The sequence below is a fragment of the Indicator indicator genome, chromosome 11, assembly GCF_027791375.1.
Source record: "Indicator indicator isolate 239-I01 chromosome 11, UM_Iind_1.1, whole genome shotgun sequence".
Taxonomy (NCBI): Eukaryota; Metazoa; Chordata; class Aves; order Piciformes; family Indicatoridae; genus Indicator; species Indicator indicator.
Genome location: NC_072020.1, coordinates 1,586,222 through 1,656,865, shown reverse-complemented (window position 1 = coordinate 1,656,865; position 70,644 = coordinate 1,586,222). Strand labels below are relative to the sequence as shown.

The 70,644-nt window shown below is 44.0% G+C and overlaps 1 protein-coding gene across 1 annotated transcript; it reads left to right on the top strand.

The window, feature by feature from the left end:
• The first annotated feature begins 28,909 nt into the window (after positions 1–28,909).
• Positions 28,910–68,607, top strand: TRANK1 (tetratricopeptide repeat and ankyrin repeat containing 1). Its single transcript, XM_054384699.1, has 23 exons — positions 28,910–29,043; positions 30,848–30,971; positions 32,469–32,619; positions 35,465–35,583; positions 36,874–36,957; positions 39,159–39,297; positions 40,593–40,724; positions 41,779–41,940; positions 43,913–44,071; positions 44,440–44,691; positions 45,509–45,685; positions 46,368–49,223; positions 49,839–50,038; positions 50,544–50,681; positions 51,533–51,673; positions 52,293–52,449; positions 53,944–54,032; positions 56,327–56,430; positions 58,062–58,194; positions 59,092–59,237; positions 62,383–65,459; positions 66,799–66,900; positions 67,896–68,607. The coding sequence occupies exons 1-23, from the start codon at positions 28,910–28,912 to the stop codon at positions 68,006–68,008; spliced, it is 8,889 nt and encodes a 2,962-aa protein (XP_054240674.1). The 3' UTR covers positions 68,009–68,607.
• The last annotated feature ends 2,037 nt before the right edge of the window (positions 68,608–70,644 follow it).

Below are 70,644 nucleotides of genomic sequence, written 5' to 3'. Positions count from 1 at the left end.
ATGTTTCTAAGGTCAGGATATGTGTGTAAAGCAGGGAGGGATGTTTCTAAAGCCGGGATACGTGTGTAAAGCGGTAGGGATGTTTCTAAACCAGGATATGTGTTTAAAGCATGGAGGGATGTTTCTAAAGCCAGGATATGTGTGTAAAGCAGGAGGGATGTTTCTAAAGCCAGGATATGTGTGTAAAGCAGGTAGGGATGTTTCTAAAGCAGGGATATGTGTGTGAAACAGGTAGGGATGTTTTTTTAAAGCACAGATATGTGTGTACAGCAGGTAGGGAAGTTTTTAAAGAAGGGATATGTGTGTAAAGCCGGGACGGATGTTTCTAAAGCCAGGATGTGTGTAAAGCAGGTACGGATGTGCCTAACCAGGATATGTGTCTAAAGCAGGAAGGGATGTTTCGAAAGCAGGATATGTGTGTAAAACAGGGAGGGATGTTTCTAAAGCCAGGATATGTGTTCAAAGCAGGGAGGGATGTTTCTAAAGCAGAGATATGTGTGTAAAGCAGGGAGGGATGTTTCTAAAGTCGGGATACGTGGGTAAAGCAGGTAGGGATGTTTCTAAAGCCGGGATATGTGTGTAAAGCAGGGAGGGATGTTTCTAAAGCCGGGATACGTGTGTAAAGCATGGAGGGATGTTTCTAAGGCCAGGATACGTGTGTAAAGCAGGTGTGGATGGTTCTAAAGCCAGGATATGTGTGTACAGCAGGGAGGGATGTTTCTAAAGCAGGAATATGTGTGTAAAGCAGGGAGGGATGTTTGTAAAGCAGGGATACGTGTGTAAAGCAGGTAGGGATGTTTCTAAAGTCGGGACACGTGGATAAAGCAGGTAGGGATGTTTCTAAAGCCGGGATACGTGTGTAAAGCAGGGAGGGATGTTTCTAAAGCCGGGATACGTGTGTAAAGCAGGGAGGGATGTTTCTAAAGCCGGGATACGTGTGTAAAGCAGGGAGGGATGTTTCTAAGGGCGGGATACGTGGGTAAAGCAGGGAGGGATGTTTCTAAAGCCGGGATACGTGGGTAAAGCAGGGAGGGATGTTTCTAAGGCCGGGATACGTGTGTAAAGCAGGAAGGGATGTTTCTAAAGCCGGGATACGTGTGTAAAGCAGGAAGGGATGTTTCTAAAGCCGGGATATGTGTGTAAAGCAGGGAGGGATGTTTCTAAAGCCGGGATACGTGGGTAAAGCAGGGAGGGATGTTTCTAAAGCCGGGATATTTGTGTAAAGCAGGGAGGGATGTTTCTAAAGCCGGGATATTTGTGTAAAGCAGGGAGGGATGTTTCTAAGGCCGGGATACGTGTGTAAAGCAGGTGTGGATGGTTCTAAAGCCAGGATATGTGTGTAAAGCAGGGAGGGATGTTTCTAAAGCCAGGATATGTGTGTAAAGCAGGTAGGGATGTTTCTAAAGCCAGGATATGTGTGTAAAGCAGGGAGGGATGTTTCTAAAGCCGGGATACGTGTGTAAAGCGGTTAGGGATGTTTCTAAAGCCAGGATATGTGTTTAAAGCTTGGAGGGATGTTTCTAAAGCCAGGATATGTGTGTAAAGCAGGTAGGGATGTTTCTAAAGCAGGGATACGTGTGTAAAGCAGGTAGGGATGTTTCTAAGGCCAGGATATGTGTGTAAAGCAGAGAGGGATGTTTCTAAAACCAGGATATGTGTGTAAAGCATGTAGTGAAGTGTCTAAAGAAGGGATATGTGTGTAAAGCCGGGAGGGATGTTTCTAAAGCCGGGATGTGTGTGTAAAGCAGGTAGGGATGTGCCTAACCAGGATATGTGTCTAAAGCAGGAAGGGATGTTTCGAAAGCAGGATATGTGTGTAAAACAGGGAGGGATGTTTCTAAAGCCAGGGATATGTGTGTAAAGCAGGGAGGGATGTTTCTAAAGCAGGGATATGTGTGTAAAGCAGGGAGGGATGTTTCTAAAGCCAGGATATGTGTGTAAAGCAGGGAGGGATGTTTCTAAAGCAGGATATGTGTGTAAAGCAGGGAGGGATGTTTCTAAAGCAGGATATGTGTGTAAAGCAGGGAGGGATGGTTCTAAAGTCAGGATATGTGTGTAAAGCAGGGAGGGATGTTTGTAAAGCAGGGATATGTGTGTAAAGCAGGGAGGGATGTTTCTAAAGCCGGGATACGTGGGGAAAGCAGGGAGGGATGTTTCTAAAGCCGGGATATGTGTGTAAAGCAGGGAGGGATGTTTCTAAAGCCGGGATACGTGTGTAAAGCAGGGAGGGATGTTTCTAAACCTGGGATACGTGGGTAAGGCAGGGAGGGATGTTTCTAAAGCAGGGATATATGTGTAAAGCAGGGAGGGATGTTTCTAAAGCCAGGATATGTGTGTAAAGCAGGGAGGGATGTTTCTAAAGGAGGGATATGTGTGTAAAGCAGGGAGGGATGTTTCTAAAGCCGGGATATCTGTGTAAAGCAGGGAGGGATGTTTCTAAAGCAGGGATACGTGTGTAAAGCAGGGAGGGATGTTTCTAAAGCCAGGATATGTGTGTAAAGCAGGGAGGGATGTTTCTAAAGCAGGGATATATGTGTAAAGCAGGGAGGGATGTTTCTAAAGCAGGGACATGAGTGTAAAACAGGTGTGGATGGTTCTAAAGTCAGGATATGTGTGTAAAGCAGGGAGGGATGTTTCTAAAGCCGGGATACGTGGGTAAAGCAGGGAGGGATGTTTCTAAAGCACGGATATATGTGTAAAGCAGGGAGGGATGTTTCTAAATCCAGGATATGTGTGTAAAGCAGGGAGGGATGTTTCTAAAGCCAGGATATGTGTGTAAAGCAGGTAGGGATGTTTCTAAAGCCAGGGATATGTGTATAAAGCAGGTAGGGATGTTTCTAAGGCCAGGTTATGTGTGTAAAGCAGGGAGGGATATTTCTAAAGCCGGGATACGTGTGTAAAGCGGTTAGGGATGTTTCTAAAGCCAGGATACGTGTGTAAAGCAGGGAGGGATGTTTCTAAAGCCGGATACGTGTGTAAAGCAGGTAGGGATGTTTCTAAAGCCAGGATATGTGTGTAAAGCAGGAGGGATGTTTCTAAAGCCAGGATATGTGTGTAAAGCAGGGAGGGATGTTTCTAAAGCAGGGATACGTGTGTAAAGCAGGTAGGGATGTTTCTAAAGCCAGGATATGTGTGTAAAGCAGGGAGGGATGTTTCTAAAGCCAGGATACTGTGTGTAAAGCAGGTAGGGATGTTTCTAAAGCGGGATACGTGTGTAAAGCAGGGAGGGATGTTTCTAAAGCCGGGATACGTGTGTAAAGCAGGGAGGGATGTTTCTAAAGCCGGGATATGTGTGTAAAGCAGGGAGGGATGTTTCTAAAGCCGGGATACGTGTGTAAAGCAGGAGGGATGTTTCTAAAGCCAGGATATGTGTGTAAAGCAGGAGGGATGTTTCTAAAGCAGGGATATGTGTGTAAAGCAGGGAGGGATGTTTCTAAAGCCAGGATAGTGTGTAAAGCAGGGAGGGATATTTCTAAAGCCGGGATACGTGTGTAAAGCAGGTAGGGATGTTTCTAAAGCCAGGGATACGTGTGTAAAGCAGGGAGGGATGTTTCTAAAGCCGGGATACGTGTGTAAAGCAGGTAGGGATGTTTCTAAAGCCAGGATATGTGTGTAAAGCAGGAGGGATGTTTCTAAAGCCAGGATATGTGTGTAAAGCAGGTAGGGATGTTTCTAAAGCCAGGATATGTGTGTAAAGCAGGAGGGATGTTTCTAAAGCCAGGATATGTGTGTAAAGCAGGTAGGGATGTTTCTAAAGCCAGGATATGTGTGTAAAGCAGGAGGGATGTTTCTAAAGCAGGGATATGTGTGTAAAGCAGGGAGGGATGTTTCTAAAGCCGGGATATGTGTGTAAAGCAGGAGGGATGTTTCTAAAGCCAGGATATGTGTGTAAAGCAGGAGGGATGTTTCTAAAGCAGGGATATGTGTGTAAAGCAGGGAGGGATGTTTCTAAAGCAGGGATATGTGTGTAAAGCAGGGAGGGATGTTTCTAAAGCAGGGATATGTGTGTAAAGCAGGGAGGGATGTTTCTAAAGCCGGGATACGTGGGTAAAGCAGGGAGGGATGTTTCTTATGCCGGGATACGTGGGTAAAGCAGGGAGGGATGTTTCTAAAGCCAGGATATGTGTGTAAAGCAGGGAGGGATGTTTCTAAAGCAGGGATGTGTGTGTAAAGCAGGGAGGGATGTTTCTAAAGCCGGGATATGTGTGTAAAGCAGGGAGGGATGTTTCTAAAGCAGGGACATGTGTGTAAAGCAGGTAGGGATGTTTCTAAAGCAGGATATGTGTGTAAAGCAGGTAGGGATGTTTCTAAAGCAGGGATATGTGTGTAAAGCAGGAGGGATGTTTCTAAAGCCAGGATATGTGTGTAAAGCAGGTAGGGATGTTTCTAAAGCCAGGATATTTGTGTAAAGCAGGGAGGGATGTTTCTAAAGCCAGGATATGTGTGTAAAGCAGGGAGGGATGTTTCTAAAGCCAGGATATGTGTGTGAAACAGGAGGGATGTTTCTAAAGCCAGGATATGTGTGTAAAGCAGGGAGGGATGTTTCTAAAGCCGGGATACGTGTGTAAAGCAGGGAGGGATGTTTCTAAAGCCGGGATACATGTGTAAAGCAGGGAGGGATGTTTCTAAAGCCGGGATACGTGTTTAAAGCAGGGAGGGATGTTTCTAAAGCAGGGATACGTGTGTAAAGCAGGGAGGGATGTTTCTAAAGCCAGGATACATGTGTAAAGCAGGTAGGGATGTTTCTAAAGCAGGGATCTGTGTGTAAAGCAGGGAGGGATGTTTCTAAAGCCAGGATATGTGTGTAAAGCAGGTAGGGATGTTTCTAAAGCCTGGATACGTGTGTAAAGCAGGTAGGGATGTTTCTAAAGCCAGGATACGTGTGTAAAGCAGGTAGGGATGTTTTTAAAACCAGGATACGTGGGGAAAGCAGGGAGGGATGTTTCTAAAGCAGGGATACGTGTGTAAAGCAGGGAGGGATGTATCTAAAGCCAGGATACATGTGTAAAGCAGGAGGGATGTTTCTAAAGCCAGGATATGTGTGTAAAGCAGGGAGGGATGTTTCTAAAGCCAGGATATGTGTGTAAAGCAGGGAGGGATGTTTCTAAAGCAGGGATATGTGTGTAAAGCAGGTAGGGATGTTTCTAAAGCCAGGATATGTGTGTAAAGCAGGAGGGATGTTTCTAAAGCAGGGATATATGTGTAAAGCAGGTAGGGATGTTTCTAAAGCAGGGATATATGTGTAAAGCAGGGAGGGATGTTTCTAAAGCCAGGATATGTGTGTAAAGCAGGTAGGGATGTTTCTAAAGCAGGATATGTGTGTAAAGCAGGGAGGGATGTTTCTAAAGCCAGGGTATGTGTGTAAAGCAGGTAGGGATGTTTCTAAAGCCAGGATATGTGTGTAAAGCAGGTAGGGAATTGTATAAAGCAGGGATATGTGTGTAAAGCAGGGAGGGATGTTTCTAAAGCAGGGATATGTGTGTAAAGCAGGGAGGGATGTTTCTAAAGCCAGGATATGTGTGTAAAGCAGGAGGGATGTTTCTAAAGCAGGATATGTGTGTAAAGCAGGGAGGGATGTTTCTAAAGCCAGGATATGTGTGTAAAGCAGGGAGGGATGTTTCTAAAGCAGAGATATGTGTGTAAAGCAGGGAGGGATGTTTCTAAAGCCAGGATATGTGTGTAAAACAGGGAGGGATGTTTCTAAAGCCAGGATATGTGTGTAAAGCAGGGAGGGATGTTTCTAAAGCGGGATACATGTGTAAAGCAGGGAGGGATGTTTCTAAAGCCGGGATACGTGGGTAAAGCAGGGAGGGATGTTTCTAAAGCACGGATATATGTGTAAAGCAGGGAGGGATGTTTCTAAATCCAGGATATGTGTGTAAAGGCGGTAGGGATGTTTCTAAAGCCAGGATATGTGTGTAAAGCTGGTAGGGATGTTTCTAAAGCCGGGATACGTGTGTAAAGCAGGTAGGGATGTTTCTAAAGCCGGGATACGTGGGTAAAGCAGGGAGGGATGTTTCTAAAGCCGGGATACGTGTGTAAAGCAGGGAGGGATGTTTCTAAGGGCGGGATACGTGTGTAAAGGAGGTAGGGATGTTTCTAAGGCCAGGATATGTGTTTAAAGTTTGGAGGGATGTTTCTAAAGCCAGGATATGTGTGTAAAGCATGTAGTGAAGTGTCTAAAGAAGGGATATGTGTGTAAAGCCGGGAGGGATGTTTCTAAAGCCGGGATATGTGTGTAAAGCCAGGAGGGATGTTTCTAAAGCCAGGATATGTGTGTAAAGCTGGGAGGGATGTTTCTAAAGCCGGGATAAGTGTGTAAAGCAGGGAGGGATGTTTCTAAAGCAGGGATAGTGTGTAAAGCAGGTAGGGATGTTTCTAAAGCAGGATATGTGTGTAAAGCAGGGAGGGATGTTTCTAAAGCAGGGATATGTGTGTAAAGCAGGTAGGGATGTTTCTAAAGCCAGGATATGTGTGTAAAGCAGGTAGGGATGTTTCTAATGCCAGGATATGTGTGTAAAGCAGGGAGGGATGTTTCTAAAGCCAGGATACGTGTGTAAAGCAGGGAGGGATGTTTCTAAAGCCAGGATACGTGTGTAAAGCAGGTAGGGATGTTTCTAAAGCCAGGATATGTGTGTAAAGCAGGGAGGGATGTTTCTAAAGCCAGGATATGTGTGTAAAGCAGGTAGGGATGTTTCTAAAGCCAGGATATGTGTGTAAAGCAGGAGGGATGTTTCTAAAGCCAGGATATGTGTGTAAAGCAGGTAGGGATGTTCTAACCAGGATATGTGTTAAAGCAGGAGGGAGTTTCAAAGCAGGATATGTGTGTAAAGCAGGAGGGATGTTTCTAAAGCAGGATATGTGTTAAAGCAGGAGGGATGTTTCTAAAGCCAGGATATGTGTGTAAAGCAGGGAGGGATGTTTCTAAAGCAGGGATATGTGTGTAAAGCAGGGAGGGATGTTTCTAAAGCAGGATACGTGTGTAAAGCAGGGAGGGATGTTTCTAAAGCCGGGATACGTGTGTAAAGCAGGGAGGGATGTTTCTAAAGCCGGGATACATGTGTAAAGCAGGGAGGGATGTTTCTAAAGCCGGGATACGTGGGTAAAGCAGGGAGGGATGTTTCTAAAGCCAGGATATGTGTGTAAAGCAGGGAGGGATGTTTCTAAAGCAGGGATGTGTGTGTAAAGCAGGGAGGGATGTTTCTAAAGCTGGGATATGTGTGTAAAGCAGGGAGGGATGTTTCTAAAGCAGGGACATGTGTGTAACACAGGTGTGGATGGTTCTAAAGTCAGGATATGTGTGTAAAGCAGGGAGGGATGTTTGTAAAGCCAGGGATATGTGTGTAAAGCAGGGAGGGATGTTTCTAAAGCAGGGATAGTGTGTAAAGCAGGAAGGGATGTTTCTAAAGCCGGGATACGTGGGTAAAGCAGGGAGGGATGTTTCTAAAGCCAGGATATATGTGTAAAACAGGGAGGGATGTTTCTAAAGCCAGGATATGTGTGTAAAGCAGGGAGGTATGCTTCTAAAGCAGGGATATGTGTGTAAAGCAGGAAGGGATTTTTCTAAAATCGGGATACGTGGGCAAAGCAGGTAGGGATGTTTCTAAAGCCGGGGTACGTGTGTAAAGCAGGGAGGGATGTTTCTAAAGCCGTGATACGTGTGTTAAAGCTGGGAGAGATGTTTCTAAAGCACGGACATATGTGTAAAGCAGGGAGGGATGTTTCTAAAGCCAGGATATGTGTGTAAAGCAGGGAGGGATGTTTCTAAAGCCAGGATATGTGTATAAAGCAGTGAGGGATGTTTCTAAAGCCGGGGTACGTGTGTAAAGGAGGTAGGGATGTTTCTAAAGCCGGGATACGTGTGTAAAGCAGGGAGGGATGTTTCTAAAGCCGGGATACGTGTGTAAAGCAGGGAGGGATGTTTCTAAAGCCGGGATACATGTGTAAAGCAGGAAGGGATGTTTCTAAAGCCGGGATATATGTGTAAAGCAGGAGGGATGTTTCTAAAGCCGGGATATGTGTGTAAAGCAGGGAGGGATGTTTCTAAAGCAGGGATACGTGTGTAAAGCAGGGAGGGATGTTTCTAAAGCCAGGGTACATGTGTAAAGCAGGTAGGGATGTTTCTAAAACCTGGATACGTGTGTAAAGCAGGTAGGGATGTTTCTAAAGCCAGGATATGTGTGTAAAGCAGGTAGGGATATTTTTAAAACCAGGATACGTGGGTAAAGCAGGGAGGGATGTTTCTAAAGCAGGGATACGTGTGTAAAGCAGGGAGGGATGTTTCTAAAGCCAGGATACGTGTGTAAAGCAGGAGGGATGTTTCTAAAGCCAGGATATGTGTGTAAAGCAGGGAGGGATGTTTCTAAAGCCAGGGATATGTGTGTAAAGCAGGGAGGGATGTTTCTAAAGCAGGGAATGTGTGTAAAGCAGGTGGGATGGTTCTAAAGCAGGATATGTGTGTAAAGCAGGTAGGGATGTTTCTAAAGCAGGGATATATGTGTAAAGCAGGTAGGGATGTTTCTAAAGCAGGGATATATGTGTAAAGCAGGGAGGGATGTTTCTAAAGCCAGGATATGTGTGTAAAGGAGGTAGGGAATTGTATACAGGAGGGATATGTGTTTAAAGCAGGGAGGGATGTTTCTAAAGCCAGGGTATGTTTGTAAAGCAGGGAGGGATGTTTCTAAAGCCAGGATATGTGTGTAAAGCAGGGAGGGATGTTTCTAAAGCAAAGATATGTGTGTAAAGCAGGGAGGGATATTTCTAAAGCCAGGATATTTGTGTAAAGGAGGTAGGGATGTTCTAAAGCGGGATATGTGTGTAAAGCAGGGAGGGATGTTTCTAAAGCAGGGATATGTGTGTAAAGCAGGGAGGGATGTTTCTAAAGCCAGGATATGTGTGTAAAGCAGGGAGGGATGTTTCTAAAGCAGGATATGTGTGTAAAGCAGGGAGGGATGTTTCTAAAGCCAGGATATGTGTGTAAAGCAGGGAGGGATGTTTCTAAAGCCAGGATATGTGTGTAAAGCAGGGAGGGATGTTTCTAAAGCCGGGATATGTGTGTAAAGCAGGTAGGGATGTTTCTAAAGCCAGGATACGTGTGTAAAGCAGGAGGGATGTTTCTAAAGCCAGGATATGTGTGTAAAGCAGGGAGGGATGTTTCTAAAGCCGGGATAGTGTGTAAAGCAGGAGGATGTTTCTAAAGCCGGATAGTGTGTAAAGCAGGAGGGATGTTTCTAAAGCCGGATAGTGTGTAAAGCAGGGAGGGATGTTTCTAAAGCCAGGATATGTGTGTAAAGCAGGGAGGGATGTTTCTAAAGCCGGATAGTGTGTAAAGCAGGTAGGGATGTTTCTAAAGCCAGGATATGTGTGTAAAGCAGGTAGGGATATTTTTAAAACCAGGATACGTGGGTAAAGCAGGGAGGGATGTTTCTAAAGCAGGGATACGTGTGTAAAGCAGGGAGGGATGTTTCTAAAGCCAGGATACGAGTGTAAAGCAGGAGGGATGTTTCTAAATCCAGGATATGTGTGTAAAGAGGGAGGGATGTTTCTAAAGCCAGGGTATGTGTGTAAATCAGGGAGGGATGTGTCTAAAGGAGGGATATGTGTGTAAAGCAGGTGTGGATGGTTCTAAAGCCAGGATATGTGTGTAAAGCAGGTAGGGATGTTTCTAAAGCAGGGATATATGTGTAAAGCAGGTAGGGATGTTTCTAAAGCAGGGATATATGTGTAAAGCAGGGAGGGATGTTTCTAAAGCCAGGATATGTGTGTAAAGGAGGAGGGATGTTAAGAGGATATGTGTAAAGCAGGAGGATGTTCTAAAGCAGGATATGTGTGTAAAGCAGGGAGGGATGTTTCTAAAGCCAGGATATGTGTGTAAAGCAGGAGGGATGTTTCTAAAGCCAGGATATGTGTGTAAAGCAGGGAGGGATGTTTCTAAAGCAGGATAGTGTGTAAAGCAGGAGGGATGTTTCTAAAGCCAGGATATGTGTGTAAAGCAGGGAGGGATGTTTCTAAAGCCAGGATATGTGTGTAAAGCAGGGAGGGATGTTTCTAAAGCCAGGATATGTGTGTAAAGCAGGGAGGGATGTTTCTAAAGCAAAGATATGTGTGTAAAGCAGGGAGGGATGTTTCTAAAGCCAGGATATGTGTGTAAAGCAGGTAGGGATGTTTCTAAAGCAGGATATGTGTGTAAAGGAGGGAGGGATGTTTCTAAAGCCAGGATATGTGTGTAAAGCAGGGAGGGATGTTTCTAAAGCCAGGATATGTGTGTAAAGTAGGGAGGGATGTTTCTAAAGCCAGGATATATGTAAAGCAGGGAGGGATGTTTCTAAAGCCAGGATATGTGTGTAAAGCAGGGAGGGATGTTTCTAAAGCCAGGATATGTGTGTAAAACAGGAGGGATGTTTCTAAAGCCAGGATATGTGTGTAAAGCAGGGAGGGATGTTTCTAAAGCCAGGATATGTGTGTGAAACAGGATGGGATGTTTCTAAAGCCAGGATATGTGTGTAAAGGAGGGAGGGATGTTTCTAAAGCCAGGATATGTGTGTAAAGCAGGGAGGGATGTTTCTAAAGCCAGGATATGTGTGTAAAGCAGGGAGGGATGTTTCTAAAGCCAGGATATGTGTGTAAGCAGGGAGGGATGTTTCTAAAGCCAGGATATGTGTGTAAAGCAGGGAGGGATGTTTCTAAAGCCGGGATACGTGTGTAAAGCAGGTAGGGATGTTTCTAAAGCCAGGATATGTGTGTAAAGCAGGTAGGGATGTTTCTAAAGCCAGGATATGTGTGTAAAGCAGGTAGGGATGTTTCTAAAGCCGGGATATGTGTGTAAAGCAGGGAGGGATGTTTCTAAAGCCAGGATAGTGTGTAAAGCAGGGAGGGATGTTTCTAAAGCCAGGATATGTGTGTAAAGCAGGGAGGGATGTTTCTAAAGCCAGGATATGTGTGTAAAGCAGGGAGGGATGTTTCTAAAGCCAGGATATGTGTGTAAAGCAGGGAGGGATGTTTCTAAAGCCAGGATATGTGTGTAAAGCAGGGAGGGATGTTTCTAAAGCAGGATATGTGTGTAAAGCAGGGAGGGATGTTTCTAAAGCCAGGATATGTGTGTAAAGCAGGGAGGGATGTTTCTAAAGCCAGGATATGTGTGTAAAGCAGGAGGGATGTTTCTAAAGCCAGGATATGTGTGTAAAGCAGGGAGGGATGTTTCTAAAGCCAGGATAGTGTGTAAAGCAGGTAGGGATGTTTCTAAAGCCAGGATACGTGTGTAACGCAGGGAGGGATGTTTCTAAAGCCAGGATATGTGTGTAAAGGAGGGAGGGATGTTTCTAATGCCAGGATATGTGTGTAAAGCAGGAAGGGATGTTTCTAAAGCCGGGATATGTGTGTAAAGGAGGGAGGGATGTTTCTAAAGCCAGGATATGTGTGTAAAGCAGGGAGGGATGTTTCTAAAGCCAGGATATGTGTGTAAAGTAGGGAGGGATGTTTCTAAAGCCAGGATATGTGTGTAAAGCAGGGAGGGATGTTTCTAAAGCCAGGATATGTGTGTAAAGCAGGGAGGGATGTTTCTAAAGCCAGGATATGTGTGTAAAGCAGGGAGGGATGTTTCTAAAGCCAGGATATGTGTGTAAAGCAGGGAGGGATGTTTCTAAAGCCAGGATAGTGTAAAGAGGATGTTTAAAGCAGGATGTGTAAGAGGGATGTTTCTAAAGCCAGGATATGTGTGTAAAGCAGGGAGGGATGTTTCTAAAGCCAGGATATGTGTGTAAAGGAGGGAGGGATGTTTCTAAAGCCACGATATGTGTGTAAAGCAGGGAGGGATGTTTCTAAAGCCAGGATATGTGTGTAAAGCAGGGAGGGATGTTTCTAAAGCAGGGATATATGTGTAAAGCAGGGAGGGGTGTTTCTAAAGCCAGGATACATGCGTAAAGCAAGGAGGGATGTTTCTAAAGTTGCGATACGTCTGTAAAGCAGGGAGGGATGTTTCTAAAGCCGGGATATGTGTGTAAAGGAGGGAGGGATGTTTCTAAAGCCGGGATACATGTGTAAAGCAGGGAGGGATGTTTCTAATGCCTGGATACGTGTGTAAAGCAGGAGGGATGTTTCTAAAGCCTGGATACGTGTGTAAAGCAGGTAGGGATGTTCCTAAAGCAGGGATATGTGTGTAAAGCAGGGAGGGATGTTTCTAAAGCCAGGATACGTGTGTAAAGCAGGGAGGGATGTTTCTAAAGCAGGGATACGTGTGTAAAGCAGGGAGGGATGTTTCTAAAGCCAGGATACGTGTGTAAAGCAGGGAGGGATGTTTCTAAAGCCAGGATACGTGTGTAAAGCAGGTAGGGATGTTTCTAAAGCCAGGATACGTGTGTAAAGAGGGAGGGATGTTTCTAAAGCCAGGGTATGTGTGTAAATCAGGGAGGGATGTTTCTAAAGAATGGATATGTGTGTAAAACAGGTGTGGATGGTTCTAAAGCCAGGATATGTGTGTAAAGCAGGTAGGGATGTTTCTGAAGCAGAGATATATGTGTAAAGTAGGGAGGGATGTTTCTGAAGCAGAGATATATGTGTAAAGTAGGGAGGGATGTTTCTAAAGCAGGGATATATGTGTAAAGCAGGGAGGGATGTTTCTAAAACCAGGGTATGTGTGTAAAGCATGTAGTGAAGTGTCTAAAACAGGGATATGTGTGTAAAACATGTAGGGATGTTTCTAAAGAACAGATATGTGTGTACAGCTGGTATGGAAGTTTTTAAAGAAGGGATATGTGTGTAAAGCCGGGAGGGATGTTTCTAAAGCCAGGGTGTGTGTGTAAAGCAGGTATGGATATGCCTAACCATGATATGTGTCTAAAGCAGGAAGGGATGTTTCGAAGGCAGGATATGTGTGTAAAGCAGGAAGGGATGTTTCTAAAGCCAGGATATGTGTGTAAAACAGGGAGGGATGTTTCTAAAGCGGGGATACGTGTTTAAAGCAGGGAGGGATGTTTCTAAAGCTCGGATATAAGTGTAAAGCAGGAAGGGATGTTTCTAAAGCCGGATTACGTGTTTAAAGCAGTCAGGGATGTTTCTAAATCCAGGATATGTGTGTAAAGCAGGGAGGGATGTTTCTAAAGCAGGGATATGTGTTTAAAGCAGGGAGGGATGTTTCTAAAGCTGGGATACGTGTGTAAAGCAGGTAGGGATGTTTCTAAAGCCGGGATACGTTTGTAAAGCAGGTAGGGATGTTTCTAAAGCCGGGATACGTGTGTAAAGCAGGGAGGGATGTTTCTAAAGCCGTGATACGTGTGTAAAGCAGGGAGGGATGTTTCTAAAGCCGTGATACATGGGTAAAGGAGGTAGGGATGTTTCTAAAGCCACGATATATGTGTAAAGCAGGGAGGGATGTTTCTAAAGCAGGGATACGTGTGTAAAGCAGGGAGGGATGTTTCTAAAGCAGGGATACGTGTGTAAAGCAGGGAGGGATGTTTCTAAAGCAGGGATACGTGTGTAAAGCAGGGAGGGATGTTTCTAAAGCCGGGATACGTGTGTAAAGCAGGTAGGGATATTTCTAAAACCAGGATACGTGTGTAAAGAGGGAGGGATGTTTCTAAAGCCAGGGTATGTGTGTAAATCAGGGAGGGATGTGTCTAAAGGAGGGACATGTGTGTAAAACAGGTGTGGATGGTTCTAAAGGCAGGATATGTGTGTAAAGCAGGTAGGGATGTTTCTAAAGCAGGGATATATGTGTAAAGCAGGGAGGGATGTTTCTAAAGCAGGGATATATGTGTAAAGCAGGGAGGGTTGTTTCTAAAGCAGGGATATATTTGTAAAGCAGGTAGGGATGTTTGTAAAGCAGGGATATATGTGTAAAGCAGGGATATATGTGTAAAGCAGGGAGGGATGTTTCTAAAACCAGGGTATGTGTGTAAAGCATGTAGTGAATTGTCTAAAACAGGGATATGTTCGTAAAACAGGTAGGGATGTTTCTAAAGCACAGATATGTGTGTACAGCAGGTAGGGAAGTTTTTAAAGAAGGGATATGTGTGTAAAGCCGGGAGGGATGTTTCTAAAGCGAGGATATGTGTGTAAAGCAGGTAGGGATGTTTCTAAAGGAGGGATATATGTGTAAAGCAGGGAGGGATGTTTCTAAAGCAGGGATACGTGTGTAAAGCAGGGAGGGATGTTTTTAAAGCCAGGATACGTGTGTAAAGCAGGTAGGGATGTTTCTAAAGCCAGGATACGTGTGTAAAGCAGGTAGGGATGTTTCTAAAGCCAGGATACGTGTGTAAAGAGGGAGGGATGTTTCTAAAGCAGGGACATGTGTGTAAAACAGGTGTGGATGGTTCTAAAGCCAGGATATGTGTGTAAAGCAGGTAGGGATGTTTCTAAAGCAGGGATATATGTGTAAAGCAGGGAGGGATGTTTCTAAAGCAGGGATATATGTGTAAAGCAGGGAGGGTTGTTTCTAAAGCAGGGATATATGTGTGTAAAGCAGGTAGGGATGTTTCTGAAGCAGGGATATATGTGTAAAGTAGGGAGGGATGTTTCTAAAGCAGGGATATATGTGTAAAGCAGGGAGGGATGTTTCTAAAACCAGGGTATGTGTGTAAAGCATGTAGTGAATTGTCTAAAACAGGGATATGTGCGTAAAACAGGTAGGGATGTTTCTAAAGCACAGATATGTGTGTACAGCAGGTAGGGAAGTTTTTAAAGAAGGGATATGTGTGTAAAGCCGGGAGGGATGTTTCTAAAGCCAGGATATGTGTGTAAAGTAGGTAGGGATATGCCTAACCAGGATATGTGTCTAAAGCAGGTAGGGATGTTTCCAAAGCAGGATACGTGTGTAAAGCAGGGAGGGATGTTTCTAAATCAGGGATATGTGTGTAATGTAGGTAGGGATGTGCCTAACCAGGATATGTGTCTAAAGCAGGTAGGGATGTTTCCAAAGCAGGATACGTGTGTAAAGCAGGGAGGGATGTTTCTAAAGCCAGGATATGTGTGTAAAGCAGGGAGGGGTGTTTCTAAAGCCAGGATATGTGTGTAAAGCAGGGAGGGATGTTTCTAAAGACAGGATATGTGTGTAAAGCAGGGAGGGGTGTGTCTAAAGCCAGATATTTGTGTAAAGCAGGTAGGGATGTTTCCAAATTCAGGATATGTGTTTAGAGTAGGTAGAGGTGTTTCTAAAGCCAGGCTATGTTTGTAAAGCAGGTAGGGATATTTCTAAAGCCAGGATATGTGTGTATAGCAAGGAGGGATGTTTCTAAAGCCAGGATATGTGTGTAAAGGAGGGAGGGATGTTTCTAAAGCCAGGATATGTGTGTAAAACAGGGAGGGATGTTTCTAAAGCCAGGATATGTGTGTAAAGCAGGGAGGGATGTTTCTAAAGCCAGGATATGTGTTTAAAGCAGGTAGGGATGTTTCTAAAGCCAGGATATGTGTGTAAAGCAGGGAGGGATGTTTCTAAAGCCAGGATATGTGTGTAAGGCAGGGAGGGATGTTTCTAAAGCCAGGATATATGTGTAAAGCACGGAGGGATGTTTCTAAAGCCAGGATATGTGTGTAAAGCAGGGTGGGATGTTTCTAAAGCCAGGATATGTGTGTAAAGCAGGGAGGGATGTTTCTAAAGCCAGGATATGTGTGTAAAGCACGGAGGGATGTTTCTAAAGCCAGGATATATGTGTAAAGCACGGAGGGATGTTTCTAAAGCAGATAATGATGTTTCTGAAGCAGGGATATGTTTCTCAAAGAGATAGTGATGCTTCTCAGGCAGGGATATGTGTGTAAAGCACGTAGTGATGTTTCTCAAACAGGTAGTGCTGTTTCTCAAGCAGGTAATGATGTTTCTCAAGCAGGTAGTAATGCTTCTCAAGGAGGGACTTTGATCTGCAGCGCTATGGGCAAGGGGATTTCTCTGCAAAGCTTGCACACTCTACCTTCTGAACAAGGGATTTATCTAGTGTCAAATCTTACCTGTCCATTGTGATTCCACCAAGTGGTAGGGATAGAATAATTAGTTCCAAGAATCCATTTGCATCGTCCATCCTCCACTTTCCTTCCTCCTGTGCTTGCTTGCGTGGAGCCCTCTGGTGGTCATGAACGGGGGTCTTAGGATGAAGTAAGCAGTCTTCCCCATGAAGTAGAGTCTTTCTCACAGCTGTTCTTTTCACCCTGTACCTCTGAACTGGTTTGGCTGCTTGTCCTTCTATTGTCTTCTTGCCAGGTGTTATAGCCCCCAGTCCTGGAACAGATACTTTCCTTTATATGGTAGTTGATAATGAGCTCCTTGCCCAAGCCTGCATCCTGGTAATGAGCTGCTTCCCCAAGCCTACTGCTTCTCATTATAAAATAGTTAAAATAGTTCACCAGACAGCTTCAAAGTCAGATTCTAAAAGAATTTTGCTGTATTTTGCTATACATACATTTATCTACTAATACCTAGTCTAATGCCTATACCTAATACCTATCTTGATACTAATACCTAATCTAATACATATATTTATCTACCTAATCTAATGCCTGTATCAGAAGGCTTCAGGGAGATCCTCTTGGCAGCCTTTCAGTACTTAAAGGGGGCCTGTAAGAAAGATGGGAAGGGTCTTTTTGGCAGAACCTGTTGCAACAGGGCAAGGGATGATGGTTTTAAACTAAAAGAGGGGAGATTTAGGATAGGCAGAAGGAAGAAATTTTTTACCATGAGTGCTCCATCCAGGTCAGGTTGCATGGGCTCTGAAGAGCCTGATGTAGTTGATGTCCCTGCTCACTGCAGGAGGTTTGTACTAGGTGACTTTTAAAGGTCTCTTCCAACTCAAAACTGTTCTATGGTTCTATAAACTCTGCTCTCTCTCCTCCAGTCAGTGATGTGCATGCTCTAGAATATAGGAGTCATATTTTAGGAAATGTGTAACTATTGTGTTACTGGTCAGGGCCTGGAGGATTCTTACCACTGCTGTTTGCAGTGCATTCAGGTTCAATGAAATCCTGCAGGCAGCTCCAGAACGAGGCACAGGTCCTGCTCATCTCTCTGCTGTGTGGCTAGGAGTGCTCAGTTGTGCCATGGGATAGGACAAGGGGCGATGGATGGAAACTGAAGCACAGAAGGTTCCACCTCAACATGAGGAAGAACTTCTTTAGTGCAAGGGTCACAGAGCCTGGAACAAGCTGCACAGAGATGTTGTGGAGTCTCCTTCTCTGGAGACTTTCAAGGCCCATCTGGATGTGTTCCTGTGTGACCTCTGCTGGACTGTATGGTCCTGCTCTGGCCAGAGGTCCCTTCCAACCCCTAACATCCTGTGAACTCCACCTTGCTCAGCTGTTTGGCCTCCAGAACAAGGAGGTTGGGATGCCAGGTGCAGCAGCACATTTCTTTACCCTGGGCACACTTACTACTCTCCCTAACCATTTTTCATTGCTCTCTCAGCCCAGTTTCTGCCTCTTCTAAGACTATCAGACCTGCTTTTGCAGAAGTGGCTACTCTTCTCTCTTAAAATCGCTGGGTTGCTCCAGATTGTCTGACAGCCATAAAAAGAGATAATAATGGACAGTAGCTGTTTGTGTGGTGCTAAATGAGATTTGTGTTTCTGCAGCTTTAGCTGTTGTCAATTGCCAGGTTAAAGTCTAGCTAGGAGACACCCCTAGAGCAGTCCTTCCATACACAGGGAGTGTAAAAGATTACATTGTTTTCCTAACAAGGTAGAGAGTGCTTGCTGTCACAGGACTTCAGGACATACTGTGCCATAACTCTTTGAAGTGTATGAAGAATAAGACCAGAAAATGGCTGTGGACTGTAGTGGTGGCAAACACAGGAGGAATGAAGCCCCTTGTCTTGCAAAGAGCACCAATAATTGTGTGAGGATCACTGCCAACTGCTTGTACAGTGACACAGACCTCTTCTTGGAGGGCTGTGAAATGCCTTAATATCCATTCAGGTGGTTTGCAAGGATACTTGCCTATATGATGCTGAGACATGTAAGGTTAAGCAGTCAGGGGTAACAGGAAAGAATAGCAGGCAAGATACACTAGACAGGAGAGATGTGAAGGGATTTTCCAGCATCAGGGCAACTAGAAGACATAATAAAACAGGCAGGTATTTGCCAGCACTTGTCCTTCACTTATGTGCTTAAGATTGTGTTAAATGTTCTTTTAAAGCTGTTATTTTGAAGTAGCTGAATTCTCTGGGGCAACTTCCTTCACCCCAGAAATAAACTCGGGTAAACAAAAGTTTATCATCAGTATTACTATGTCAGCAGCAAAGTCAAGGAAGCATCCTAAAATAATCACCCTGATAGAAACTGCAGCTCAGATATACCATAAAACCACACCTATACTGCAGACATTTGCCCCCAGAGCTGTAGCAGCTGGAGCCATCATTTATGGCTAGTGTACTTTTGTTACCTAACTTCCTCCTGCAGAGCAGTTCTAGCAAGAAAAATGCATTTCCATATATAGTGTTAGGGAGCAGTGAGGGCCAACACCCTCAGTAAGTTTGCAGACGACACCAAGCTGGATGGGAGTGTTGATCTCCATGGGGGTAGAGAGTCTCTACAGAGGGATCTGGTCAGGCTGGATTGATGGGCTGAGGCCACTGATATGAGGTTCATCAAGGCCAAGCACTAGATCCTGCACTTGGGTCACAGCAACCCCATGCAACGCTACAGGCTTGGGGCAGAGTGACTGGAAACTGCCCAGCAGACAAAAACCTGGCAGTGGTGTTTGACCCCTGGCTGAACATGAGCCAGCAGTGTGCTCAGGTGGCTGGAAAGGCCAATACCACCCTGGCCTGTATCAGCAATAGATTGGCCAGCAAGAGTAGGGCAGTGATTGTCCCCCTGTGCTTGGCACTGGTGAGGCTGCACCTCAAATACTGTATTTGGTTTTGGGCTACCTTCACTACAAGGAGGACATCGAAGTTGCTGGAGCATGTCCAAAGAAGGGGAACCAAGCTGGTGAAGGATCCAGAGCACAAGTCTTATGAGGAGCACCCAAGGGAACTGGGATTGTTTAGTCTTCTCCCAAGTAGCAAGTGATAGGGCAAGAAGAAGTGGCTTCCGATTGCCCCAGGGGAAGCTTTGATTGGAGATTAGGAGAAATTTCTTCACTGACAGGGTTGTGAAGCACTGGAGCAGACAGCCCAAGGGAAGTGGTGGAGTCACCATCCTTGGAGGTATTTAAAAGATGTGTAGATGTGGTGCTGAGGGACATGGTTTAGCAATGACCTGGCAGAGGTGGGTTAAGAGTTGGACTTAGAAGCTAAAGGATTCTGTGATTTTGGGGTTTGTGCTGTGCTCTCAGGAGCTGGGAGATGCTGTGTGCTCAGGAAAGCAGGAGCTGTTGGTGGAGCAGCCCTCTCCTGCTCAGCATGGCCAAGGGCTTGCAACACGTGCTGCAGCTCTTTCTTGTTAGCAAGGGTGTTCTCTAAGTGAGGGTTTCCCATCACTGACAAAGGAACAGAGCTGGGAAGCATGACTCCTAGCATCAGCCTTGTACTGAGGCCCATGCCTTCTGCTCAGTGGATGCCCCTCCGTCTCGAGGCTCTGGTGTGTGTGTGGAGTGACAAGGAAGGGGAGGGCTCTGTTACTCACTCTCCCATCCAGAAGAAACGTTTTCCCTTGAAAATGTACCCACACCAATGCCTCTAATCTACAGTTGCAACAGGATGTAGGAGCTAGGTAGAAAGAGCTTTAAACATTGTCTGCTGCCTTGCTGGACCTTAGGTGCACCTCCTCCTAGCGCTCCTTCCTCTGTGTTGAAGCATCCCGTACAACCGGGATGCCTAACCACCTGCCTGTCTGAGTGCCTGCTTGGGTCCACCCTTTTGAGTTTCTGTTCCTTCTCTGCTTCTTTAGACTCAGGGAATGCAAAACTTTGCAGACTTGGTAATTCACAGGCAAGGTGTGTGCGTGGCAGGGGCTCAGCCTCTGGAGAAGGAAACGCCCCACTGATTACCAGCCAGGGAGGCTCGCAAGCTGCCAAGTTTCATTTCTACAGCTGAGTTAAAAAGAAACCAAACCAAAACAGACCAACGGTTTCGTTTTCTGTCCTGTGACTGGCTTGATAAACACAGCCGTGGCTGCAAACAGCTGCAGCAAGGACTGGTTGTTGTGCCAGGGATCAGGTCAGAGTCCCTCCCATGCCAAAGAGCAGCGTTTTTGGCTTTCTGCAGCAGAAGTGAGGTGGCTTGATCCTTGTTTCTTTGCACTGAAGTGAAACTCCCCTAAACGGCAATGGTAGGAAGGTTGGAGGTTGCATGAAATGCCAGATACATTAGTTGGCATCAGCCACTCATTCCTCTCAGCATTTGTATTTTCTTGATGGCCTGAGTAAGAATTGCAAAATCCCACCCATGGACTTTGATTTCTTTGTCACTTATCAAGCAAGATTACACTGGGGAGCAAGCAGTTTCCCCACCTTTTATCGATGGGGAGACAAAACCAACAATTGTGGCTGTACCTTTGACTGGTTTGGGTTGGTTACTTGTTTTGGTTTTTTGTTTGTTTGTTTGTTTTTTCTCTCTTAAAGTGTCTTTGTTCCTTTATTTTGGTGTGCTCCACTTGGAACAAAATGCTAAGAACACCCACTCTAAGCTTAGCATTACTTTATTTCTTTTTTCTCCAGTCTCTAAATCAGTAGCAGGATAATTTATGTGAAAACTCAGCACAGAAGATGGATGATTAACAGAATATTAAAAAAATGATTTTTTTTATGAGAACATATTTTAACCTTGGCTGGTCAAAGTGTTCACCAAGCTTCTTGATCATCCCCCTCTTCAGTGGGAAATATGGTTCACAGAAAACTGAATTATTGAACAATTTCTTGTCATCTTTAGCTTGTTGATTGGTGTGGTGCCTTACAGCGTTCTGCATTATAGCTTGAAATTTCTTTTTTTCCCTTTGTTTTTCCATTCCCCCCCCCCTTCTTTTCTCTTTGTCTTATAGTTTTTCTTCTTCCTTTCTTTTTCCTTTTTAGTTTTTCTTTTCTTTCTCTAGACTGTCGTGTCCCTTGGCATTGCATTTTGCCAGTGGATCGTGTTGATGTTAAGGTGGATCTTCACAGATTTACTCTGGTAGCGATATTGTTCTCCTGGCACTATGCTCACTTACTGTTATGCTTAGGGCCACAGGGCAACGCTTGCTAGCGCTGAGGGAGGATACCCTGTGCTGCGTTGCGACAGGAGAAGCCTCCATCCCTCTGTGGTATATTGGAGCTTCCTCTGAGCAGGAGTCTTCGTGAGGAATCACCGTGAAGGGGTGACCGATGCGGGGCCCGGGCCAGGCGCTGCTTTCCCACAGACGTCGCTTTACAACCAAATGTCATTTACAATCCTGCCGCGACGGGGGCGGGGGAGCGCGACGGCACAGAGCCGGCTCGCCCGCTTGGCTGGGAGCCTGCCAGGAACGGCTAGCTCGGGCGGCCCAGCCGCGACCCCAGCCCGGCCAGCCGGCGGGACCTCCCGGGGGCGGAGCACCCTCGCTTTCGCAAGGGGCGTGGCGGGGGGCGTGGCTCTCCCGTGTTTAGGGGTGGTGGCCGCCGCGCGCGCCCCGGAAGACCCCTGCGCGTGGCGGCGGCAGGTAGGTGAGCGCGCGAGCAGCGACCCCCCCCCAGACCCCTCTGTACCCTCACCCCCGCCCCGCTATGTGCGCGGGAAGCGGGGGGGCCTGGTCCGGACTGCGCCCGCCGGCACCCCCACCCTGACCTCAGGGCCTCTGCCTGATGGAGCTGGGGGTACCGCTGCCCTCCGGGCGCGGTGCTGCGTGCCCTGCACGGCCGGACGTGCACCGTAGTGAGAGCTGTTGCCCTTCGGTTTTGGCATCTCCGCCTTGGTCGAGCTGGCGTTGAAGTTCCCGGGAGGTTTCCGTGGCTGAGGACGTGGGGGGCCGTGTTTCACCGCTAAGGCGGTGCGGGGTGGCGAGCAGCGAGAGTGGCCGTGCTGGTTGGGAAGCCTGCCAGGGAACGTGTAGGGTGGTTGAAGGAGAAGACCTGCAGAAAGTGCATTCCTGCTCCTGCCAGGCATCTGGGAGGGTGTGCTGGCCTGGTACAGCGTGTGCGGAGGAGCTGGCGGGGGGAGAGGGGGACGGCGTGTCCCTGCCTGAAAAGAAGGAAGAGAACTTCTTTGGCACAGCCCTGAGCTCAGCATTGTGTTCAGTGGATTTGGATCCTTTCCCTGAAAAGCAAAACTCATGTGTGAGGTCATGGAGTGGTCACTTAATGAAGCAGGCTGCTTCATTTCCAAAGGAGTTTGTGCGCAGCGTGCACTTCAGAAGGAAGGAAGCAAAACAAAAAAAGATCATGTCACTCTTCGGATCTTTTTTTTTTTTTTTTTTTTTCCAATTTACAGAGACTGAATTTAGGGTTGATAGCATGGGGTTACTGCAGATGGGAAGAGGCATTTGTTTTCCATGAAGGTGTGCAAGAGGGAGTGTTTCGTAGAATCACAGAGTGGTTTGGGAAGGAAGGGGCCTCTTAAAGGACATCTAGTCCAACCCCCTGCAGCCAGCAGGGACATCTTTAACTACATCAGACTGCTCGGAGTCCTGGCCAATCTGATCTGGAATGTTTCCAGGGATGGGATCAACCTGGGCCACTCTTTTACCACCCTGGCTAAAAACTTCCTCCTTCGATTTAAGTCTAAATCCCCTCTTTTAGTTTAAACCATCACTGCTTGTCCTGTTGCAATAGGCCCTGCTAAAAAGACTTTCCCCATCTTACTTGTAGGCTCCAATTTCTTACCAGTGTTTTTTACCACTGTGCAATTAAACTTTGCAGACCTTGGCTGTGAACTGCAGAAGCTTGAAAACCTTTCTGCTAAGGGGACTGTTGTTGATTTGGGTTTGTGTTGCTGTTTTGTTTTTCTTTCATTCCAGATGTGCCACCCTCTTGAGCTAATCCATACAAAGGACATGTGGAGGCTGTTTGTTGCTGTTGCTTCCTAACCCAGCCAGCTCTGTTTGAGGACAGGAACACTGCTGAGTTGAGCAAACAACTGCAGCAGTGTAAACACCTCCCTCTTGGGCTGTTAGGTCTTGTATGGCTGAGCTAGACTAAGGATTTTGAGACTTGTTGTTTCAGAGAATGGGAAGCAGGGTTAGCTTGTTTCCACTGTTTTGTGAGGGGGATTTGGGTTTTATTTTGTTTGTTTGTTTGTTCTGTAAAACAGGATGACTCTGTGTAAACAGATGTTTTAGCATAAGTTTTCCTGTCTACAAAATGACAGATGCAAGTCCTTTCTGAGTTTACTGGAAATCAAAAGTATATTTATGTATACAGAGTTTGTCTTGAAAAGGCAATGCCTTACCAGTATGTTCTCCTGGGTATATAACTCATTACTGGTAGGTTACAAAGAGGGGAGAATCCTTTGAAACTGAAAGCAAAAAAGCCTGTTTTGTTTGACTTAGCAAAACAGGATGTGCTGGGGAACAAGGCCAAACCTGTCAGTGGTGCAAGCTGTGAAGCAGTCTTCAACCAAAGCTAGTCTGCATGGTGCTGGGCATGACTTCAGCTTCTGTGGAAAGGAGGAATGATGTTCCAAGATGCCACCTGAAATTCAGGGTGGTGTGTCATGGCTTTATTCCATAGTTTTGCTGGAACAGAATCCTAGGACAGCTGTGGTCTGCAGGCTATTAGTTGTTAACATCCAGGAGCTTAAGGTGGGAGGGGAAAGCCAGGACAGTTGACCCTGACTGGACACCATGTGTATGCCATACCATTAATGGCACTCTCAGTATAAAGGGGGAAGTTTGCTGAGAATGAGGGCTCCTGCTTCTCCTCCTCCTCTCCTTGAGGGTCAGCATCCCTGAAGGAGTACACTCCCTGTCCTGTTCCCAAGGCCTGCCCTCTGGTTTATTGTGACTGCCATACATTGCTGGGCTGAGGATAACTTTGCATGCCTAATACTGGTATTAGCATCAATACTAGTTTTGCTGTTTCATTACAGCTGTTTTCATACCAGCCCTTGGATTTCTTTGCATTTTCCCAGTCCCCTTTCTCAGCTGGGAAGCAGTCACTGGATGGTAGAACAACTGCTGTAGTTTAGCACTGGATATGGGCTGAACAGACACCTTGTGTGAGGACCTTTGTTGCCATATGAATCATCAGCATGTTGAGATCTTGCCTATGAATTGAGAGAGCTGTCATTAGCTTGATTTTTTTTTTTTTTTTTTTTTTTTTTTTTTTTTTTTTTTTTTTTTTTTTTTTTGCCTTTCGGTGCTTTTTCCCCCCTTGTAATTTTTCTAGGAGGCTTCCCAAAATGCAGTATCATCTCAATGACATGATGTCCTGGTTTTGGCTGGGATGGAGTTAATCTTCATGCTAGTAACTGATAGGGTACTGTCTTTTGCATTTGGGGTGTGGGTAACTTTGATAATGTGCTGATATTTTAGTTGTTGCTGAGCTGTTTTTACACTGAGCCAAGGACTATTCAGCTTCTCACCTAGCAAGCAGGCTGAGGGGCAGAAGAAGTTGGGAGAGGAGACAGCTGGGACAGCTGACCTCAGCTGACCAAAGCATGGATATTTCATACCATATGAAGTCATGCTCCATAGGTCTTGGAACCAGTTTGCTGTTGGTGGGCAAGAATTAATGAGAGCCTGAAGGTTTCCTGATGGGAAAACATGAATTAATTGAACGCTGATGAAGTGTATTTAGTTGTCACTCAACCACAATTTAGGTGCATTATTGGGCTTTTTCTCTCCCTATCCGTTGCCAGTTGGTACTGTCTGCCTGTTAGGTTTAGAGAGAAGGAGAAGATTATTTATTCCTCTAATTAATAGGAATGAGGAATGCACAATCTTTAGAAGTCAGGTTTCCTGGAAACAGGAGGGTGCTTGTTTTGCACCACTCTTTTAATTCAGATGCAGAGCTCCTAGATGGCTAGGCTTCATTTGGTGCTTGCATTATGGAAAGCTATTGTGCCTCAAAAATAAAAACATTTTTCTTCCACCAAGTAATGCCTTAGGGATGGTACCTCAAAGCTTAACTTTCAGTATCAAGGATAATTAAAAGCATGACTGTGTAGACCTTCCACTTTTTCCTGTAAATGAGCAATGTCACAGAGTTTCTCTTCTGAAATGAGTAAACCAGATGTGGATAGAACCAACCAGCTGCTCGGGTTCACTCTTGGATTTCTACAGTTTTTAGCATTGCCAGCTTCAGATGCTGAGAAAGCACAGGCTGGCCTCTTGGCAGTGACATCTGGTGTGAGGAACACAATACTTTTCAAGAAGGACACATGGGCTTTCTGGGCAGTGTCTCTGTGTTTTCAGCCTTATGTGTTGAAGTGAGGAGTCAAAAAAACCCTAGAACAGGGACAGCCTCACTGAAGCAGTCCAGTGGGACACTGCCCATCACAGTAACATGTGAAGTAAATGGGAATTTTGCCTACTGGCAACTGTAGTGGTTGGATCAGATTTATTTTTTTTTTCTGACTTAACTGTGTAATGTTTTAATTATTTGGGTAGAAATTAATATTCTTTACTGTCAAAATTGTGCCAGTGGCCTCAGGAGCCATTAAAAGAGCAAACAGAGTAGACCATCTTGTCTGGGTTTTTGGTTTCCTCTTGCTCTTTGTTGAAGGACAAGGTCTCAACAATGCTCTCCCAAGCCCTAGAGTGTTCCTCCATATTTATGTGTTTCATGGACTCTGTAGCTTAGGAAAAGTCCCCAGTTTATTAGGGAAACCTGTCCTACTGTACTATGTCTGGCTTGGGATAAAGTTAATTTTCTTCATATGGAGCTTTGTCTTGATGAGCAAAACAGTGCTGATCGCACACTGATGTTTTTAGCTGTGGCTCAGCAGCATTTGCCCTGCATTGGGACTTTCTCTGTTTCTCACTCTGACCCCTCACGACTAGACTGGAGGCTGCACAAGGGGCTGGAAGGACACAGTTGGGCAGGTGACCCAAGCTGACCAAAGGAATAGTCTGTGCCATGTGATGCTGTGCTCAGCAATAAAAAGGGAGAGGAGGGGGCCTGGGGACATGAGCCCAGCTTGGGAACTGGCTAGGCATGAGCCAGTGTGCGGGAGGTGGTGAATAATTGCCTTTGCATCACTTTGTTTTCTTTCTCTCTTATTCCACTTTTCTTTCACTTATTAAACACTTTTTGTCTTGACCTACAATTTTTCTTGTTTGTCCTTTCCTCTTTTCCCATCCTGCTGGGGGAGGGAGTGGCGTGAGCCCAGTAGCCAAGCACTGGGGCTATCCCACAGCTCCCACCATGACAAAATCTTTAGTTGTATTCAGGTGCAGGTGTGCCCTTTCCCTGTGCTGCTTGAGCCAGAGGAATAGACCATTTTGTTTAATGCTTGCCATGATTAGTAGATTTTTATGCAATAGGTCTTCAGCTTAGTCCAGTGGTTTTGGGTTAAAATTGTTTCTGCTTTAGGAAGACGTTAGGCAACAGCAAGATGTGCCATGCTAGGCAGCTCTGCTATTCTTTTGGATCGTTGACTTAGATGTCAGATTTGCATGCCTGTGTATCTCTTGGATCTGTAAACTTGGGTGTAGCTGCTGAAGTCCACAGCATTCATCCCAGTTATTTAAATGACCTACAGGTTGGAGTTTTGTCTGGGAAACTCTGGTGCTGGCAAAGGATGGGGATTTGTCTTCGCTGGAAATCAGAGATTCACAGAATGTTAGGGCTTGGAAAGGACCTCGAATGATCATCCAGTCCAACCCCCCTGCCAGAGCAGGAGTGGGGAGGGGATGCCACCTCCTGATTGGAAACTAGGAGCTCAATTCCAAAATTTCTCAGCACAAGACACGTCTGAAAGTCCTTTCCTTTTAAACTATATCTTGCAATTGGTGGTCTTTGGTTGTACTGTGGGGAAAATGGTTCTGTTCCAGCTCAATCCAGGGCATCAACACAGATGTGGCTGTCTTTGCTTTTGTGTTTGTTTCCCTTCATCTAGCTGCCTGACCATGTGATTAGAATTTGATTTTACAATTTTAATGATAAAATATTTTTTTCAGTCAGTTGCAGCTGATGCATGTTTCAGCCATTGTTTTCCTCCCATGCTTGCTGTGTTAGTTTTGATAACTGCTAAATCTGATTGAAGGTCCTTGAGCACTATCAATATACTTGCTACTGCATGAGAACACTGGGGCATCAGATTTCAATGCAGTTTTGTGTATATTGGATTATCAAATGTCTATCCAGAGAGGCTGGGAAAAAAAACAAACATACAGATAAATAAAAAGTAAATGAGTTTTGTGTTTAATTGAGATGTATTCCTCATGTATTTCTTAAGCATGTGAGCTTTTTGCTCTCTTGAATGTTTCTTTCCACATTAGTGTGTGCACACACATCTAAATAATTTGGAATCTTAATTTGGAAAATATGATTTGAGGAGGAAAAACTCAGGAAACATAATGCATATCAGTGGTAGATTTGGTTAGCTGAGCTTGATTTAAAAAATAGATGTGAATGAAGTTGGGCCATCAGCAGCAAAGGTGAAGTGATCACCAGAGTTGTAATTTACTCTTCCAACTGCAGCAGACAAAAACTATGTGCTCCTTTGGCCTTCTTGATAAATATACAAAATCTGAGGTGAAAATTGTCCTGGTTTTGGCTGGGATAGAGCTAATTTTTCTTCTGAGTACCTAGAATAGTGCTGTATTTTGGATTCAGTATGGGAATTGGTGTGAAAAATGTCTTGGTTTCACTGGGATGTCATCAGAGAATCCAGGAAGGCTGCATTTTTGAGAAGAGTGCATCAGCCTGTTCAGAAAGATAAAACACTTTGTTAGTGGCTGGCTGTGGTATGCAGGTCTCCATAGTGATCAAGGTCTTCAGCAGTTTTGAATTAAGAAGCTGCTAAAGCCAGGAGGAGCAAAGCCAGGGCAGCTGACCCAAGCCAGACAGCAAAAATATTCCATACCATCAATGTCATGCTCACTGTAAACTGGAGTGTCTATTGGACTGGTCTCTTCTGCTGGCTGCCACCTCTGGAGAGTCTCCCCTGTTCTGCCCCTGAGGTTGACTCTTCTGTGTCCTGTGACCATCACATTTTTGCTGGAGCTGTGGTGCTTGCAGCTCCTACCATCAGGCAGTCACTGTTGGGAGTGCACAGCTCACCACCCCTATATGTATACTTTGTGTGCTTTAATTAGTATTAATATTAGATTTTTTAAATTGATTCACAGAATTGTCAGGGTTGGAAGGGACCCCAAGGATCATCCAGTTCCAACCCCCCTGCCATGGACAGGGACACCTCACACTAGAGCAGGTTGCCCAGAGCCACATCCAGCCTGGCCTGAAAAACCTCCAGGGATGAGGCTTCCACCACCTCCACCACCTCCCTGGGCAACCTGTTCCAAGTCCAATCCATTTCAGTTTCAACCTGCAACACCTGCTGGTTCTCCTTCTCAAAGGGGGTCATTGTGTGACACAACTGACTAAATGGAGACAGAAGAATCCTTTAGATGCTGATGTTTCAGTTGTTGATAGGCAATCAAGGACTTTACAGCTTGCTACTGTGCAGGTGCTCCAGAAGCTGGGAGGAGGCATAGCCAGGGTAACAGACCCAAGCTGGCCAATGGAATATTCCATAGCATATAGCATCGTGCTCAGTATGTAGATGAAGGTGGACCAGGAATTTGGGGCTCTTCTGGGATTGTGGGTCTGGGATTTTTCTCTCCTTGGGGATGGCTAACCAGGAACTGGCTGGGTGTTTGATAGTGACTATTGACCAATTGCACTGTGCATCAGTCAGTTTTTATATTCTGTTTTTACTATCACTATTATTATGATCTGAATTTTTATTTCAGTTATTGAACTGTTTTTATCTCAACCTGTCAGTCTTCTTACTTTCACCTCTCCAATTCTCTCCCTCATCCCCCCAGGGCAGAGGGCTGCTGTGTGGGTTGCTGTGTTGCTGGTTCAAAGAGTTCAAGGGAAAGAAGTGTCTCATAAATTAGTGCTTTTGTCTGATAATTTTTTTTTCCTCATAATTAGCATGGATCCCATGGAATATGCACAGGCTATGAAACAAGATGGAAACCAGGATTTTAAAAATGGGAATTACTCTTTGGCCATCAGAAAGTACGACCAAGCTCTGTATGTGCTTGGTTGCTCGTTGCACTGGGACCCGTAAGTACTCTTGAATTGCAAGATGTAAACCATAAGACAGGGCTGGAATCTGGACAGTACTGCAGTTGACTCAGAACTGTATTCCTTACCCACACTTCTGATTGTCGTCTGTCTTTGATCATGCTCTTTATTATTCCAGTCCTATAATTAAAGAGTCCTGACACATCTGTGAGAGATTAGTTAGTGACTGTAATCTGAATAAATAAAGATCAGTTATAAATAAGTATAATTAAAGCTCAGATTAATTTTCCACACTCCCTGTTGGTTTCTGTTAAATTGCTTCTATTTCTTACCTAATGTACTGTGAATTAATCTTGGTGTGATTTTTTTTTTTTTCTTTCTGCTGGTTATGTTTACAGCCTGTTGCCATCTGATTATCTTTAAAATGATTCATTTATTATTTAATCTTTCTTAGTATTTTCAGACTTGTTAAAAAATCATTTTTCATCAGAAGAGTTGTTTGGGTATTTCTTTCCAAATAGTAAGTGCTTATTTTTCATCAGTTAACACCAGTTGCTAATGTTATTAATGATTAAATAGTTGAGTTTTATGGTAACTATTCAATATGCATTAGTACCTTGTAGTAACATTGCTGTTAATCTAACTTAACACCAGCCATTCATTTATTTTGACTATTAGCCATTTAGCCCTTAGTAGTAAGACAAGTCTGGAGCATGTGCTGGGGAGGGACTTTTTAGGCTATCAGGTAGTGACAGGACTAGGGGGAATGGAATAAAGCTGGAAGTGGGAAGATTCAGACTGGACATGAGGAAGAAGTTCTTCCCCATGAGAGTGGTGAGAGCCGGGAATGGGTTGTCCAGGGAGGTGGTTGAAGCCCCATCCCTGGAGGTGTTTTAGGCCAGGCTGGATGAGGCTCTGGCCAGGCTGATCTAGTGTGAGGTGTCCCATGGCAGGGGGGTTGGAACTGGCTGATCCTTGTGGTCCCTTCCCACCCTGACTGATTCTATGAATCTAGGAGCAGGACTGAGGGAGGACAGCTGAGCAGGTTTTGTGCCACACTTCATCATGCTGCAGGGATCTGCTCCTGAGCATCTCTTTCCCTTGCCATGGGTTGACTTGTCAGGAGTTGCTGGCATGCAAAGTGTTCTCTGAAGACATTCAGTGTAGCTGAAGAGACTTGGAGTGTAAATTGGTAGACAGGCATAAGGTGAAGGATGCAGCTTTGTGGCATGAGGTGTCTGAGCACAGGCAAGACAGGCTTTATAGGCTCCCCTTCCCTGTAATCTGCGTGCAGCTTTTTCCAGAAACTGACTTGGATCTAGCACGCAATTTATATACTTCAGTGTTTTATGTTCTCTAAAACACATTTCTTTCTTTCTTAGCAGGTGGAGATGTGAATAATTCTGTTGATTTCATCAATTGGTGATACAGCAAAATGCATTTAAGTTGTTTTGTTGCTGACCAAAACATATTCAGTGTTCTTTCCATCTAGCAGCTTCCAATCGTGTCTCTTTTTCTCCTGTTCTTGGCCAGTGGCTTTCACTGAGCCATATCTAAGTGTGTCGAGATGGTCTAAACTCTAAATCTTCATACTGCTTCCTTCCAGTGACTTGGCTTTCTGCTTCAGAAGACCCCAGGATATGAAGTGTATCACTAGGGTATCATTTGTGATGTCACTAAGAGATTTTATAGCTGATGTTCAAATGAACTTTGTTTTCTATAACTCCATTTTTACCTCTAATTTTAGGTGGGTGATACGTAGGCTTTTCTTGTTGCTAACTATGAAGTTGATGAATCCTTTCCAGTGAATAAACATTTATCATGCTAAAAAACATGGTTTTAGGTGCTCCAAGGACATAGCTGTGCTACACTGCAACAAATCAACTGCCTTGTACTGTCTTGGTAAATGGAGAGAAGCAATGCTGGCAGCCTACGAGAGCTTACGCTGGGATCCGAAGTATGTTAAGGTACTAGCTGGCAGGTTTTGAATGCTTTGCTTTTCAAAAACAAGTGTCCATACCTGATTTTTAGGGTGTTTTGGCTCTGGGGTGTGATAAGCAAATACAGCACAAAATCCCTGAATCAGTATCTGACTCTATGCATGGGCAACAGAATGACTCCTGTAATATTACTTTTAATAAAATGAAGCAACTCATTTTTTGCAGCAGCAGTTTTTTTCTGGGTTCCCACAAGATAGACAGCAATGCTTTCAAGAAAGATAACTTTTCTTAATATTCCAGACAAGGTGATAAGTAAAAACATCTTATGTGCCCATGTGATGCAGCAGCAGCCAGGTCACAGCATGCTGTGAGGCTCATGAGCTTTGTGTTCATTTGTAGTCTTACAGAGCCTGGCTCGTGGGACAGATTCATCAGTCACTGACAGCACTTGTGTCTAGAATGGGGGCCTAGCTTTGAAGGCTCCCTTGGGCAGTGTGCCCTCATACTCTTTTCATTTTAATAAGCCTACTGGGAAGAGTGTGTGGTGATGGAGGTCATCTTGTGTTTCCAGTGGACAGAACAATGCACGAGACATATGCTTGTCATTAAGTGCACATTGATTGGGTACACAGTGACTCATACTCATCTGTGAGGCATAAGCAGATTTTATGATACAGAGGCATACACTTGGATTAGCTTTTATGCACAATAAATAGTCTTCTGGACTAACTACCGGAGATCCACAGAGATTTTAATACCACAGAGTGCTTTGGGTTGCAAGGGACCTTTAAAGGCCATCTAGTGGGAGGTATTTGATTTAGATTTGGTGAAATTGCATGCAAATAGCAATTGGACTTGCAGTGTGGTGCAGCATGACAGTTACCTGGTTTGAACAAATTGACTCCACTGTGACTCAGAGCCAATACAGAATCACAGAATTATTATTGAGGCTGGAACAGACCTCAGAGATCATCAAGTCCAGCCTGTAACCTAGCACCACCACATGGACCAGACCATGTCACTAAGTGCTGCATCCAATCTTTCCTTAAAGACCTCCAGGGACAGCGATTCTACCCCCTCCCTGGGCAGTCCATTCCAGTGTCCAATTCCCCTTTCCATGAGGAAGTGCTTCTTAACCCTCCCCTGGCACAGCTTCAGCCCATGCCCTCTGGTCTTGTCACAGGCTGCCTGAGGGAAGAGCCTGACCCCCACCTGACTGCAACAGGTAGTTGTAGAGTGTGATAAGCTCCCCCCTGAGTCGTCTCCTCTTCAGTCTAAACACCCCCAGCTCCCTCAGCCTCTCCTCATCAGACTATGTGATTTTTCAAGGGATATTTATTGGATTTTTTTGGATCTGTGTCTTAAGAAGCTGTACAAATAGTGCTGCATGTCATTTTTATAGCATAATTAGGAAATATAAGAAAAAATGCTCACATTTCATGGCAAAGATCTCTGAATATTTTCACAATTGTCTTTTTTGTTTGTTTTTTTGTTATTGTGTTTTGATTTGTTTTTTTCCCTCAGGCTTATTACAGAGCTGGCCACTCATGGATCATGTTGCTGAATCCTCACGAGGCAATTCTGATGTTTTATAAAGGTTTACTTCTCCTGAATGCTTCTGCAGATCAAAGTCAAGCTGCTGATTTTATAGCAGGAATCTTCATGAGTGTCAATGGTAAACTCAAATCAAGATCTTAGTTTTTCCAGGAGCCTCTCAGTAGCAATGACAAGCTTTTGTAGGGTGTCCTTCACAAAGTCAGTCATTTGGGCCCTGTTTGAGGGTCATGAGTATGTTGAGGATATGGTGGTCTTGGTCTGGTTTGTACACAGCAGATGCCAGCAATCCCCAAACACTATACAGGGGTCTTACAAGAATGTATCAATTGTGGATTAGTTAGAAAAGGTTGAAATTCAGAGTCAGAGAGACAAGGTTGGAGTTTTGGTGCTCCAGACCCCGAAGGCTGTAGTGGTTTTTCTCCAAACCATTCTACTTATCTTTTAGCTAGCTAGATTTGAAAACAATTCGAAGATACTCAGCTTCATCTTGAGTTTCCAGTGCAGTGTCTTCTCCAGAGTGGAGGGCTTTGCCTCAGCTAGTAATGGGCAACAATGGAAAGAGAGTATTTGTCCTTTCTGTGGCATTGTTTGGGTTGGTTGGTGGTTTGGAGTTTTGTTTTGAGCAATGTCCACCCTATGTCTCCCTGCCCTTTCCTCTATCTCTCCTCTACTTGCTGTTTTTTGTCTGGTTCACAGACTTTATCTGATGGGGCCTGCCTGGAGTGTTCAGGTTGTACTCCTGCTGCATTTACTTGAACTTGTAGCCCTGTGTTAAGGACCTTGATTAGCTTTAGCAGCATCTGTAGTTGGGCTTTCCCACAAGTGGAAAGAACCACCATGAGGTTCACAATGTTTTGGGGCTTAGAGGTGTTTCTTGAGGGCAGAGCTTGATCTCCCCTCCTATTGTTTAATGAAGACTGGAGGCTGATAATAAAAAAGGTGCTGTGTAAGTTGGGTGGCCAGGGATATTTAAGGTCTCATTTTCCTGGGTATTAATCTGTGCTAAAATTCATGGAATCATAGAATAGTTTGGGCTGGAGGGGACCTTTAAAAGTCATCTAATCCAGCTCCTCTACAGTGACCAGGGATATCCCCAACTACATTGCTTAGAGCCTCATCCACCCTGACCTGGAATGTTTCCAGGGATGAGGCTTCTACCTCTCTGTGCAAACTGAGCCAGTGTTTCACCACCCTCATTTTACCATATCTAGTCTAAATTTCCCCTCTTTTAGTTCAAAACCATCACCCCTTGTCCTGTTGCAACAGGCCCTGCTGGAAGACTGTCCCCATCTTTCTTACAGGCCTCCTTTAAGTACTGAAAGGCCACAATAAGGTCTCCCCATGGCCCAACTCCTCCTTCAGCCTTTCTTCATAGCAGAGGAGTTACAAACCACTGGTCATTTCCATGGCCCTCTTCTGGACTTGCTCCAGTATTTCCATGTTCTTCTTGTTGATGACTCCATCCAGAGGTGGATGCAGCACTGCAGCTGCAGTCTTACCAGAGTGGAGCAGAGGGGCAGAATCACCTCCCTCATCCTGCTGGCCATGCTGCTTTTGATGCAGCCCAGAATATGGTTTATGTGGTGGGTTGGAAATTCCACCCCCCCCGCATTAACTTCACCAGACTAGCTCAGTTTAGAAGCAAATGGAGCTGTATTTACAAGCAAGACTACAGTCTACAATGGAATGCAATGAATATATACAAATATACAGTATGTACAATATTTACAGATATGTAAATTAACAAAACAGCACAACCCCCCCCCCGGCCCCAGAAAAGACCAGGAAAGCTGGTTTCCCTGCCCCCCCACCCTCTGCCTCCTCCTGACCCCTTTGGCAAAAAGGAAAGAGAGAGAGAAGACGTAGATAAGGTTAATACCCGACCAAGCAGTCAAGGTCAGCAGAGGCATGTTAGAAATCTTCCCAGCACCAGAAGCAAGAAGAGAGCAGAAGAAACTGCCCTGCACTCCTAAACAGAACTGAACATTGTTTTCAGAACCAAATCTTCAGGGAGCTATCCCTCCAATAGAATCGTTTAGAATAATCATAATTTTCCTCTTTTACACCCAATTGTGATTTATTTACATTCTTACTACTTTCTGCTCAAGAGCTGTGAAGACATTTAAAGGCATAGCCCTAAAACCAGCACAGTTTGCCCTCTGAGCTGTGAGTGCACATTGCTGGCTCGCAATCAGCTTTTCAGTTGTTAGTACTCCCAAGTCCTCCTCTGCAGGGCTGCTCTCAATCCCTTCATCCCCCATCCTGTTTTGGTACCAGGAATCTCCCTGACCCAGGTGCAGGACCTTGCACTTTGCTTTGCTGAGCCTGATGAGTTTCACACAAGCCCACTTCTTAAGCTTGTCCAAGTCACAGAATCACAGAATGTTAGGACTTGGAAGGAACCTCCAGAGATCACTGAGTCCAACCCCCCTGCCAAAGCAGAATTACCTAGGGCAGGCCACACAGGAACATATCCAGGTTGGTTTTGAAAGTCTCCAGAGAAGGAGACTCCACAACTGCTCTGTGCAGCCTGTTCCAGTGCCCTATCACTCTTACAGTAAAGAAGTTTCTCCTCATGTTGAAGTGGAGCTAGCTGTGTTCTAGCTTCTGTCTATTATTCCTTGTCCTATTACCAGGTGCCACTGAAAGGAGCCTGTCGCCTTCCTCTTGACACCCACTCCTCACATATTGATAGCCATTGATCAGATCCCCTCTCAGCCTTCTCTTCTCCCGACTAAACAGTGTCAGAGAGGTGCTCAGGTCCTTGCAGATGACATCCCACCCTCAGGCATGCCAACCGCCCCCTCACCTTGGTGTCCTCCGCACACTTGCTGCGGCTGCACTCCATTCTGCTGTCCTGGTGGGACCGAGTTGTGACAGTGCAGTGAAGCACTCTCTTTGCAGCCCCCAGCTTTTGGAGTGCTATGCATACTGAAGAGGTTCTCCCCTGGCTGTCGTTGCAGATGAACGAGTCTTTCCACAAACCTTCCCCATGGCCTACAGCTTCGTTCTCCACGCGCGCTTTGACGCGCTCATCTGGCAAGCGGTGATAGAGAGGTTGGCCCAGAAAGGGAAGTGGAGGGTAAGTCTGGTGCTGTGTGGTGGGCACTCCTGGCTCATCCCCTCAGGGTAAGCTCACGTTACCTTTAGAATACAAACCAGTGAGTGGTTATTGTTTCCTGGTTCAAATGTCTACCACTACTACTACTTCTAGTGCTAAATGATTTCTGAAGTTCATTTCTCAAAGGGGTACGATGAACTTGTATGTATGAACCCTGTGCTCAGCACTGGTTAGCCACACTTTGAGTACTGTGTCCAGTTCTGGACTCCTCACTTCAAGAAAGATGTTGAGTTGCTTGAACGTGTCCAGAGAAGGGCAACAAAGGTGGTGGGGGGTCTGGAGCACAACCCTATGAGGAGTGGCTGAGGGAGCTGAGGTTGTTTAGCCTGGAGAAGAGGAGGCTCAGGGGAGACCTCATTGCCATCTACAACGACCTGAAGGGAGGCTGCAGGCAGGTGGGGGTTGGTCGCTTCTCCCAGGCAACCAGCACAAGAACAAGAGGACACAGTCTCAAGCTGCACCAGGGGAGGTTCGGGCTGGATGTTAGGAAGAAATTCTTCACAGAAAGAGATTGGCCATTGGAATGTGCTGCCCAGGGAGGTGGTGGAGTCACTGTCCCTGGAAGTGTTTGAGAAGAGACTGGATGAGGCACTTAGTGCCATGGTTTAGTTGATTAGGTGGTGTTGGGTGAGAAGTTGGACTTGATGATCTCTGAGGTCTTTTCCAACCAGCTTAATTCTGTGATTCTGTAGTTTCTAATCTCACTTGTCTCCTTCTGCTTTCTTATAGTTCAGGTGCCATCCAGAGTCATTGTTCTTGGAAGCCAGAGGGGAGAGCAGTGAGATGTTTATTTGTGATTCCTTCTTCCTTTTATATGGCTGTCCTGGTTTCAGCTGGACTATAGCCAGTTTTCCTTCTTACTAGCTAGACTAGTGCTGTGTTTTGGATTCACTATAGGAATTGCTATGAGAAGAATGTTTTCAGTTGTTGCTAGGAAATCAAGGGCTCTTCAGCTTCCCATATCTTGTTAGTGTGCAGGTGCACAAGAGCCTGAGAGGGAGCATAGGCAGGGCAATGGACCCAAAGTGGCTTGTGGAATATTCCATCTCTTGCAACATTATGCTCAGTGTATAGGTGAGGGGGGACCAGGAAGCTAGGGCTTTTCTGTTAGGATCTTTAAAAAAGGTTGGAAATGTTGTTAGCTCTCATTTGCTTTCTTGCAAGATCTGATGAGGCAGTGAAAACCAAAGTTTCTGAGGGGGTTTATATGATCACTAATGTTTTGGGTTTGGTGGTTGTCTTATTTTCCAGTCTTGTCTGTTGTTGTTGTCTGAAAAGAAAGCCCTGCCCTCCAATCTCAGAGTCAACCAGGTGTCACTGAAGAATCTATTTGAGGTAAAGTAGTATCCTTTTTTTTTTATGTGTCTATCTCTCTTTTTTTCCTATTCACTCTAGTGATAGTTTTTTTTTTTTTTCCCCCGTCTTGTGTATAAGGCTAAAACAGATCAAGGGAAAATAATGTATTGACTGTATGATTGTTAAATCTTTTTTGTTGTCTCTTTTAATTTGAAATAATAATAACAAAAAAACTTCAGTTTCATGATTTCTGTATGTATTTAATATTTAATTTGGTCAAAAGGTGACATATTCCTCTCAAGTACTGCAGGGTATTCATGTCACACTTCTGATCTGACAAATCAGTGCTGACAAATGCCTGACATCAATTAAGTTGGATTTGTTTTCCAACCAGGAGAGCTTAGGATATACACAGGATAAGCTGCTTTTATATCTTGCTAGTCTGTCTCTGCACTGCTTCATTGTGTGGATATGATTATGGAGAGTTGAGCTGTGTGCATTGTTGGGATTTGTCATTCCCTCAATGCCCCAGCTTTTTGGTAGGTTGCTTTATAGCTAGGGAGCAACTGCTAAATTTTCTCCCTGAAGGCTCTGATGCTTTCCAAATGATCTAAGAGGATTTTGGCAAGACAGAAACATGTAGTTGTAGACTAAGTAGACACAATTCCTAATGCTTTTTACCGAGATGATGGCATCTTCAGGCTGTGCTGCTAGAGCATCATAGCTGTGGTGGGGCTAATGGCATCAGAGACTCAGCTTAAAGCAGCTCCCAGGTGAAGCTGCCTGCTGCTGTAATTGGCAGCTCTTAGCAGCCCCTTCACTTGGAGCACACCTGAGAGGGGTGAAGCTGCTCCTTACGCCAAGAGTAAAGCACGGCAGTGTAGTGAAGGATATATGTAAGGTGTCTTGGCAAAAAAATCTTCCTTCCTAGGCAAGAAAATCAGAAAGCCACATTAGATAGGAGTCCTAAAGGAGGCTGCCTTTGCAAAATAGTATGTCCTTCATTGTCAGACTGACCCCTCCAGTCTTCTCTCTTCCTAGTGGCTTTGTTGTACATGTGAAAGAATGCAAGAATGAAGATTAAAGATCCCTAAGCACTGCTTCCCTTTAGGGGAAAAAAAAGAAAATAGGAAATGAGGCTTTCTGACAACTTGAACTTCCCCTGCTGCCACTCTATTCTTTCTATAATTTGTTGTGTTTTGCTTTTGTAACTGCCTGAACAGTAATTCCTGCCAGTCAAAATCTGGCATGAGGTGTTAGAAAAAAAAATGTATTTGTGGCTGTTGGGAGCATGTGTGAAGACTGTTATTTAAAAACAGGACTGGCACAAATGGGGAAATTTTGTCTGAACAGTTTCTGACTACCCCCTCATGTCCTGATCCTTCTGGCATATTGCCTCAATTTCCTTTTCAGCTTCCTCTGCCTACCTCCAGAGTTCTCTGTATTTCAGTAGCCCTTGCAGACTGTGCTTCATGTTCATGAAGTCCTTGCTAGGATATCCTTTTTTTACATCTCAGCTGCCTTTTGCTCAGGCTTTGTGCTTTCAGCCTTGGTCTGTAAACTCACCTGTAAATTCCATGCTTTTGTGAGATCACATTCTAGGAATTCTGCCCAAAAATCTGTCTCGGAGGCTTAACACCTTTTCTCTGTGTGAGAAGTCATACCATTATTTTTTAAATACCAGATGCTTCTTGAGTTGGTTGCAGGTGGGTTTTTTCCCTGCTCTCCATCCATGTAGTTCCTGATCTGTAAAAGGACTGGTTACCTGAGTTTCCTAAACATCCTTTCCCCATTCTAACTCCCTGTCCCCAGTTAAAAGTACTTCTCCAGGCTTTTCTTGCTTTGGGGCAACTGCCTGCATAAGCAGCCTCATCCAAGCTTAAAAGGCACAATATCCAGCTACAGTAATATGTGCACTTAGATACAGTAGCACTTAATAGACAGGTGTGAGGCTGAAACTTGCTCTCAATTAGAAGAAATAGAGAAATGCTTCTTATATAACAGACTTTTGCTCCTTATAAATTAGGCTTTAGGTTCAGTGCTCCTCAGAGCAGGATGAGATTCTTCTTCAACATCCATGAGCAGCTCATGTGGGAAGAGTACTTTGAGCTTCTGCTGGAATTGTTAGTGTCTCATTTTGCAGTAGATTTGGCTTGATTGTGACTGTTGCACTGATTCTTGTCATAAAGCCCATGTGCATCATGTGAAAGTAACCTGTTGGAATTGTTCTCTTTCATCAGACTTCTGAGTTGTATGGCTACGGCGAGAAGATGCAAGAAGTGGCAGAGTTAGTCAAGTGGCTGATTTCCATGGGAGCAAAAGTTGAAACCATTGGACTGTATGTGCTTCATGCTGTCATCAGACTGTGTATCAGAGCAAGTGAGTGACATTGGCTATTAGGAGCAAGTTCTTTACCATGAAGGTGGTGGAACGCTGGAACAGGTTGCTCAGGGCAGTAGTTGGGGCCCCATCCCTGGAGATATTCAAGGTGAGGCTTGACAGGGCTCTGGGCAGCCTGATCTAGTTGAGGATGTCCCTGCTGACTGCAGAGGGGATTGGACTGGATGACCTTTGGAGGTCCCTTCAAACCCAGACCATTCTGTGATTCTATAAGCCACAGTGAGAATCAAACAGTTGTGGCCATCAGTGAACTCAACAAAGCTTTCCTGGGTGTATTTTTGTGTGTGTTTGTTTTTTCCTTCTGAAAACTAATGAGATGATACCATCTGGGTATAATAACCTCACATGTGCCAGTCAGGCACTGCTTGAAAAATGTTGGTGCTCACTTTGATCGTGCTTTCCTAATAGTTTTGCAAACCCAGTATGGTTGTTTTCTTCGGTGGTTTGAAGCAGAAGTGTGATGTGGGTCCTGCACAACCTGAATATATCAGCTTGGATGAAAATACAGTATCTCTGCCTGCCACCTCAGTGTAGAGCAACAGTTTCTATAGTCTGAGAGTTGTGAATCCAGCTCAGGTTTGCTCTTGTGGGCAATTGAGAACATAGTATTGTGTCTCCCACAATGCAGCTGCCTCTTACCATGATTTCTTTCACATATTCACATTGAAGAAGGACACAGAGCTGTTGGAGTGAGTCCAGAGGAGGAGTCAAAATGATCTAAGGGTTGGAACACCTCTGCTATGAGGGTAGGCTGAGGGAGTTAGGGGTGTTTAGCCTGGAGATGAGAAGGCTCCAGGGGGACCTTAGAGCTGCCTTCCAGTACCTGAAGGAATCCTACAGGAAGGCTGCAGAGGGACTTCTCGTAAGGGTGTCTAGAGACAGGGCAAGGGGGAATGGTTTGAAGCTAAGGGAGAGTAGGTTTAGACTAGATCTTAGGAAGATTTCTTCAGTAGGAGGGTGGTGAGACTCTGGAACAGGGAGGTTGTGGATGTCTCCTCCCTGGGCTGTTCAGGGCCAGGCTGGATGAGGCCTTGAGCAGCTGAGTCTTAGTTGAGAAGTGTCCCTGCCCATGGTGGGGAGGTCAGAGTAGATGATCTCTGAGGTCCCTTCCAACCTAAGCCATTTTATGATACTTCTCTGTCCTACTCCCCATCTTGCAGAAAAGGTTTCATACAGGTACCTCTTGCCTGTGCATGAGGGGAAAAACCCAGAATCTGTTCTTTTTGTGTCTCTGTTTAGCATTTCTGACAAGCAGGGTGTTCCTGTCATTTCAGGAAAGAACCATCTCTTCAAGTGGTTACTGACTCGGAAGCCGGATTTAAAGGACAGGATCAACGAGCAGGACAGGGACGGATGCACTCTCCTGCATGTTGTGGCATCTTCCAGCGAATACGCCCAGAAACGCAGTGAGTGCAGTTACTTTTTGTGTGTGCTGGTCTGCTTTCATATGGACACGTTTCAGATCCTACTGTGTACTGTTTCTCATGCTAAGGAAGAAAATGAGAAAGTCCTTTGGGTTGAATGTAGACTTTGGTAGTGGTAGCTAATATTTTAAAGGTGAAATTTCCCTTTTACAATGGTGTGCCTGATATGTGATGCATTTTCTTTGGTGCTCATGGTTTTCCCATGAGTATGCTGCAATTCTTAGGCTCACAGAAGTTCCCTTTTAAAGTTTGATGTTCCTTTAAGATCATGTTAGACTACCTGGAGACCTATCCTGTTCTTTTTACTAGCTGAAGGTTTCAAACCCTTGTTGGAACATGAAGCATGAAGGAAATGTTATGTTTTTTGTGCAATTTCTTTTCTGTTAGTTTAGTCCTGCTTCCTTGCTTGTATTTCTTACTCTGCCCACTAAGTGGCAACAGGAAATAAGAATCAATGCCAAGGTCATTAAATGCAGTGGCATTCTAAGGGTTCTCTTTGACAGCGTGAATGAAGTGCACACAACCTATACCTAAACAATGTCAGTTTCTGGACAGGGTAACAGCAGTTAAATGGCTAAATTGTTGCTAAAGGCTCCTGACTTTCTGGAATTGACCATGTGTGTACATATAGACACACAAGTTTTATTTATAATTACATAGAATATGTAATTATATACAATAGATAATTGTACTGTATATATTTTGAGTATAAATTTTGTGTATAAATGGTATGTATTTCATTCTTTATACAGGACAAGGAGTCATGATTTTAATGTTACCGTGGTAGATTTAGACTAGATATAAGCAAGAGAGTGGTAAAACACAGGCTCAGGCCACCCAGAGAGGTGGTAGAAGCCCCATCCCTGGACACATTCCAGGTCAGGTTGGATGGGGGTCTGAGCAATCTGATGTACTTGAAGATGCCCCTGCTAGAAATGGTGCCAGGAAGTTAAAAATACCAAGTGGGAAAAAAGCCTGAAACCTCTGAATAACGAGAACTCTTCTTCCTCTAATGTTTATTTATGTGATATTTTAGGCCAAGTGGAAGATGTGGTCATGCTGCTGAATTTTGGGGTTGATCCCACTGTTCCAGATGCACAGTCAAGATATGTCATAGATCTCTTGAAAAGGAACAAAAACTTTGATGCTGTAAAAGCAATCGACAGTCACATTAAGAAACACGCTTCCTCTGAGACAGGTACTGCATGGACTGGGATCCTTTCCCTGCTTTAAAATGGTATCCTTTAGACACAAAATGATTTTATTTGGAATTGGGAATAGTAGGTGGGCTTTATACTGTAACTTTTCCTATGAGTTGTCACCCTGCTCTCCTGTCAGTCAGTGATGAATGCTTTGTCCTTGCCTGAAGGCAATTGATGTTCATCAGTAAGTAACTATATGTTGCTCTAAGTTACTATAAGACTCTGGGGCTATTATTTTCTCACCATGAACACAAAGCTGCTCCCATCATAGAAGCTGCTTCTTTTTGATACCTTTCCAGTGTTAAGCTTTTTCCTTCTTATTTTTTTTTGGAAAATGAAACATTTTGTTTAAATATTGGTTAAAATAGTTGGTTAACATAATTGGTTAAAATGAAACATTTTGGTTAAAATATTTGGTTAAAATATGAATTATTTTCATAACAAAAATACAAAAAAAGAAAAGCTCTCAGACCATGAAAATGTGAGTATAAAAGTTGCTGACATTTTCAAAAAGAGAATAGCACTTTAATGAGAGCTCTTTGCTCACAAAGTTGTAGTCAGCTTTGTTCTGTTGGTGATATGCAGCTCAAACTCCTGCAGTAATTGGGAAATTTTAACTCCCATGAATGGGAAAAAAAAAGGGAAAAGAGTATGGGTGCATTTAAAAAAAAAATATTAATAATATTTCTAGGCAGTTTGCAAAGGACCTGTTGTCATACAGAAAACTGAATTGTCCCAATGGTAGTAGGAAATTTCTTGAACTGGAGTGATGAACTGCCTTTTTTTTTATACTAGCCTGTCAGTTATAAAAAGGATTCTGACTTAGAGAAGAGGAGGTTTAGGTTGGATGTTAGGAATTCTTTACCATGAGGGTAGGGTAGTGGAACACTGGAACAGGTTGCCCTGGGAGGTAGTTGAGGCCCCATCCTTGGAGATATTCAGGGTGAGGCTTGACAGGGCTCTGCAGCCTGATCTAGTTGAGGATGTCCCTGCTTACTGCAGGGTGGTTGGACTGGATGACCTTTGGAGGCCCCTTCCAACGCAGGTCATTCTAGGATTCTATGGTTATCTGACTTATTTATTAGTTTTCCATTCAGGAAACTGATGTATCAATTGTGGTTTCCCAAATAATGGGAATTTCCTCTTCCCTCCCAATAAATGAAAATGAGAAGACATACAAATTGTACAGTACCACCCCAGCTGGAGGGCATCAAGACTGACCAGGTCTTACATAGTTTCTTGTCTGGCCTACCAAATGGAGCAAGCCTGAGCTGCCTGTACTGCAGTGAGGTCACAGAGATGCTAGTTGGGGAAGGAGGTGGGAAGCTGCAGGATGCATCCTGTTGGCAGCATAGCATTACAGCTTGGTTGCTACTCGCATCCTAGCTCTGAAAGAGGCTGTAGTGGATCCAGATGTAGGAGGCCATTTGAAGAAGCTCTTGTGAGTATCTATGTGAGATCTGACAGGCTGGCCTGGGAGGCAAGACATTCTGTAGAAACCACCATTGCCCATCCCTTAAGTATCTTTTAAGCTTGTAGGTATTGTTTTGATGTTGTGAGATTGGTTTGGGTTTTGCTTTTAAAAGGGCAACTTGTTTTAAGCTTGTTTCTTAAATGGCACTGAGGAATCAGAGAAACTCACATGTGTGAAAGCATCTACTCTGAAAATCCTGAACAATCTTACCACTGCAAGGCAGCACTGTCCTGCCTGCATGCAGATCAGCTTCTGAACTATTACCATTTTCAACCTAGTGTGTTGTGGTCAGAAGTGGATTCAACGAGAGTATTAAATATCCTTTAGGATATGAAATCCAGCACAGGACTAGCTTTGACAGTACGAGTTTCAGCCATCTGATTTTAACCTGGCACTACACATTTCTTAGAGCCTTGAGATGTTCTGTGTTGCAAGCATGTCCTGAAGGCATGCAAGCAAGGAACTGGATTTTCAGTGTCTGTAATGTTTTGCAGGGCAGGGTAAAAGCAGAGCCGTGGCTGATACAGATTCTCTCCTGGATGTTCTTGAACAGTTTGTCCAGTTCTACAGGTTTGAAAATGGAGCACATCATAGAGATGTATGGAAAGAGGATGCAGTTAAGCAGTTTCTGAAACTGCTGTCTTCTGTGAAAGGTAAGGTCTGAGCTCCCATTTGCCACTTCACAAAAGTTAATTGCTGTGAAAAAACAGGCAGTTTTTGCCCCTTTACCCTTCTTTCCCTTCCCTGTTTCTGCAGCTGATACTGCTGGAGCACTGTGCTTTTACTTACCTTTACTGTTATGTATTGCACTTTAAACCACTGGGATATGGACCAAATTACAGTATGATGAATAAAAACTATCAAACTTAATTGGCTGCCAGCTTGCAGACAGATAGATGCAAATGTTACATTTTGTTGTTCTGCACTTGAATTTGAGATAATTATTTGAAGTTACTTTCCAGTGAGATGGACTTTTATTGTGTGGCTTTGAATGACTTACATGGTCTTGACTGTCTTGCAGAAATCCCTGAAGGGGTGAATTGCAACATCTCCAATGCCTGTGCTAACAGCTTCATAAAGCAGTTGCTGGAGAAGAAACTGTGGCATGCAGTTTTGCTGCTGCTAACAGGGAAAGCCAGTGGGGAAGAGCCATCAGCTGGAGGCCTCTTCAGAAACTGCAGCCTTTTGGACGTTGATATTGGCAACGTTATCCAACAGTGTGACAGACTGGATAAACAAGTGCACCTCATAAGATGCTTGATTGAACGAGGAGGTGAAAAACTGTGCAATATTAATGTGTTGTGAAAGGTCTGGTGTTTAATTGGACATGTTTGGAGCAATATAGTTTCAGGAATAGCAGCGCATGGGGTTTGTGGCTCTCTCTAAGTGCAGCAGCTTGCTGGAGCACAGTCTGCTGGCTGCATCTGCCGTGGGCGACATGGGGAAGCTGGTAAGGCTCTGTGGCATGGAAGATGTTTTTCAAATGAAATTTGGCTGTCAAGGTTAGTAAAAGGTAAAAGGCTGAAGGTTGGCATTGCTTGTAGTTACTTTGGGTTTTAATTTCTGTCTTCAGCCACAGTATTATCCTGATAGAAACTGTAAGTTCAGTCTGGTCTGATGGACTCCTTCAGGGATCTCAAAGACATGAACAGATGTCTTTTTTTTTTTTTTTTTTTTTACTGTTATAGGTACAGACATCATCACTTCTCTTGGTTTGCATGAGAATTATTCCTAGGATTATACTGGCATTTTTCATTTCACCTTATAACTTCTTGTTAGCTCTAAGTTGTGGACACACAGTCCTGCTGCAGCCTGGTGAGTGCCAGAGGTGCAAGCAGGATTCTTGTTTTGGTCAGTGACTGGCTGACGTGAAGAAATGTTCTGACCTTTCAGGCTTCCTGTCGCAACAGGAGGACTGGTTGCTCAGCTTAATGGGAGACAAGATTTTTGTAGTCTCAGATACATGTAGAAAGCTGATTAGAAAAGAGTCAGCAATCAGCATGTACCTTCATATGTTTAGAACTTCCTGTAGTTTGCAGGTCTGGCGTAGCAGATTTTAACCCCTGATATTTTCGTGTCCTTCACACTAGCTCTGCCAGATGGGATTGGAACCAACTCTGGAATACCACTGCAGATATGCCTCCAAAAGCATTATTTTGATCTGGTGTACTTGCTGCTGACCAAAGGTGCAGATCCTCAAAATGTCTCCATTGCACAAGGAGATACTCCTTTGCATGCTGCAGTTTCCATCTGTTTAACCAAAAGAGGTACCCAGACCTTGTTGTGGCCTTCCAGTATCTGAAGGGAGCCTACAAGCAAGCTGGGGAGGGACTTTTTAGGGTGTCAGGTAGGGATAGGACTGGAGGGAATGGATCCAAGCTAGAGAAGGGGAGATTTAGATTAGACATTAGGCGGAAGTTCTTCCCCATGAGGGTGGTGAGACACTGGAACAGGCTGCCCAGGGAGGTGGTAGAAGGCCTGTCCCTGGAGGTTTTTAAGGCTAGGCTGGATATGGATGTGAGCAACCTGATCTAGTGTGGGGTTGGAACTGGATGATCCTTGAGGTCCCTTCCAACCCTGACAATTCTGTGAGTCTGTGTTTAGAAACATGAAACGCAGCTTTCTTTTAGTTTTTGATTTTTTTTTTTTTTTTGTTTAATAGCTGCAGAAAAAGAAAGGGGGCATTTAAAAATTGTTGGCCTACAAAGCAACCTTGTACATCAAGTGGAGTTTTGGTTGGGGTTTTTTTGAGTGGTTGTTTTTTTTTGTTTGGGATTTTGGTTTTTTTCTTTGGGTTTGTTTGTTGGGATTTTGGTTTGGGTTGGTTTGGTTAGTTGCTTTTTTGTTTGTTTTTGTTTGGGCTTATTTGTTTTGTCTGCTTGTTTTTATGTTGTTGGTTTGGCTTTTTTTTTTTTTTGTAACTTTTAAAATTTGTTTTCTTGCTTTCAGATGCCACCAGTTTAAGCATCCTGAACTATCTACTTAATCTCTTTGCTTCAAACCCTTCTGACTTCCCGTATCTTAACCCAAACGTACAAGATGATAATGGAGATACAGTGATGCATCTTCTCTTTCAGAGAGGATTTTCAAAACAGGCTGTTAGAATAGTGGAGTCATTGGCAAAATTTGATATTAACTTCAATATAAAAAACAAATTCGGAAGAGATGTGAGGCATGGAATAAAAAAAAATGACCAACTGCTACGTGCCTGGAACAGTGCTGTGCTGGAGAGAAAGAGGTACCGGCAGGTTGGAGCAGGGCAGTCGCTTAAAACTTCTAAGCCTGTTCCAGCCTCTGAGATTTCACAACCAAAGGGTGGAGGGCGTTCTTCGTCTGGGTCCTCATTAAAAGCACCATCTGGCAATGCAGTGCCAAGGGATTTAAAAACTCCCTGTTCTGTAAAGACAAAGAAAGATCCACTGGCGAAGCAGGAAACAGAAAGAGTAAATAGTCCCTTAACGCTGCAGGAAAGTCTGGTGCAGGCCATCACAGCTTTAATTCAGCAGCTGAAGCTGGGTGACACCCTGAAGAAGGGCCATCCTCCGGTGCAAAAGCCATCTTCAGCCCAGACTAATTTGAAAGAGGGAAGAAGTGAGTCCTCACCACCTTGTGGAAGCATTGCGTATCCTGAGGGAAAAAGGGAGAAGAACACGGGAGTAAGGGAATTCAGTATGGCCCTGCCTAATGGAGAGAAGGAAGAACCAGAGGAAGGGAAGATTCTGGATATTGAGACTTATGTGCAGGAGTTTGATAACATGACCTGGGAAATAGAGTGCACTCCTGAAATGCTGAAGACTCTGGGCAGCAAAACTGTGCCTCGTTATTTGAAAACTAGAACTATAATGACAATTAAGCAGCTTGGCAATGGGGAGTGGACTAAGGGCCTTCAGAAGCCACTGAAACACTTGAAAGCTGATATCCAGCTGTATGAAGCCAAGCTGGGCAAAGGTGCCAGAATGCTGTGGGAATTGGCAATTGATTTTTCTCCTCGTTGCAGTGAGAGCGCTGAGAAGATCATGGAGACAGAACAGACACAAAGTCATCCAGAAAAATCAGGGAGAGTTTACACAGAAATAATCAGGATTTGGGCCATTGTTCTGGACCACTGCAAGCTGAACCGTGTCTTAGATAATATTTGCATTTCCCACAATCGTGGCTTGTCCTGCATCTTGAGGAAGAAGCTCAAAGGCATAAACGGAGGGCAGCAGAACCACAACATCACAACACAGAAGCGTGTGCCACGGTGTTACGTGGAAGACTCGGAGGCACAGAAGTCCAAGGAGCGCACCATACCTGAGTACTTCCCTCCAGCCAGCCCAGCAGAGCTGGAGTACAATATAATGAAATTTCACAGCTTCAGTACCAACATGGCACTCAACATCATAAATGATGTACATTCCTCTGTGGAATACCCGTTCCGAGTGGGGGAGTTGGAGTATGCAGTAATTGATCTCAATCCAAAGCCCATGGAACCAATCATTTTAATTGGGCGAAGTGGGACAGGGAAGACAACTTGCTGCTTGTACAGGCTTTGGAAAAAATTCTGTTCATACTGGGAAAAAGCTACCTTGGCAGGCAGTCCTCTCCTGGAGAGGCAAACTTGGCAGCAAAGACAGTGCAATGAGGTTGAAAGAGCTAGGGTAGAGAGGGAAGAGAGTGAGCTAGAACAGGACAGTGATGATTCGAGTGAGGAGCAGGCGAGTGATGAGCAAGACCAGGACAATGGGGATGAAAGTGTTCCTGTGGGCACAGCTGGTGCAGAAATTAGTCCAGGTGACAATCAGGAAGACCAAATGTGTAGTGCAGAAACATCAAACGTGCTGGAGCACCTTCACCAGATCTTCGTGACAAAAAATCCTGTCCTGTGCCAAGAAGTTCAGAAGAATTTCATTGAACTTAGCAAGTCTTCCAAGGTAACCAGTCACTTCAAGCCTCTGGAGCCAAATGTTCACAGGCTACAAGACATTAAAGATGAAAACTTTCCCTTGTTTGTCACCTCCAAGCAGTTGTTGCTCTTACTGGATGCATCCTTGCCTGACCCGTTTTTTCCAAGAAACGAAGATGGAAGCCTCAAAAGAATCATTGGTTGGAGTGCTCAGGAAGACTTGGTTGTACCAAACTGGCAAGACAAGGATGAAGATGATGACGTTGAAGCAGAACATACTGAGGATGGAGCTGCAGATGCTTACTCCAGGGAAAATGATCCTCGGACATTTGTGACTTACGATGTTTTTGCAAATGAAATATGGCCAAAAATGATCAAAGGTAAAACCTTGTACAACCCAGCACTGGTCTGGAAAGAAATAAAGTCCTTTCTGAAAGGGTCTTTCGAGGCACTGAGTTGCTCTGGGGGTAAACTGACTGAGGAGCAGTACAAAAAGCTAGGCAGAAAGAGGTCCCCGAACTTCCTAGAAGACAGGAGTGAGATCTATCAGCTCTTCTGCCTTTACCAGCAGATCCGCTCGCAGAGAGGCTACTTCGATGAAGAGGATTTGCTGTATAACTTATCGCAGAGGCTCTCAAAGCTCGGGGAGCTGCCGTGGTCCATCCATGAGTTTTATGGTGATGAGATACAGGATTTCACCCAGGCTGAGCTAGCACTCCTGATGAAGTGCATCAACGACCCCAACGCCATGTTTCTGACTGGGGACACCGCCCAGAGCATAATGAAGGGTGTTGCGTTTCGCTTCAGTGATCTGAGGTCACTGTTTCATTACGCAAGCAAGAACTCCCTGAGCAAGAAGCAGCGAGTTAGGAAGCCTAAAAGGATATATCAGCTCTACCAGAACTACAGGTCCCATTCAGGTAAGGACAACACATTCATTTGTGATCTGAGCCTGTGCTCTTCAATAATGGTTGACATTTTCTACTGGCCAATTCAAAGCATCTTTAAGTGACCAGGTTTTCAAGAGATCAAGTGGTCAGCTTTTCCCAGCAGGCTTATGGTCCACGGCAGGGGGGCTGAAACTAGATGATCCTTGGGGGTCCCTTCTGGTTCTGTGATTTGTGATTATTTTGACATCTCAACTAGAAAACTAAGAATGAATGTTTTTAGAAGTGTTGTTTTTTCAACACTCACTCTTGCTGCATGTTGTGACTGTGTTTGTTGGAAGCACAACCTAACCAATAATCATGCTCATTTCTGTTGTCCTATCCCCAGCTCACTAGGCTTTGCTACTTTTGCTTTTCTTACTTATTTCTCATTTATGATCTTAAAGTTGTGAGGACCTTGCTAAGCCTTTGTGATCTTTACAGGCCAAAGAATGAGATCCACTCAAAATGGCACAAACAAAGTGGACCTTGCAGTTTCTCTTCTCTGACTTGATTTCAGAATTCTAACAAAATCTTTCAAAAGTGTATTTGTGAGGGAGTCTGAGGCAGTCAGGCTGGAGTTGGAAATCTCTGTTCTGTTTCTTACAGGTATTCTCCGTTTAGCATCTGGAGTGGTTGATTTGCTTCAGCATTATTTCCCAGAATCTTTTGATCGACTTCCTAAGGACTGTGGTCTCTTTGATGGACCAAAACCTACTGTCTTGGAGTCCTGCAGTGTTAGTGACTTGGCAATTCTGCTGAGGGGCAACAAAAGGAAAACACAGCCGATTGAATTTGGAGCACATCAGGTTTGTTTTCCTTCAAAAAACAACTCTTTGCAGATTCCTCCAACTCTGTTGCTAGCATCACTTTATATGGACTACCCACAACTTTCTTTCTGTAAGCCCTTGTATCTCACTGATCAGTTATACTTCTGAAACTTAGAAACCTTTATTGTGTGGTTTCCATTGCTCGTTAATATCTTTCACTGTCCGTTCTTTTTTTCTTGCATCAGATGTTGTCTGTCCTTTTCCAGCTCCAAATTCTCTTAACACCAGATCTACAACTGTCTGCATGTACCATGCATTTGTCATCTCCAAATGGCAGCTTTCTGACCTCTTCTCTGCGTGCTGGAATGTGTGTTAAGTGTTGCCTGGTTTTTGGGGAGGATCTTGCGTTATGCTGATGTGTTTGTATGCTTTTCGTCTCTGTTTAAGCAGTGGAGGAAGACAGGCTCTGTTGTTCCATTTCTCTAAGCAGCTGTTAACCTTTTTCTTCCTAATACTTTGTTTTTATTAATGTGTTTTGTGACAGGTGGTGTTAGTAGCAAATGAGACTGCAAAGGAGAGGATCCCGGAGGAACTTAATTTAGCACTCGTACTGACAATTTATGAGGCAAAGGGCTTAGAATTTGATGATGTGCTTCTTTACAACTTCTTCACAGATTCAGAGGTATTTCAATCTTCTCAATTTTCTGCCTGTCCTGACCTAAAGGCTAAGATCCAACATGTCTTTGATAGCAGATTTTGACATGGAAGATTGTACATATTCACTGTGTTTCATCATAGATTGTAGATTTGCTTGTAAATACAGCTTTCATTTGCTTCCAGACTGAGCTAGCCTGGTTATTGTTGGTGTGTGTGTGGGGATTTCAGCTCTCACGCTGTTACATCAAGAGAGGGGATTCTGTCCCTTTACTCTGCTCTTGTGAGACCCCACCTTGAGGACTGCATCCAGTTCTAGTGTCCCCATCATAAGAAGGACACATAGCTGCTGGAGCAAATCCAGAGGAGGACCATCAAGAGGGCTGAAGCTCCTCTGCTATGAGGATAGGCTGAGGGAGCTGGGGTTGTTCAACCTGGAGAAGACTCTGGGGGTACTTTATGGCTGTCTTCTAATACCTGAAGGAATCCTACAGGAAGGCTGAAGAGGGACTTTTCATAAGGGTGTCTAGCAACAGGACAAGAGGAAATGGTTTGAAGCTAAGGGAGAGTAGGTTTTGACTGCATCTTAGGAAGAAGTTCTTCAGTACAAGGATGGTGAGACTCTGGAATAGGCTGCCCAGGAAGGTAGTACAGTCATGTGTCTCATACAACTCCCACTTCCATGCAGTTGAATTCCAGCTTTCTTGATGAAAATTGATCATTATTCTTTACATTCTTCGCTGACATTTCCCGCCCACACACACACAATCTGAGCCTTCTTTCTGGAAGTGCATTGTTCAATCACAGCATCTGACCATTTCCTGTGTGAGCAATAGTGATCACTGCATACAAGTAAACCTTATTCTGTTGACATTTTAGGCTAGCAAAGAATGGAAGATCATTTCTTCTTACACTGCTGATTCAGATGTGCAAGTAAGAAGTAAACCACTAATGGAAGTTCCTTTAGAGGATGCTGCTGGTACTCAGAAAAGAACTCCTTTTAATGTAGAAATGTTCAAGGTGAGTTTTTCTAAGCATTGGGAATAGGAAGGCTAAACTGAATTCTTAAATCTTAGAAGCAGGGAGATTTCTTTTAGCTCCATTTTTATTGATGCTGCTTTATCTTTCTGGTTGTGGTTCACTTTTTTGTAATGTAATCTTGATTTTATTTTTTTTAATTCAAGATAAGATGTATTTTGTGGATGTAATTTGATAAGAACAAGAACTCCATGTAATAGACTTTAGGTATAGGTATAGAGCAGCTGTGGTTAAAGTAAATAGCAAATCAGCTTGTCAATATTTATTACTGCTGTAGCCTGGTTTCAGATTGGTGTCACTACCTTGAAATTAAGGAAACTTAGAATCAAGTGAGTCAGGTATTTTGTATGGTAAGTGCAAGTTATTAAAATTAGAAATGAGCTGTCTCACCTGCAGTAGTTGGATTCAAATTTGCTGGACAATGGCTTCTGTAATTGAAAAAAAAATCAGCATTTAATAGACTTCCTTACTCAGAAGATATTTTGCTATTTGTTCTTTATATGTCTTTGTTTTTCTTGTAACTTCCCAGTGTGATGATTTTCTAACAATTTAGCTCATCTGGCATTTAATTTACTCTTCTTTGTGTTTGGTTCTGCCTCAGATGCTGAATGGAGAACTAAAACAATTGTATACAGCTGTTACAAGGGCCAGAGTCAATCTTTGGATCTTTGATGAGGACAGCGACAAACGAGCCCCAGCTTTTAAGTACTTCATCAAAAGAGATTTTGTCCGGGTTGTCAAAGCAGATGAAAAGAAAGGTAGGGTTGTCCTAAAGCTTTCTTAAAAGCCTGTCAAAGAGGACAATCTACTCATGCTTTCTTCCTTTTTAGACTGTGTAATAAGAGGTTAAATTCCTTGGTCTCTAACAGTGTGCATTGATCACTGATTTCCACCCCTTGCAGTGGGTCTTCTTTCATTCAGCAATGAAAAAAGATCAATTGTGTATGCTAATACAGAAATGCATTGCTAGTTCATTAGTATTAATTTTCCTGCTATTGCAGGCAGAATCAGAGATCACTCAGATCCTGATGTAGCAGTTAATTGAGTTCTAACCAGGAAATTAGTTAGGTAAAGTATTGAACAAGCAGTGATGGACTGGTGATTAATGCTGCTTTACTACCTGTAAAGTTAGTATGCAATACAAAGATTAATGCCTAAGCTTAAATGTTATGTGCATGCTAAGATATCACTGAGCAACCCATTGATACCTGGTCTTAGGTAAGAGAGGAGGAGCTCAAAGGACCCTGATGGCTGCAGATATTTATAGTGTCAAGTGGTTGGTTTGGAGCCAGATTTTCTGCTGTGTTTATACAGTTTCAGCCACTGATCAGCTTAATCTCCAGCCAAGCTGGCTGTTTTGTTTTGTTTTGGTGCTGTGCACCCACTGATAGTCTCACACAATAGGATTAACTTTGGTTAACTTGCTGGGCATCTCCCCAGACCAAGATCCATTTAGTTCAAACGGGAGAAGTGCATCTGTCACACCTGCATAGCAGTGAAACCTGTTCATGGAAAAACATCCCAACTAAAATAGATTTATCAACTGAAAGGGTTTGGTTTCTAAAAGACAGTGTGTTTCCTCACTTTTCATCCAAAAGCAAGCATGGTTTGTAAAACTTTTTCTAACCCAAACCCAAAGTGTTGATTTTTGTTGCTGCTTGAGAAGGGATCAAATGTCTTTCTCTCACAGTTACCACTACTGGCATGAGCACAAATCATAAAGAGTTTGGCCAATAGGAGGATCGGGGGGCTGAAGCTCCTCTCTTATGAGGACAGGCTGAGGGGTTGTTCAGTTTGGAGAAGAGAAGCCTCTGAGGGAGACCTTATTGTGGCCTTCCAGTGTCTGAAGGGTGCTACAAGAAAGCTGGGGAGGGACTTGTTTAGGGTGTCAGGTAGTGATGGAACTGGGGGCAATGGATCCAAGCTAGAGGAGGGGAGAGTTAGATTGGATGTTAGGAAGAAGTTCTTCACCATAAAGGGTGGTGAGACACTGGAACTGGTGGTTGCCCAGGGAGGTGGTGGAAGCCTCATCCCTGGAGGTGTTTAAGGCCAGGCTGGATGTGGCTCTGAGCAACCTGATCTGGTGTGAGGTGTCCCTGCCCATGGCAGAGGGGCTGGAACTAGGTGATCCTTGAGGTCACTTCCAACCCTGACCATTCTGTGATTCTAAGATGTTAATGCTTGGTTCTTGTACCTGAGTGGTTCTCTGGTTTATCCATTCTAATATAAAATGATTATCCCTGACCTTCCAGACTTAGATGACAGCATGTTTGCTAAAACTTCAACTCCAGAAGAATGGATTGCACAGGGAGACTACTATGCTAAACATCAGTTCTGGGAGGTAGGAGCCTGTGTTCATCTGAAATAAGGATTATTGTTTGTTTGGAAACTTTGCTCTTTTTCTTTTTTTCTTTCTATCCACAAAATTCTCTAAACCTTCAGTTGCTCTGTAGTAGTCTATCTTAGCTTGTGGTTTGTAGCTGTGTTGGTGCCTACAGACTATTTGTAAATGACTAGCAAGATACAATCAGGGAGAGCAAGCTTGCAAGAGAGCAAGAGCCAAGCCTATTGTTTGTGATCTTAAATTCACTACTCATAAATTTGCAGTCCAGTGAGGAGAAAAACATTTTAATGCACACAATTAAAAGAGAAAACAATTACTAGCAACAACTGGAACTGACTGGAATTCATGAACCTAACCCCATTACAACACATTGCTGCAGCAAAACGAAAACATTTCTTGGAAGTGTATTGATTTGGGTGATAATCTCAGAGCCCTTTTACGTTTTTTTTTTTCAGAGAGCAATTAGGGCTGGATGCAAAAGACATATTCAGGAACAGCATGTAAGAACCAAGGGAGCATTAGTAAAGTGGCAAAAAGAGTAGCAAAATGATGGTATTATCCCCTTCCTGTTTAAAGAATGTGGAATTTTTACAGGCTTTTATTTCCTAAACTGATAGTGCAATCCAGCTATGGGATGATGAGAGCTAATGGAATGGAAGCAAAACCCAGCCAGGACATCACCAGCCATGAACTACTTGACAAGGAATTAAGGGATATCTCTAGATCAACTATCCTTCTCCTTATGGGCACTATGCAGACAGTCTTTATCTTCCCTTGGAATTAAAAATAAAACAACCAACAAACAAAACCCAACAACACAAGGGGTATTTCCTAAATGGACAAAAGAAACCCATTTAGATAAAAAATATTCATCTTGAAATCTGGAATGTATTAGCTTAGATTATCTGTGACTCTGTTTTCTTTATAACCCTGATCTGTGCTTATCACTGCTACATTAAGAGGAGATTATGTGGTAGACTTATCAGGCCTAAGGGTAGCTTGCAGTGTGCAGCTTCCAAACAAAAGCAACTACAAAATTCATGGCTAGAATAAAGAAATAATGGTGTTGCAGAGTGAGTAAGGTGATCCTGCTCTGGCAGAGGGATTGGACTGGACGATATTTCAAGGTCCCTTCCAACCCCTAACATTCTGTGATTCTGTTATTCTTTGCCAGGACATGTTCCCAAGTTTCAAGCACCTACATATTGTGGCTTTTGTGACTCAGAAGAGCTGTCACAGCCAGATCTTGCTTGCACTGAGGGGTCCACTAGTTTCTTAAGTCTAAGTCTTTTTCATATCACCCAAAATTCTATGACAAGAAATTCCATAGGCTGACCATAATGCCATGTTGTTGCTTGTCCCTCCTTTTCAACCAGCCAGTTTCTCATCTCTAAGTGAGCCTGCCTTAGCTTAGAGGGGGGGGAATGGACAGTTTTTTCATCACTTTCTCAGTCTTCCACTGACACATGAGGCTGAGTCTCAGAAACAATGTACAAAACCAGCCCTGCAGAACAGCAGGGGACATCTCATTCAACAGATTCTCACTTGCCTCCTGTGATAGGACAAGGGGCAAGTGATATAAACTCCAGCACAGGAGGCTCCACCTCAACATGAGGAGGAAGTACTTCACTGTGAGGGTCACAGAGCACTGGAACAGGCTGCCCAGAGAGGTTGTGGAGTCTCCTTCTCTGGAGACTTTCCAGCCCTGTCTGGATGTGTTCCTGTGTGACCTGTGCTGGATTCTCTGGTCCTGCTCTGGCAGGGGAGTTGGGCTGGAAGCTCTCCAGAGGTCCCTTCCAACCCCTAACATCCTGCGATCCTGTGAAACAAACCTTGCTAGGATCATGATAACTCTCTCTCTTTCTCTTTAGCTTATCACAGAAAAGGCCTGATATGTTCCATGCTTTTTGATTTAACTTTGCACACATTGGTTTTCCTAGCTTTTATTAATTTATCTGCCTGGTGACTTACCAATTAATGGGTTTGGCCATCGTTCAAATTGCAAGTGCTGTTTGTTCTCTCAACCTACCAGGTCTTTGGCTTTCACTACTTCCATATAACACATAGCAATTAAAATTGTAATTGTGGTAGCTGCATGTGGACTGCCTTGAAAGCTTTGCAGTATATTTTTAGGATGAAAAGAAAAGCTTTACCTTTTTCCTTCTTTCAGGCACCCTGCCAGTCTTTCTGTTTTGCATTACAGGGACTGTAAAATTAAGTATGGCTTTTATGTGATATAAGCCATGAGCTTGGATGCATGTGGGTGAATGCTGTGTGTGATTCCACCCCAGGTTGCAGCCAAGTGTTACCAAAAAGGAGGAGCAGCTGAGAAGTCAAAACTGGCCCTGGCACATGATGCTGTTCTCAAGGTGCATGCCAAGAAGTGTAGCCCCAGGTAAGTGTAAATGCAGATGAGCAAGTGTCACTCTGTGGTGCCAAGATCTCATGGGCCTGTGCAGGGTAAGATTCCCCACCACAGTTGTGGGACTGGACCAGAGGCATTGGAGAACCATGCAGGTGCAGTGTCTTCCATCTTTGTGGGCAGGAAAAGAGGTTTTAGAAATGGAAAAATCTAGCACAGCTCCATTGGGATCTGGGGCACTGCTCCCTTTGGGGGGGTTAGTGAAAGCAATCATACACCAGGATCTGTCCAAGCCAAATGTGGCTCTTGAAAGGGCTTATTGGTTATGAGAGAGAAAAACAATAGGGTCTGAGTTACCTCAAGAGGCTTCACATTCTTAGAGAGAAGACTGTATGCCATCAGCAGTGCTCAACTCCAGTTAATCCTACTGAATATTCACTTAATAAAGAAGGAGGAATGATGTTGTGTACATTGGAGAAGAAAAGTTACTAACCTAAAAGTGAGCTTTGAGGTAAAATTAGTGTCACAGTCAATGTAAACCAAACAAGCAGAACTAGGTCTAAACCACAGGGCAGTATTAAAGGGAGAAGTGTTGAGATGAGTCATTTAATTCATGCTGTCAGCAGAGCAAAAGAGCTCAAGAGTTTGATAGGAGAGAGAGCTTGCAGTTCTTGAAGAGGCTGAAAAACTGTTTGGGACTTGTCTCAAATAAGACAGGATCAAAAAACATCATGGGGAGGACTCTAGACCTAGGCGAACTAACTTCTCTTCATGCTGGGGAGTCTGAAAAATTAGCAGTGGTAACAGAGCATGTAAGGAATGACTAGAGCAGAGGAAGATAGCACTGAAGGGAGAAGGGGGAAGCTCTGGACAAATGTTGTTACTGGAGTTAATCAAGGTTTGAGGTTTCTAATTACCTGTTATAGGTTAGTGGTCCTGGCTAGAAGTATGAACATGTTCATAAACTTTTTAACGTGACTGAAAACTACTTTTTTTTAGCTTGGCTATAAGCTGGGGTGCTTGTCAACTGAATAAATTTAGAGGGGAAGAAACTGGGTGTATTACAACATGTTAAGTTGGCAGAACATATGTAATAATGAAGCTATGAAAGTGGTTGTGTCTTTTTTTTTGTTTGAGGTGTTAATGCAAAGCATAAGTAAGCTTCCTCTGTGCTCTCTCATATGAAACGTTCTGTGTGGCTGCCATTCTTCAGACTCAAGAGGGATGAATTCAGTCTAGGTCTGGGGAGAAAATAGATGTGATGATACTAGAAGGCTTTAGTTGTTTAGTTCTATAGAACAAAGGCTGAGAACAAAGTAGCTTGCTGTCTTTAGTGGCATTGGGGCTAAACAGCAGAAGGGAAGGAGGGGCGAGTTAAGCAAGAAAAGAGAGGCAGCACAAAACCACACAGGTATACTTTAGTTTGAGAATTTAGAGAGAAAAAAGAAAAGCTTTTACTGCCGGAGCAGTGAGATTCTGCACACAGACTTCTGGACAAGCAGTGTCAGCCAGAGCACAGCTAATTGCAAGGCAATGCCTCACCAGGTTATGAATGAGGAATGCAGGATGTCTGGGCTGGTTAGATTCAGTGAGAGATCATGTGGTCCTGCCTGGTCCTAAACCTAATCTGGATGTAAGTGGTAATTTTCTCTTACTTCCTACAGGGAAAAACAAATGGAATATCTGGCTTTGGCCAAAACTTACTTGGAGTGTGGAGAACCCAAACTGTCACTGAAATGTCTGTTTCAGTCAAAGGAGTTCCGGCTTTGTGCAGAACTGTGTAAAAAGTTAGGAAAGGTATTTTAAACCCTCTAAAATGTCTTCTCCTTATCACTTTCACTTTCCTACAACTTTTTTCCCCCCTCATTACTCATGAAGTAACAGTAGTTTTCTGTGAACTATAACAGCTCCTTAGCTGGGCTTGCCAGAAGAAGGGAGGAAGAGGCCAATGATGCAGTGAGGCAGTTTAGGTTGGGATTTCCTCCAATGTCACCATCAGTCACTTCTGCTTTGCAGTTGAAAGTTAATTAATGACTTATTGGCTTATTTTATGGCTTGTTTCCTGAAACTTAGAGTGTTGCTTCAATCTTCTGATGATACTGAATCTTCATAGATGACAACCATCAAAATGGAACCTTAAAACTTGCAAGGGTTTAGTAATACACTAACAACAATTTTCTAAGTGTAGGAGGATATTTAACAAATTTTTATTATTATTTGCAGTGCATTTCCACTAAAAGAATGGAAAGTAATAGTTCCCAAATATTTGAAATTTAAGCTAGAAAGTCAGGGTTCCCATTCTATATCCAGCAGTGTTTTGCTTTTACTCCTACTGAGAAATTTGGAAGTCAACAGAAGTGTGTGTGATGGTGGTGTTTGTTTTTTTTGTTTTTTTTTTTTAACAACAGGCAGAGCTGAGTGTGAATAAAAAGGACTTTGGAAATCCTGTGTGATGTTTTTAATTTTACATTCTGGCTTTTCAGACACAAATATCTTTAAGTTTGGGTTTTGTTTTTTTTTTTTCAGTTTTAATGATGGTTAATATTTGATTACATTCAGATACTTCAATTACATTTCATTAAAGTGTGCTTCTCTGAGACACCTACGTGATGGGATTACTAAATTTATGCTATTCCTGTAGTTTTGACTGTTCAGAGCACTTCAGTTTCATTCCTGACTTCTTCTGTATTGCAGATAAAAGATGCTGCAGTTTACTATCAGAAGATCCAGTGCTACAAAGAAGCATCTGAATGTTATGAACAAATTGAGGAGTTTGATCTGGCTGTTAAAATGTATTGTCAGGAAGAACGCTATGAAGAAGCAGCAAAGGCAGTTGAAAGGTATGTCTTGCAAGATGGCACTGGATTCTTTCTCTTCCCTGTTTCTAAATTCAACATCATACAGCTGCCTCACCATAAAACTTCTTCACAAGAGTTTTGGCTGGAGACTTTGTTTCATAGGAGGCAAAGTTAACACTGTCAGAATTCTCACTTGGGGAAGGGTAAGGCAGCAAAAGTGTTTTCCTGCATTCCCAGCTGGAGCAGGGACAAGCTTCATTTTCCTGGGCATTTTTCCCAGGCTCTGGTACTATGTAAAGAATCATTAAGGTTGGAAAAAAGCCTTTAAGATCATTGAGTCCAACCTTAACCCATGTACCATGACCACTGAACTTGAATCTTAGAAGAAAGGTTGGAGGGGACCTCCAGAGGTCATCTAGTCCAGCTACTTCTGCAGTCAGCAGGGACATCCTCCACTAGATCAGGTTGCTTAGATCCCTGTTGAGCCTCACCTTGAGTATCTCCAGGGGTGAGGCATCATCACCTCTCTGGGCAAGGTGTTCCACTGCTCAACCACCCTCATTGTAAAAAACTTTTTCCTAACATCCAGCTTAAATTTGCTCTTCTCTAGTTTCAAACCATTGCCCCTCCTATCACTCTGCAGTCTTCTTGCAGGCCCTGTACTGGCAGGCTGCTATTAGATCTCCCTGGAGCCTTCTCTTCTCCAGGCTGAACACCCCCAGCTCCCTCAGCCTGCCCTTGTAGCAGAGGTGCTCCAACCCCCTGATCATTTTCATGGCCCTCCTCTGGACCTGCTCCATCAGGTCTATGTCCTTCCTGTGTCAAGGGCTCCAGAGCTGGCTGCAGTACTCCAGGTGAGGTCTCAGCAGAGCAAAGTGGCAAAATCACCTCTCTTGATCCTGAAGCAAGTTCTCCTTCAGCCAGTCCTCTGAACTAGCTTCTTAGGGTAAATAGGACAAAAACATTTAATAAAAGCATTAAATACTTAAGAGTGAAATAGTGATGAATCTAAGCACTTAGTCACTGACATTCGTAGGGTATAGATGTATGGTTTATAACACAGCACTTGTGGCAAGTGAACTATTTTTCTCCAGAATCTCTAACAGAAGAGCAAAGAACAGCAATTTAAATGAGAAGCTTACTCTGCATCTCTGACAGACTCCAGGTCCCAGTCTCCGAGGTGAACTTTTCCATACCATCTCCCCTGTGGTGGCTCAGGACAGTATCAAGCCTTGCACTGTGCTTGGTAAATTGATTTTATCAGTATCTTTTTGACAGGACTTTGTATCTGACAGGAGCCCTGTGACCTCATTAGCATGTTCTCCTGTAAAAAACAGTTCATTTTTTGGCCACACCTTTCCTTGCACCTAAATTAATTGATGACTTGTAAAGGATATATGCACCAGTTAGAATTCCAGCAAGGCACACACAAAGTTAACACACCTTCACTGAAATCCTTTGTGATGTGCTTTTGATGATGACAACTGGTTTGTTTGTTTGGGGTTTTCTTGAAGGATTAAAGCTTGCTCACTATGTAGACATAGTTTGATCATGAAGTTGGAGTATTAAAGTCCCCTTACCAACTAATGATTTATTTTAAATCAGTCTCCCCAAACCATTCAGGCAAATTGCTCAGCATAGGTACAAAAATCTGCACTCCCACATTTAGCATGAAAAAGATGATGATGAAAGGCTAATGATAATTTACTCATCAGGAGAGAATTACTCATTCTTAGCACAGGGGAGAATACTTTTGCAAGGCTGGACTAGGGGATATTTTAAATTCCTATCATCCAATAACAATTAATAACTGAGTGTTTTCACCAAGCTGTGTGGTGGATTCACTTGAGGGGGAAGAGGGTGCCATCCAGAAGGATCTTGACAGGCTTGAGGAGTGGGCCAGTGCCAACTGTGTGAGGTTCAGCAAGACAAACTGCAAGGTTCTGCATGAGAGTCGGGCCTGTCCTAAGCACAAATTCAGGCTGGGTGCAGAGTGGGTTGAGAGTAGCTCTGAAGAAAGAGCCTTGGGTGCATTGACTGAGGAGAAGCTCACCATGAACCAACAGTGTGCTCATGCAGCCCAGGAGGCCAATCGTGTGCTTGGCTGCATCAGGAGGAGCATGACCCATCGAGCAAGAGAGGAGATTCTGCCCCTTTACTATGCTCTTCTGAGACCCCACCTGGAATACTGTGTCCAGTTTTGGTGTCCCCAGCATAAGAAGGACACAGAGCTGCGGGACCAAGTCCAGAGGAGGCCACAAAGATGATCCAAGGGTTGGAACACCTCTGCTGTGAGGATAGGTTGAAGGAGCTGGGGGTGTTCAGCCTGGGGAAGAGAAGACTGCAGGGGGACCTCAGAGCTGCCTTCCAGTAGCTGAAGGGATCCTACAGGAAGGCTGCAGAGGGACTTTTCATAAAGGTGTCTAGAGACAGGACAAGGGGGAATGGTTTGAAGCAGAGGGAGAGCAGGGTTAGACTGGAGCTTAGGAAGAAGTTCTTCAGTAGGAGGGTGGTGAGACTCTGGCACAGGCTGCCCAGGGAGGCTGTGGCTGCCTCCTCCCTGGATGTGTTGAAGGCCAGGTTGGATGAGGCCTTGAGCAGCTGAGTCTAGTTGAGTGGTGTCCCTGCCTATAGTGCAGGAGGTTGAAGTGGATGATCTCTGAGGTCCCTTCCAACCTAAGCCGTTCTGTGATGCAGTAATCAGCAGAGTATATGAAGATACCCATTTCTCCAGAATATTATTTTTATTGACCTATGGAGAATTCATTGAACTTTGCATTTATATCATTCTGGGCTCTGTTCATATGAAACCCCCATTGAGGCATCCTTCAGTAAACAGAAGCTGATTACTGGCAAGGTGTGATTTACGTAACTTCTACAGTGATTTGACAGCGTAGAGAAAGACTCAATGGTGCTGCAAACTTTGTGATCTTGTTTGTACCAGCAGTTTTAGTGATCTTCTTCAGCCTTATGCTGTAACTGAATTCCTCCTGTAGGTCTTTTAATACCATGTGATGATTCTTCATCTGACAGGCATCACTCAAGACAATTCTCTGAAGGGAGGGCTTCTGGGGGCAGGTCTTTGTTTAATGTTGCAGGGGCTTTTTAGAAAACACAGTGTTGTGGTGGTTTTTTTTAGTCCAAGTTGGTTATCTCTGGTAGTAAAGTGATGTATCTGTTATTTCAGATATGAAGAGATGTTAAATACAAGAGGACAGATGGTTTCCAAACTCTCCTGTACAGCAAATCAGCTGTATTTGGAAGCAGCTGCCAAGTATCTGAGCATGAACAGAAGCGAGGAGATGATGCGGGTCCTTTCCAAGCTGGACGTGGAGGATCAGCTGGAGTTCCTCAAGTCCCGTGGGTGCCTGCACCAGTCAGCAGACTTACTGAGAAGGGAGGGTCGAGAGGAGGAAGCTGCCAGGCTGATGAAGCAGCATGGCTTTCCCCTGGAGGCTGCCAACCTCACGGCTACCAAAGTGTTCCGCGCCTCCTGCTTGCTGGCTGCGGCGCGCGCTGCTGCCACTCGCTACGCACACCTGGACCTGCCCGACTTGGAGACCATCCTGAGGGAAGCCCTCGACCTGTGTGAGCAAACCCAGCAGAAGTCTGGCATTGCTGAGGCTGTGTTTTTGTTGGGATCTCTGAAGGGAGACGTCAGAAAGCTGAATAATGCGTACTACCAGTTCCTGTCCTTGAATCATTCTGCTGGAGCGGTTGAAGCTCTCTTTGCATTATCTCGCTGCAGCATTCCTAACCAGCAGATGCTCTTAATGGCAACACGTGGCTTAATGGCTCTTCTGAGTCTGGTTAGGAGCCTGAAGAAGGCAGCCACCAATGCAGAGAAAGATATGGTGAAGTCATGCTTTGCCTACTTTGGGATTGTCCCAACAGGTGACACTTGTCATGTGTCTCAAAATGAAGCTGAGCCCATTCTCAAGTTTTTGTTAGACAAGTCAAGTCTAAAAGAGAGGAAGGCAAAAGGTGGTTTCTCAGTAGGCACAGAGGAAGTAAAAACAGCTTTGAAGCAGCACTTCTTAAGCAGGCTGTGCTCTATCACCCATGAAGTACTGAAAAAGCATTACCCTGGTGCCTGTATGAGGTTCATCGCTGGCTTGAAATGTGAAGATCCAACCTGTCAGGATTACCACAGGCCCTTGCTGCGCTGTGAAGCAAAGATGATCTTTCAGTGTAAAATGCATCTGGTGGCAGTAAATGGATTGCTGTTGGAAGCCACTCACACTTTCCCTAAAGAGATGTTGAGTCAGTGCAAAAGCTTTGATGACCTTTTGGCTGCTGACGATTTTGCCTTGTGCAAAGATCTTCTAGAAGTGTTTTTTCCCAGTCATTTTCATTTGAGAATACTCTCTGAGAACCCAAAGGCATGCAAAGAAATCCTGGAATTCAGCAACGATATTTCTAAGCCCTGTAGAGCAATATTGAAGCAGTACATCACTTACAAGTTTAAAAATGAAGCCACAGCAGCCAGAAGAGAGTCGACTGACTTATGGCTACATGCCATGCAAGTTTTCATCTTATCTTCAGGGTATCCTGAAGAATTTGAGAAACTCCTTTTTAAGGAAGAGGATGATTATAATAAAGAGCTAAACTTTGTTTTGTCAGAGGCAAAAAACTGCCTGAAGAGTAGAGGGCAAGGAGGAAAGGCCAAAAGACTAGAGGGCAGACATGGTATGTTGCTTCCTGACAAAAATGCTGACAGTACAGGAAAAACACACTTGTGCTTCATTCGACTGCTGCAAAATTCCCTTGAGCAATTCTATGTTCATAAGAACCCAGAAAACTGTAAAAGGTTTTTTTTCCGCTTTATGAACGTCCTGGTCAAGAAGTGCACCAGGTACCTGGTTCCAAGCATAGGGAACACAGTGATGCTGTTGGAGTTTCAGTATATTCTCTGTTGTGCTGTCCTGATGCGTCTCTCCAAGCACATCACTCTGTGCTTTCCCAAGAGCTACATTGCTCTCATCCATTACTGGGAGTTTCTGTTCAGAAGCAGGGACCGTAGCAAGGAATTTAGAGACACCTTTTCCATTATACAGGAGTACAGACCAAAGGATGTCTGCGTAGCTGTACAGAAGTTCAGTATTCATCTCTGTTACCTAACAGAAGTTTTGTGTGGAGTTTATGGAGAGTTCAATGTCCTTCTGGATGCCTTTAAGGACACTGACTACGTGACTTCAGGGGAGGCTGAGCGGACTGTGGTGCTGTGCTTAGTGATGTTACTGAATGCTGACCAGGTGCAGAGTTCTAAATGTAGATCCTTCCTACACCAGCTCTTTCCTGAAATCAAGGTGATGCTGAGATCTATGAGAAAAGACTCTCCCTCTAAAGTGCCTGAAAGACTGCTGAGGCTTGTGGAACAGGTCAGTGATGCTACACATGTAAGAGAAATCGCTGCAAGCCTGCAAGAGCTGCTGGCAGAGCGAGATGCAGAGTACTTGGTCGACTGCCGGTGGAAATGGGACTCTGCCTACGTTCAGGGGCATCCACCTGTATGGGGCATCCTGTATGAAACCATAAACCTTGACAGGTTTGTGACCCCTCTGGATAAGACAGAATATGGTGATGAACTGGAAAGGGAACTGGAAAGGGTTAATTGCTTAGAGGACCAAAGGGATCCCCTGGAAGTCATTGCACTCAGCAGGCAGCAGAAGCAAGAGCAGAAAGCGTCTGCTCAGCGCCAGCTGCGGCGTGTCTTCCACTTCATCTGTCTGTGCGTGAAGTGGAAAAGGAAGACCTGCTCCAAAGCTGAGCCTGTTGCAGTGGAAGGAGAGGAATTTTTGTCAGGAATTTTCAAAAAAGCAGATATTGACCAAACCCAGTGTGACCTCTGTGGAGTCAGATTTATCCAGAGCTCCGAGAACTATTTCAGCCAGTCAGGAGACATGGAGGCAGACACTGCTGAAGCCGTGGCACTGACAGAGATCCATGGGGAAGAAAGGTTGCATGCAGAAGGAGATGCAGTGTCTGAGGCCAGCAAGGCTTACACAGAGCACAGGATCACAGACAAGCACAGAAAGAATAATGTAGCTTACCAACACTACAGTGACTTCTTCAAAAGAAGGATAGATCCACTAATATCTGATGGGCGGGAAGTGGTGGAGGCCATCACAGAAAAGACTGACACTCAAGAGCATTTAGCATATAAAGAAGGTTCCAACTTATGCCAAACAAAAATCAATGAGAACATTCAGAAGATTAGAGATGCAGTGAAGGAAATCTATGAGAGAAAAGCCTGGGCTGAAGGTAGGCTATTTCCTGTTCTCTTTTGCACAATCTAATCTGTCAGTTGTGGCCAAACTTCCAGAGCTGAAAAGGCTTCCTTTGAAAATCTTACTATGGAAAAGAGGTACTTCCAGGTGTTTTGGGTAGCTGAGGAAAAGAAGAACTGATACAGTTGAAAGTACTAAAGCAAGTGTTTGGAGTGCTTTGGAGTCTTTGGTTAGGGATATCTCTGAGTAGTCTGCCCTTGAAGTTGGGATTTTGCTAGAGCTGAACAAAAATGGATACTCAAGCAGAAATCTGTGGCATGCAAGGGCAACCCTGGTATTAAAAAGTCCAGGAAATTAGGGTGCTTAAGAGAGATATTTTGACATTTTATTCCTCCCCACCCCATATTCTTAAAGCATTTATTCTATGTTGGTTTTACGAGCAAACTTGAATCGCTGAACGAGTAGCCTAGGAGCAAAATTGTTTGGGAAAGGTGACATGTGAGATTGAAATGTTGTTGCTGGCTTCATGGGTAAAAATCCACCAACCTTGTCAAATTGTCACTTGACTTGTGATCTCTGACAGTAATGGAAAACTGGTGTTTAATACCTTCATCAGCTCTGATCAGGGAAATGCATTGTAACTTAAAGAATTGGTCACTTAAAATGAGGTTGTAGTCTTCAGGTGTAAGCTTTATCTTTATTCCTACTGGAAAGCTTTGATGTATGGATGAAGCCCATAATGTTTGGCTTGCTATTTAGTTAGCTTTCTGTTCAGTGAGCCATGATAGTGATGGAGTAGGCTTGATTAAGTGCCAGTTCATTTTGTTATGACAATTTCCTGAGGAATGTTACCTTTTCCTTCCACTTAGTCAAAATATATTTAAGGAAATTATTTGCCTTTGAGGTGTCCTGCTCTGGCAGGGGGGTTGGACTTGATGATCTTCAGAGGTTCCTTCCAACCCCTAACATCCTGTGATTATTTCCCCCTCACTTCATAACAAGCATGTGTTAAAGCCCTAAATGGTGCAGTTAAGCAAGGGCTGCAACACCTCAGGTCCACGTTTTACTTCAACTTGTGTACTTTCAGAAAGATGATGAAAGCCAGGAACTTGAATACCCCTGACCAGATAAACCAGAATGTTTTCATGAGTTGCAGGTAAAAGGGGCAGCATAAGGATGGAGAGCTGCTCCTCTAACAGTGCTAGTAGTGTTGAGTGGAATGCAGCTTCGTTCCCTGTAATGAATTTGCCTGCACATGAGATCACTGGTGACTGAAACTTACTTGCACTGCAGCAAGCTTTGTGCTTGGCTTTTAGCTGCTGTCCATCTCCCAGATGGTGTTCTCAGAGAATGTTATTTGTGGTCTGTTTCAGCTGAAAAAACACTAACTGAACATGCCAACAAATTGATTGCTACCATTGAGGAGGCTAGGAAGTGGCTGAAGAAAATGGATTCTCAGAGGATAAAGGAAGAAGGTATGTTTTCAAATTACCCATGTTTCTATGCCCTCCAGAGGACACTCTTTGGTAATGGTCCCTTAGCATCACTAGTCTCCAAGTCAGCAGCGCTGTGGATATTCACTTGCCCTCTAGGCAGCATGAAACAGCCAGCTCCATAGGGGCCACCTGGAAAACATGAGTTTCCTCAGTGGCTCTTTAAAGCAGGGTGTGAGCCTTACACCTGGTTCCAGGGTGGCCAGAATGGAGCAAGCCTTCTCCCCTGGCCCTCGGCAGATCTTAGCAGATCTTTACCTTGCTTTTCAGAGTTCTGTGGATTAATATTCTATGCAGTTGGTTTTCTTTTGTTTCCACTTCCATTTCACTTGGTGTCACACCAAGAGTAAGGTGCATTGATGCAGCCTGTTGCATCATGGACCTCTGAGGACAAGCTTAAGACTTTGTTGTGCCTAGCTGTAAGTTTAGGTGTAACCTCACAATTTAGGTGGAGGGATTGCAACAATTGCATAAAAGACAGCAATGAAGTGATCAGGCTTACAAGTTGCACTACATAAAAAGCACAAAGCAGCTCTTTTTTAGAAAATTTGGTTGTGATAAAGCCTTGTGTTGCACCTTCCTGTTCCAAGAAAGGTAGGACTACATGGGAGTGCTCTTACAGCCTTGCAAGCAACATTGTAGTCTGCCTTTGAAATCAGGAAGCAAATGTACTGTCTGCTGAAACTGAACCTTGGGAGAGGAGAGATACAGTTCTTGAAAAAATCAGAAGCAAGAACAATGGAAACAGATTTGCAGTGTAAAAATGAATTGGTAGTGCAGCAGGTGGCTTAGCAGTCTCCTAGCAGAGCTTCTGAGCCTGTTGTCATATGAAGCCCAATGCTTCCTAAACTTGGTTATCCCATGCATGAAGGCATATTGCTGGCACATAAAAGAACAGTACCATAGCTTGTCACAGTATTAAGAGGGAAAGGTGTTGTAATATTCCATTCTGCACTAATTTCTTGGTTTTAACACAGGCTGTATCCATGATGGAGACTTGGAAAATGAAGTGGAAGATGAAAGCATGGCTTTTGAAGAACTTTTCCATAAAAAACTTTCAAGAAAAAAAGGAAAGTGTGGGAAACCCTAATTAATAAAAAATTGGCAGGTGGCTATTCTAGCCTCTTAACAGTTGAATTTTAGAATTAAAAAAAAATGTTAAAAAAAAAAAAGTGATGGGGCCAGAAATGGGAAAAGTCTGAAGAAAAACCACAACTTAGTCTGTTTGGTGTTTATCATTGAATACAGTGTCAGAATAACTACCTGTGTGGTGATGTTGTAATTGTTAAAACTTATGACAGGAAAAAATGTCCTTTCCAGCTGATGTAGTAGCTCAGAAGTAATAAGCCAAAGAAATGAACCAGTAGAGAAAAATAATGTTTCTGCCTTACCTCAGGAGTATTTCTCCACTGTCTTTCTTCTTCCCTGATAATTTGCATCACCATTCTTCTGAGGTGGAACACTCAGAACAAATCCCAGAAGAATAATTTCCCTGATGTTAAGAGGTTTTAACTGCTGTTTTTAGAAGACAGCAGGTTTGCAGTAGCAACCTGAGTCTGGTAAAGTTTGGAGATTTTGTGAGCCTTCAGGTGAGATACAGCAGCTCTTTTCTATTTTTATAGACAAGAACAGTTAACTTTTAAACAGGTTCCTATTTTTGTGTACATCTAATTAGTTATGAAAATTGCTGCTTGCCTTCCATTTGATCAAGTTTTGATATAAACTACTGCCTTCACATACTGAAATATATGTATCACCTTCCTTTATAAAGATATTTTAGTGTTTTGTAAGTTTTAATTGAGAAAAGGTTTTTTGTAATGCATAGTAATGTTTTTATAAAACTGTAAGATTGTTAAGATCACTTGGCCTTGTCTGATTATTTGTTTTTTGAATGCTTTCTGACTGACTGCATGGGAGAGGTTTGCAAGCTGGGTCCAGAGTATCAGTTCATGCTGATCCTGTTTCATTTCTGGGATGTCAGTGTCTCCAGTGTGCTGTAGTCTCCTTTAGCAACATTTTAAATCAATTCATTTGCATGTTAGACTTAATTAAGAGTGTTTAACTGTTACTTAGAGTGTGTTAGCATTGTGTGGAAAGGTTTTGCCTTGAAAGGGAGCCCCTTTGTACACATCAGAAGATGTGAGCAGCAGATCCAGAGAGGTGATTCTGCCACTTGGCTCTGGTAGGGCTTCACCTGGAGTACTGCAGCCGGCTCTGAAGCCCTTAACACAGGAAGGACATGGACCTGATGGAGCAGGTCCAGAGGAGGGACAAGAACATGATCAGGGAGCTGGAACACCTCTGCTGTGTGGACAGGCTGAGGGAGCTGGGGGTGGTGTACAGCCTGGAAAAGAGAAGACTCCAGGGAGACTTCATTGTGACCATCCAGTTACTGAAGGCTGCAGAAGGACTGTTTACAAAGGACTGGAGGGATAGGACCAGGGGCAATGGTTTGAAATTAGCAAAGAGGAGATTTAGGTTGGAAGTTATGAATGAATTCTTTGCTATGAGGGTGGTGGAACACTGAATAGGTTGCCTAAGGAGGTGGTTGGGACGCTATCCCTGGAGATACTCAAGGTAAGGATGGGCAAGGCTCAGAGCAACCTGTTCCTAGTGGAGGATGTCCCTGCTGACTGCAGGGGTGTTGGGCTGGATGGCCTCTGGAGGTCCCTTCCAATTCAAACCCTTCTAGGGTCATGTAACAAATTGTTTCAGCAATGACCTTTTGCCAAACCCTTGGTAACATTGTTATGCTCAGTGTCATGGCAGTGGGACTTTTTACATGGGTGAAAAGGAAATGCTGCTGTAGACTGGAGCAACGTGGGCAGCAGTAATACTCATCTAGTGCACTGTAATTGCTGTTGTCTGCCAGAAGACTCTTACTAAGTGGTGCTTCTTAAGGAACCCTTGTTGCTTAAGTAAGTGTCTAGAAGACAGTTTAAAAACAGACATGGGTGAAATTTAATGCTAGGCTCTTGCAGTTGGACTGCTAAGGTAGCTTCTGGCTTTGTTTTCTATAATCATGTCTAGTTTTGTAATTGAGATCACTCCAAGAAACAGTCCTGGTTAGTTTCTTGGCTTGAATATTTAGATTTGTGACAATGAATGCTGTCTAAACTTTTGAAGAACAATGACAATTTACAAATCTTTGCTGGCCACAGTTTCAAGATCTAGTGATCATATTTTTCCCTTTTCTTTAAGAAGAAACTTAAGCTTTACAAACACCATTGCAAAACACCGACCAAGGAGAAAACAAAGACCCTGTAAGAAGCAGTTTTGTTGTATCAGGAAGTGCACCTTTCTGTGGTGCAGGGCCCTCTGCACATTGCTGTGGTTCCATACAAGCCAGTGGTCTTTCCCTGACTTGGAAACAACACTCCCACGTGGCACTTTCAAGAGCATGTGAGATACTGAGTGCTGGCCAAAATTAATGGTGATTGGAATTTCAGGGCTTGTGGTTTCAGAGCTGTATGAGGCCAAGATTTCAGTGGTGTTCAAGCAGAGGTGGGAAATCTGCTTGGAGCTCAAGTTCCATAGAGGTTCTTAAAGGTTTCCCCCCCCCCCCCTATGGTATGCATAAATAAACATGAAACTTTTTCTATGGCAGTTTCTTTGGGTAATAATGATCTGTGTGTATTAATCCTATTTGAATGTTTAATTAGCCAAAGGGTTGTCCAGATAGACTCTGGGGTGGTTTGAATTTTTGTTTGTTTGGGGTTGTTTTGG

Coding starts and splice junctions, on each gene's coding strand:
- TRANK1 (XM_054384699.1), top strand. CDS start 28,910: ATGGATCCCATGGAATATGCACAGGCTATGAAACAAGATGGAAACCAG. Junction 29,044..30,847: donor TGCTCGTTGCACTGGGACCC/GTAAGTACTCTT, acceptor ACATGGTTTTAG/GTGCTCCAAGGACATAGCTG. Junction 52,450..53,943: donor CAAAGCAGATGAAAAGAAAG/GTAGGGTTGTCC, acceptor CTGACCTTCCAG/ACTTAGATGACAGCATGTTT.